Genomic DNA, 72,089 nt, shown 5'->3' with positions numbered 1-72,089 from the left:
CAAAACAATTTAAAGAAAACCCATGCCAAATCTATTTTCAAATAAAGAATCTGTATATTTAATCAACAATCACTATTTTGTTGATCTATTTTGTAAATCAGTCATTTTTTTAGATAGAGTTTTCTTAAAGCAAGGCACACTCATATTCTATAGTCTAAAATTCTATTCATTGAACCATTTTCTTTCTTTTAAAAAATTTATTTAGAATATTTTTTTCAATGGTTACATGATTCATGATTTATCCCACCCCTCTTCCCTCTCCTCTCCTAGAGCTGACAAGCAATTCCATTGGGTTATACATAAATCATTGTTTAAAACTCATTTCCATATTATTCATATTTTTAGTAGAGTGATCTTAACATCAAAACCCTAATCATATTCCCATCAAAACACATTATTGATCAAAAGTTTTTCTTCTGGGTTTCTGTTCCCACAGTTCTTTCTTGGATGTGGATAGCATTCTTTCTTATTAGTTCTTAACTCTCCATACTCACTAAAAATAATACTAAGTAGGAACTATCACAAATACATTGGGTCCAAATTCATGATCTAGAATTAATAAACTTTTAGAGTAAGTTAAGAAAAGTGAAGGAATAGTCTTTAGAAGTAAATTTAATTTTGAAAGACATAATAGTTGCCCTCATCACCCTATGTGTTATTACTCTTTCACTACTATTCTCTTTATATGTTGAATTATACAATAGACTGGAAACTCCTACAAGGCAGGGACTTGTTTCAGTTCTATATTTGTATTTGTATTACATGGTAGGCACTTAATACTTTTCCTCCTTTCTTCAAAATATACATTATTAATGCATTGAACTAAAACAAGGAGTATGTATAGAATATATGACTTGGTTTAATAACATATTAGATGGATGTGTTATGAGGCTACAGGACTAACAGGATTATGTGGCATTAAGCAATGTTCCAATATATCTGCCTTCACAAAGGAATTTGGGCTGAGTATCAGGAGGTCTTGTTTGAATGACCGATCATTGAAATGGGAAGATATAATGGAAAGATTCCTTAAAATATTCACCCCCAGGTTTTCCCATAATTTTTACAACAAGAATAGTGAATATCTACAAAACCTTGTAAAAAGTATTTTAAAATCAGATATTTTCATGAATTCTGAATAATCATACTACTGATACCTTATATTAGGAAGTTAAATATGAATTAAGTGCAATTTTACTATTGCTGTTATGTCCTCCACTTTGACTAGAGTATATATGCTTATCCATTTTCCTCCTTGTTGACATCTGACCTGAGACAAATGTGGTCAATCCAATGAAGACTTTCCTGATCCCTCCAGCAGAAAGTGATTTCTCTAGAATTCTAGCTCTCTTAATTGTAACCCTAATGCCTTTTTCCTATGCTATGATAGCCATTGTAAAGTAGGGATTATTTCATTTATTTAGGTACCTAATAAACACTCGATGAATGACATATTGATACACTCTATGCATTAATGCTCTCACTATATTTTCATTTATATTAAAATAACCTCAAGAGACTTCCGGTCAAGATGGCGGCTTAGAGAAAGCTAAAGTTCAGATCTCCGGAAACCCTTCCCTACTGATCTCAAACTATATGATCCTAGGGTGCCGAAATTCAAAAGGATCAACAGCATAGACCCTGGGAATCCTCCTCCTGGACCTGGACCTAGATCAAAAGGTACAGCCCCCCTCAAAAGCCAGAACCCGAGATCACTCGGACATAAGGGGTAGGAGCACCGAGTCCAAGGCTACAGAGGGAAACTTAGACCGGAGATTGTAACACCCTGGCCTGATCCTTCTATACGAAGCTCAGTGAAGTCACTGCCCTCAGAGCTCCAGGAAGCCATGGCCCCTCCCCCCTCAGAGAGCAGGGTCTTCTGAAACAAAAATAACCCTCAGGGCCCACAAGACAGCCTCACGGCCAGGTATTCTGAAGGCAACTTCTGGAAAGCAACCCGACCCAGTTGAGGGGGCACCCAAACAGCAGGGAAACAGAGAGATCTGGGGCAGAGTGTAACCCCATGGCCAGATGCTTCCATTCCAGTTCCAGTGAAAGTCACTGCCTTAAGTCATACTCAGTTCAACCCAGGGAAAGCTCATAGAACGAACAATCTGCCCAGGACTAAAACCTCTGAACACCAGACAGAGATAAGAAAAGCTAATCCTCCCCATTTCAGAGATGGCAAACTCCACAGAAGCACAGAAGCCCCAAAATCCCAAGAAAAATAAGAAGAAAGGGGCGACTTTGGACACATTCTATGGAGCCAAAATACAAAATACAGAGGAGATAGAAGACGATGCACAAGAAAATGCTCTGAAACCTTCCAAAGGAAATGGAAACTCTCCACAAACCCATGCAGAATTTGAATCAGAAATGATCAAAAAGATGGAAGCCTTCTGGGAGGAAAAGTGGGAAATAATGCAAAAGAAATTCATGCATCTACAAAACTGGTGTGACCAAACTGAAAAGAAAAACCAGGCTTTAAAGGTCAGAATCTGGCAACTGGAAGACAACGATCGTGTAAAAGAGCAAGAATTAATAAAGCAAAGCCAAAATACCAAGAAATTAGAAGAGACCATAAAATATCTCACCGACAAGGTAACAGATCTGGAAAATAGAGGGAGAAGAGATAATTTAAGAATAATTGGACTTCCAGAAAAGCCAGAAATAAACAACAAACTCGACATCGTAATACAAGATATAATCAAAGAAAATTGCCTAGAGATTCTAGAACAAGGTGGTAATATAGCCACTGACAGAGCTCACAGAACACCTTCTAAACTAAACCCCCAAAAGACAACTCCCAGGAATGTAATTGCCAAATTCCAAAGCTCTCAAACAAAAGAAAAAATCCTACAGGAAGCCAGAAAAAGACAATTTAGATATAAAGGAATGCCAATCAGGGTCACACAAGACTTTGCAAGTTCTACTCTGAATGATTGTAAGGCATGGAACATGATCTTCAGAAAGGCAAGAGAGCTGGGTCTCCAACCAAGAATCAGCTACCCAGCAAAACTGACCAAATACTTCCAAGGGAAAGTATGGGCATTCAACAAAATAGAAGATTTCCAACTTTTTGCAAAGAAAAGACCAGAGCTCTGTGGAAAGTTTGATACCGAAAAACAAAGAGCAAGGAATGGGGAAAGGAGAAAAATGTTATCTTCTTCCTTTATTCAAACTCTCTTCTATAAGGACTACATTTCTCTCAATCTATGTATACTAACATGTGGGGGAAATGTAATGTATAAATAGGGGGTAAAGAAAGACCAAATAGAATAATCTTTCTCACACAAAGATTCACATGGGAAGGGGAGGGGAAGAAAGCTCCTATAAGAAGGAGAGGAAGAGAGGGTTTTTTACTTAAACCTTAATCTCAGGGAAATCAACTCTGAGAGGGAAAAACATCCAGATCCATTGGGATCTTGAATTCTATCTTACCCAACAAGGGTAGGGAGAAGGGAAAACCAAAGGAGGGGAGGGGGAGAGGGAAAACAAAAAGGGAGGGAGAGGGGGGGGGAAGGGAACAAAAAGGGAAGGACTAAAAAGGGAAACATCAAGGGACGGGACAAGGAGTACTGATTCAAAGTAAATCACTGGACTAAAAGGTAGAGCCGAAGAAGAAAAGGTTAGAATTAGGGAAGGATATCAAAATGCCAGGGAGTCCACAAATGACAATCATAACTTTGAACTAGAATGGGATGAATTCACCCATAAAACGTAGACGAATAGCAGAATGGATTAGAATCCAAAACCCTACCATATGTTGTCTTCAAGAAACACACATGAGGCGGGTTGACACCCACAAGGTCAGAATTAAAGGATGGAGTAAGACCTTCTGGGCCTCAACTGATAGAAAGAAGGCAGGAGTGGTCATCATGATATCTGATAAAGCCAAAGCAAAAATAGACCTGATCAAAAGGGACAGGGAAGGTAATTATATTTTGTTAAAAGGGACTTTAGACATTGAGGAAATATCATTAATCAACATGTATGCACCAAATAATATAGCACCCAAATTTCTAATGGAGAAACTAGGAGAATTGAAGGAAGAAATAGACAGTAAAACCATATTAGTGGGAGACTTAAACCAACCATTATCAAATTTAGATAAATCAAATCAAAAAATAAATAAGAAAGAGGTAAAAGAAGTGAATGAAATCTTAGAAAAATTAGAATTAATAGACATATGGAGAAACATAAAAATGGATAAAAAGGAATACACCTTCTTCTCAGCACGACATGGCACATTCACAAAAATTGACCATACATTAGGTCACAGAAACATAGCACACAAATGCAGAAAAGCAGAAATAATGAATGCAGCCTTCTCAAATCACAAGGCAATAAAAATAATGATTAGTAATGGTACATGGAAAACCAAATCAAAAATTAATTGGAATTTAAACAATATGATACTCCAAAATCATTTAGTTAAAGAAGAAATCATAGAAACAATTAATAATTTCATCGAGGAAAATGACAATGGCGAGACATCCTTTCAAACCTTTTGGGATGCAGCCAAAGCGGTAATCAGAGGTAAATTCATATCCCTGAATGCTTATATTAACAAACTAGGGAGAGCAGAGATCAATCAATTTGAAATGCAAATAAAAAATCTTGAAAGCGATCAAATTAAAACCCCCCAGCAGAAAAACCAAACTAGAAATCCTAAAAATTAAGGGAGAAATTAATAAAATCGAAAGTGATAGAACTATTGATTTAATAATTAAGACAAGAAGCTGGTACTTTGAATAAACAAACAAAATAGACAAAGTACTGGTCAATCTAATTAAAAAAACAAAGGAAGAAAAGCAAATTAATAGCATCAAATATGAAAAGGTGGACAGCACCTCCGATGAAGAGGAAATTAAGGCTATCATTAAAAATTACTTTGCCCAATTATATGGCAATAAATACACCAATTTAGGTGATATGGATAAATATATACAAAAATACAAACTGCCTAGACTAACAGAAGAAGAAATAGAATTCTTAAATAATCCCATATCAAAAAATGAAATCCAACAAGCCATCAAAGAACTTCCTAAGAAAAAATCCCCGCGGCCTAATGGATTCACCAGTGAATTCTATCAAACTTTCTGAGAACAGTTAATCTCAATATTATACAAACTATTTGATATAATAAGCAAAGAGGGAATTCTACCAAACTCCTTTTACAACACAAACATGGTACTGATTCCAAAACCAGGCAGGTCAAAAACAGAGAAAGAAAACTATAGACCAATCTCCCTAATGAATATAGATGCAAAAATCTTAAATAGGATACTAGCAAAAAGACTTCAGCAAGTGATCAGAAGGATCATCCCCCATGATCAAGTAGGATTTATACCAGGGATGCATGGCTGGTTCAATATTAGGAAAACCATCCACATAATTGACCACATCAACAAGCAAACCAACAAGAACCACATGATTATCTCAATAGACGCAGAAAAAGCCTTTGATAAAATACAACACCCATTCCTATTAAAAAACACTAGAAACCATAGGAATAGAAGGGTCATTCCTAAAAATAATAAACAGTATATATCTAAAACCATCAGCTAATATCATCTGCAATGGGGATAAACTACGCACATTCCCAATAAGATCAGGAGTGAAACAAGGATGCCCATTATCACCTCTACTATTTGACATTGTACTAGAAACACTAGCAGTAGCAATTAGAGAAGAAAAAGAAATTGAAGGCATCAAAATAGGCAAGGAGGAGACCAAGTTATCACTCTTTGCAGATGACGTGATGGTCTAGTTAAAGAATCCTAGAGATTCAATGAAAAAGCTAATTGAAATAATCAACAACTTTAGCAAAGTTGCAGGATACAAAATAAACCCACATAAATCATCAACTTTTCTATATATCTCCAACACAGCTCAGCAAGAACTAGAAAGAGAAATCCCATTCAAAATCACCTTAGACAAAATAAAATACCTAGGAATCTACCTCCCGAGATAAACACAGGAATTATATGAACACAACTACAAAACACTCTCCACACAACTAAAACTAGACTTGAGCAATTGGAAAAACATTAACTGCTCATGGATAGGACGAGCCAATATAATAAAAATGACCATCCTACTCAAACTCATCTATCTATTTAGTGCCATACCCATTGAACTTCCAAAATACTTCTTCGCTGATTTAGAAAAAACCATAACAAAATTCATTTGGAAGAACAAAGGATCAAGGATATCCAGGGAAATAATGAAAAAAAAAACACATATGATGGGGGCCTTGCAGTCCCTGACCTCAAACTATATTACAAAGCAGCAGTCATCAAAACAATTTGGTACTGGCTAAGAAACAGAAAGGAAGGTCAGTGGAATAGACTGGGGGAAAGTGACCTCAGCAAGACAGTATATGATAAGTCCAAAGATCCTAGCTTTTGGGACAAAAATCCACTATTTGATAAAAACTGCTGGGAAAATTGGAAGACAGTATGGGAGAGACTAGGAATAAATCAACACCTCACACCCTACACCAAGATAAATTCAAAATGGGTGAGTGACTTAAACATAAAGAAGGAAACCATAAGTAAATTGGGTAAAGACAGAATAGTATACATGTCAGACCTTTGGGAGGGGAAAGGCTTTAAAACCAAGCAAGACATAGAAAGAATCACAAAATGTAAAATAAATAATTTTGACTACATCAAATTAAAAAGCTTTTGCACAAACAAAACCAATGTAACTAAAATCAGAACGGAAACAACAAACTGGGAAAAAATCTTCATAGAAACCTCTGACAAAGGTTTAATTACTCAAATTTATAAAGAGCTAAATCAACTGTACAAAAAATCAAGCCATTCTCCAATTGATAAATGGGCAAGGGACATGGATAGGCATTTCTCAGATAAAGAAATCAAAACTATTAATAAGCATATGAAGAAGTGTTCTACATCTCTTCTAATCAGAGAGATGCAAATAAAAACAACTCTGAGGTATCACCTCACACCAAGCAGATTGGCTAACATGACAGCAAAGGAAAGTAATGAATGCTGGAGGGGATGTGGCAAAGTAGGGACATTAATTCATTGCTGGTGGAGTTGTGAACTGATCCAACCATTCTGGAGGGCAATTTGGAACTATGCCCAAAGGGCGACAAAAGAATATCTACCCTTTGATCCAGCCATAGCACTGCTGGGTCTGTACCCCAAAGAGATAATGGACAAAAAGACTTGTACAAAAATATTCATAGCTGCACTCTTTGTGGTGGCCAAAAATTGGAAAATGAGGGGATGCCCTTCAATTGGAGAATGGCTGAACAAATTGTGGTATATGTTTGTGATGGAATACTATTGTGCTAAAAGGAATAATAAAGTGGAGGAGTTTCATGGAGACTGGAACGACCTCCAGGAAGTAATGCAGAGCGAGAGGAGCAGAACCAGGAGAACATTGTACACAGAGACTAATAAATACACTGTGGTATAATCGAACGTAATGGACTTCTCCATTAGTGGCGGTGTAATGTCACTGAACAATTTGCAGGGATCTTGGAGAAAAAAACACCATTCATAAGCAGAGGATAAACTGTGGGAGTAGAAACACTGAGGAAAAGCAACTGCCTGAATACAGCGGTTGAGGGGACATGACAGAGGAGAGACAGTAAATGAACACTCTAATGCAAATATTATCAACAAAGCAATGGGTTCAAATCAAGAAAACATGTAATGCCCAGTGGATTTATGTGTCGGCTATGGGGGTTGGGGTGGAGGAAAAGAAAATGATCTATGTCTTTAATGAATAATGCTTGGAAATGATCAAATAAAATATTAAAAAAATAAAATAAAATAAAATAAAATAACCTCAATACATTCATTGTCTCTAGTGGATAACAGGGTCCGTGAGGTTGTCTACCATGGATTTTTTCTTTGTATTTTCCCTTAGTGTAGGTGTTTTTAAACTTTTGAGTGTTGTAGACCTTTTTAGTGGTCTAGAAGGCCTATGGACTCCTTCCCAAAACGATGTTTTAAAATTCATAAAATACACAGCATTACAAATGAAATCAATTTTTTTAAACATTATTTTATTTGGTCATTTCCAAACATTATTCATTGGAGACAAAGATCATTTTCTTTTCCTCCCCCCCACCTCTCCCCTAGCCAATGTGAGATTCCTTTGGGATTCAGACCCATTTCCATGTTGTTGTTATTTGCATTAGAATGTTCATTTAGAGTCTCTCCTCAGACATGTCCCCTCAACACCTGTGGTCAAGCAGTTGCTTTTCCTTGGTGTTTTTATTTTTACTCCCACAGTTTGTCCTCTGGTTGTGGATAGTGTTTTTTCTCCTAGATCCCTACAGATTGTTCAGGGACACTGCATTGACACTAATGTAGAATTCCATTACCTTCGATTGTACCACAGTTTATCAGTCTCTATGTACAATGTTCTCCTGGTTCTGCTCCTTTTACTCTGCATCACTTCCTGGAGGTTGTTCAGGTCTCCATGGAATTTCTCCACTTTATTATTCCTTTTAGCACAATAGTATTCCATCACCAACATATACCACAATTTGTTCAGCCATTCTCCAATTGAAGGGCATCCCCTCATTTTCCAATTTTTGGCCACCACAAAAAGCACAGCTATGAATATTCTTGTACAAGTCTTTTTCCTTATTATCTCTTTGGCATACAAACCCAGCAGTTCTATAGCTGGATCAAAGGGCAGACAGTCTTTTATCGCCCTTTGGGCATAATTCCAAATTGCCCTCCAGAATGGTTGGATCAATTTACAACTCCACCCGCAATGAATTTGTGTCCCTACTTTGCCACATTCACTCCAACATTCATTACTGTCCTTTGCTGTCATGTCAGCCAATCTGCTATGTGTGAGGTGATACCTCAGAGTTGTTTTTATTTGCATCTCTCTGATTATAAGAGATTTAAAACAGTTTTTCATGTGCTTATTAATAGTTTTGATTTCTTTATCTGAAAACTACCTATTTAGGTCACTTGCCCATTTATCAATTTGAGAATGGCTTTATTTTTTGTATAATTGATTTAGCTCTTTATAAATTTGAGTAATTAAACCTTTGTCAGAGATTTTTGTTATGAAGATTGTTTCCCAATTTGTTGCTTCCCTTCTGATTTTGGTTACATTGGTTTTATTTGTAACAAAAGCTTTTTAATTTGATGTAGTCAAAATTATTTATTTTACTCTTTCTAAGTCTTGCTTGGTTTTAAAGTCTTTCCCTTCCCAAAGGTCTGACATGTATACTATTCTGTGTTTGCCTAATTTATTATAGTTTCCTTCTTTATGTTCAAGTCATTCACCCATTTTGAATTTATCTTGGTGTAGGGTGTGAGGTGTTGATCCAAACCTAATCTCTCCCACACTGTCTTCTAATTTTCCCAGCAGTTTTTATCAAATAGTGGATTTTTGTCCCAAAAGGTAGGATCTTTGGGTTTATCATATACTGTCTTGCTGAGGTCACTTGCCCCAAGTCTATTCCACTGATCCTCCTTTCTGTCTCTTAGCCAGTACCCAATTGTTTTTATGAACGCTGCTTTGTAATATAGTTTGAGATCTGGGACTGCAAGGCAACCTTCCTTTGTATTTTTTTTTCATTATTTCCCTGGATATCCTTGATCCTTTGTTCTTCCAAATGAACATTTTTATGTTTTTTTCCTAAATCAGTAAAGAAATTTTTTGGAAGTTCAATGGGTATGGCACTAAATAGATAGATGAGTTTGGGTAGGATGTTCATTTTTATTATATTGGCTCATCCTGCCCATGAGCAGTTAATGTTTTTCCAATTGCTCAAGTCTAGTTTTAGTTGTGTGGAGAGTGTTTTGTAGTTGTGTTCATATAGTCCCTGTGTTTGTCTTGGGAGGTAGATTCCTAGGTATTTTATTTTGTCTAAGGTGATTTTGAATGGGATTTCTCTTTCTATTTCTTGCTGCTGAGCTGTGTTGGAAATATATAGTAAAGCTGATGATTTACGTGGGTTTATTTTGTATCCTGCAACTTTGCTAAAGTTGTTGATTATTTCAATTAGCTTTTTGGTTGAATCTCTAGGATTCTTTAAGTAGACCATCATGTCATCTACAAAGAGCGATAACTTGGTCTCCTCCTTGCCTATTTCGATGCCTTCAATTTCTTTTTCTTCTCTAATTGCTACTGCTAGTGTTTCTAGTACAATGCCAAATAATAGAGGTTTGTTTCACTCCTGATCTTATTGGGAATGCATCTAGTTTATCCCCATTGCAGATGATATTAGCTGATGGTTTTAGATATATACTGTTTATTATTTTTAGGAACGACCTTTTTATTCCTATGCTTTCTAGTATTTTTAATAGGAATGGGTGTTGTGTTTTATTTATCAAAGGCTTTTGCATCTATTGAAATAATCATGTGGTTCTTGTTGGTTTGCTTGTTGATGTGGTCAATTATGTGGATGGTTTTCCTAATATTGAACCAGTCCTGCATCCCTGGTATAAATCCTACTTGATCATGGTGAATGACCCTTCTGATCATTTGCTGGAGTCTTTTTGCTAGTATCCTATTTAAGATTTTTGCATCTATGTTCATTAGGGATATTGGTCTATAATTTTCTTTCTTTGTTTTTGACCTGCCTGGTTTTGGAATCATGTTTGTGTCATAAAAGGAATTTGGTAGAGAAATCAATTTTATTAAAATAGTTTTCAAAAATTTCATTTCCCATATTAAGAACCATTGACTTAGTACTTAACATAATGTACCATTCATAGTAGATGCTTAATAAATGTTCATTGAATGATTGTTGTTAATATAATTCTGAGAAAATCTTTTTGCAAGTCTCTTTTGTTTTTTATAGTATCTTATATATTCTAATGCATTGCACATCCATGTTAATGTTTTTATGAGTCTCATTTGATTCTCACAACAAATTGATGAGTTAATTAGTAAACCAAAGTGCAGAAAAGGTGTGTGGTTACCTTAGGTCAGACACTGACTCTCCAATCCAAGTCTTTGAACTCTATTCCAGAGATTTTTATAGTACATGACAAATCTTCTGATATAAATCTCCACATGCTGGTTCTCTAACCTTCCTATGAAGAGACAAATCCTCTTCTGTAGTCAGTTGAAAGGCATAGGTTTTAGAGAAATTATCTCAAAACCCAGAAGTCCTGGGCTCTAGTTCTGTCTCTGACATGTAATGTTGTGTGACCCTGGATAAGGTGATTAACCAGTAATTATAGGTAACTCTCTAAGACTATAAGTTGTAGAAAAAAATAAAGAATCAGAAATTTCTTATGACAAAATTACTGGAAATAAAACAACTGCAATGAATGAGAGAAATAGCTGGATGGAATGTGAAATTTAAATGTAAATGTTTAAATGTAAATGTAAATATTAGACCAATATTGGAAATATATGAAGAAAATAAAAGAATTAGAATAATATATGCTATTATTAAGTTTTTTAAAAATAACAGTCACAAAATGAAGAGAAAAAAGTATCCAAATAAAACAAATCCAAATGGAACTTAAAAGAAGAGGATTTTTATATTAATATACAAATACAACTTACATATTTTTAAATAATTGTAAATTAAGCTGAGTTTTGTGAAGGGGAAAAGGGTTAATTTTAAAAGGGTTGGACCTGTTTGGTTGTTGTTTTTTTTTTATTAATTACAGGAATTTAATTAATTCCAAAGAGATTTTATTTACAATTTATTTACAAAATGTTGAAATAGTGAAGTAAGAAATCAGAGAGGTGACAAGGCAAGATATCTTGTCCAAGCCCTAAGTAATTTATCTCTGGCCCAGGGGCAGGGAGAGTTAGTTCTTAGCCAGAGGGGCCTCAGCCCTTGTAGCTGAGGCCCAGGGGATTCAAGAAATCTCTCTTAGAGAATAGGTTTCTCCTGAGATTAGTCTCTACTGAATATACAGCAGTTAAGATTCAGCTGTTCACTCGCCATGTGTCAGTGCAAAAGAACAGGGTCTCTGGTTCAGTCAGCAGATCTTTTTTGCTCCTCTTCACCAGTCTCAACTCGAAAGCATTAAAAATTGAATTCTCAGAAGAAGTAACAGCTCCTTTTAAAGATGCTACTTTTGCACCACTTCTGTGTCTTCTAATTTTATGTCTACCAATCACAGTTGATGCTTTATTTTAGGGCGGCCCCCTCTGGGCAGTCAGTCAATTCTGATTCATCACCAACTATTTCACGTATGGGTCACAGACCTCCCACTTAATGTGTGAAATAGGGTGTTTACATCTTTTGTGATTAAATCTAAAATAAAAAGATCTTCATACCCAACTTTAAGTAGGGTGTTCTAAACATAGACAGGGGTTACAATTTAATCTTCACAATCAGGGTAGAGTTAAGTATTTTCATTGTTATAATCAGTAGAGAGTTAAATTTAATCTTCACAGTTTGTGGGTTTGTAAATAAGTTTTTATGCATTTGTTTAGTTAAATACTTTTTGGTGGTGGTGATAGTTAAGTATATAATAGTTAAAAAAAAAGAATCAGACATTTCTTGACCTTGAGCTGAGTCCAACCTTCTCATCTTACAGATGAAGAAGCTAAAGCTTTGGGAGGATAATTGATTTACCCAAAGTCCATACTTAATAAATACCAGAAATGGTATTTATACCCAAGTCTCCCAAGAGTAGAGCAAATACTCTTTCTGCCATCCAAAGAGAGGAAAGGAAAACCCATAGCTACTTATTTTGTGATTGGAAAGAAAAGTGCCAAAGAAAGGATGAAGTGGTAGTCTTAGAATTCCCATGGTCTTAAATAATTTGTTTTTCCAAGGTCTTTACCTATAATGTGAAGGAAAATACAAATACATTAGAGGCAAGACCAAACATAAATGATGTGTTCCACCTCTCAATAATCAGAAGAAGATGAGCAATAAAGGTATGTTCGAGGTAAGGTTTGGATTACTCAGACTCGCATGCCAAAAGACCACTTCCAGAGATGCTTCACAGCTGCCACGAATATCCTGAGCTATTATAAGGCCCACCTGAGACTTTTTTATATCCCACCTTTGCTGGGAGCCATCAGGCCACAATGCCTTGACATAGTCACTCATGGCAGCCAAGAGGTCACAGACTGGCTCTTTGGCAAGATGGAATTGCCCACTCAGTTTCCTCTTCTCTCATCAACACCCCTTAATAATGGAATTGATATGATTCTTTTTCTTTCCCTATCCTCAGAAGGAATAAAATAAAAGCAAAATATACTTGCACTCTATTTCCCCAAAACATCACCAAAAACTAAACTAACTAAACTAAACTAACACTGTCCTAGATTTGAACCTAGGACCTCCCATCTCTAGGCCTGACTCTCAATCCACTGAGCTACCCAGCTGTCCCCTGAATTTCCTTATTAACATCACCTTATTATTGGAATTGCTATGATTATTATTCTTACTTAGCCCAAGGAAAAATAGATGTAAGCAACATGCTTGCAGATTTAATTCAGATGTCCCACTCTGTCCCCCCAGAGTATAACTAGGAGATCCCACTTACAAAATTAAACCTAAGGATTTTTATATACCCACATAGATAGGACCCTCTTTTCTAGAAATAAAAACTTCTTGCAAGTCTATGCTCTGAATTCTCCAACCTACATCTGGGTCATGTTGATTCTACCCTATGACCCTTTACTTAGCAACAGTGTTTTGTTGACTATCTCCTTAGGCTTTATGTCTGTTGTTAGGTTCTTTGAAAACATGTATGCTTTTTTTTCATAGAGAATGAAACTGTGCCAAGTAGGTGTATCATCATGAGCACATAAAATAAAGTCAAGCCTCAGCCAAGGAGGATCAGTTTCTGCTGTGAAACCTGTGTTGCAGATTGAATAGAAAGCTGTGTCCCATTCATCATTTCACTGACACCGTCCCACCTCCAAGACCCCATCCCCCGTGAGAGTCTGGCCCACCCCAGAGCACTAAACTAATTATGGCATTTTGTAATAATAAAGCATTATAGAAACCAAGAAAAAGATTAATTATAGGAAATAAGGAAAGACCTTTATGAGATGAGGAAATGCAAACCCTACAAAACCAAAAAGATTAAATGCTACATTGTAACTATAATAAATAATTTAAAAATAATAAAGATCCCAGGAACACAGTCAGATATTTCAAAGGCTCATACTTTAAGGTTTAAATTCACAACTTCATTCCTAATATATATATATATATATATATATATATATATATATATATATATATATTTAAATCTGGTTCAGGGGCATGTAACAGTTAAATTAGTCTCTTGTAATAAAAAGTATTATATTTTATGAGGTTTATTAAAGATTATTAGAAATCAAGGATAAAGAAATACAAAATAGGAAAGCTATGTGCTCAGGGCTGATGAGCCCATTCACAGCCTACTTACAACATGTTGCAATCTCTAAGTAGAGGAAGAGAGAGCAAAGTAGGTGGAGAGTCCCTTTAAATAACAATTTGTGGTCTCAGAACCAGGTGAGAACTCAGGCGAGATTATAGGGAAATCTGGGAACTACCAAGGACTTCTGGGGATTGAAGTCTGGTGTTCAAATCTCCATTTTTACATTCCCCAATTTGATCATTATTTGCAAAGCAGTTTCCCCAAAAGAATCATGATAACATACTCAACTTAAAGATTATAATAATTTGAGGATAAGAGAAAAAAAGAACAAAAACAATAATTGCTAGACACATTGACAAAAAGTCAGTTAGGGGGCAGTCCCCTTTAGTATGCAAGTATACATACAAATAAATGTTCAATCAACCAAACCCAAAGTTCATTCTTGATTTTCTTGTGCAGCTTGTGGCCTGGAGGCATCTTCATGGTGCTTTCTCCAAACAGTTCAGTATCTGGATTCAGAGAGGTATCATGTTTCTTAACCTAAAATTCTTCTCAAAAGGAATTTAAACTTTGCAATTTAAAAATAATATTTTTACATCCCCCCTTGAAGAGAGTGATTGAAAAAAACACAGGGATCATTTAGGGATGCATGGCTGAGTTATGAGGTCTATGAATCAATTGGCAAGCGAAATTAAAAAGGCATCAGAAAAATCCAAATTAAAAAAAAAAGATAATTTTTGTATGAAAATATAGACTGTCAAAGTCTTATGTGTAAAAATTCTAAGTAAAGGAAAAACAAATCTATAACAGGTCCTTGAATCAGGGCCTAATTAAAATGATATAAGCAAGTAAGCATTTTCCCAGTCAGTAGCCAGAACTACAGAATGTTTGCCATACTATGAAAGACAGAAAAGGGACTAGATTATAGGAGCCAAATAGAAGCCAAGTTAGGGATACTCATCTGTAAGTATTTTCAAAGTGTGGATACAAGGAAGGCCTACGTCTTAACCTATGTCAAGCGTCGCAACCTTGAGTCTTCACACTAGGTTCACGTCCTTTGTATTGGCTTAGAAGTACATCAATCCTTCCTGGATTGGTTTCTTTGGCCCTGTGCAATGGCTCTTTTGAATTATCTTGTCCTGGAATCAGACAGAATCATTAAGCAAAGTCCTATAATTTTTTTAAACAATTAATGCCATCATTTTTATAGTCTCAAGCTCTTGAGGTATGCATTGATATTATAGCAAATGTATTTTAAACATATTGCTGCAAAATCAAAAAGTTAAAGAAAATCTTAATACTGGTAACATGCTTCAAATATAAAAGGGAGAGGGAAACTGAAATAGTATTTTGCACATGCAAGAAAAATATAATAAAAGTTTTAAAAATATAGCTTGTAATCATTGACACACTGTGTCAGCTAAGAAAATATAGAATACAAGGCTTTCTCACCAAAAATTAGATCTATTTCCTCTTCATATCTGGCCATGATCCACTGTGAGTACAAGCAAATGAATTTCACAAAGTAACAGTTTTTTTTTTTAATGAAGAACAGTAGTACAGTAGTAAAATACAAATATAAATTCTCAATATTCAAATTAATTACAATAACCAACACACCCACTATCATATTTCACATAAATTGCTGTATGCATTTTTAAAAGCCTATGAACTGATGGACATTTGTCACAATTTTTACAAACATAGCAAATCTTTCAACCTTGGTAAACATATTTAAAAAACTAAAACTCATTTTGGGTCTAGAACATCATCAATAAATCTAGATATCATTACAAAAATATGGGAGAGGAGTCTAGGAAAAAAAAACAAAACTCTGTACTGTTGATACTGTACTGTACTGTTGGGTAAAGTGAGCTGAAGAATTATAAATGAGAGATGCTCCTCTTTTGGGAGTGCTTCAGAGGTACTCTTTGCCCTGGGATTAACTTCCCAGGTTCCATTCACAGTTTTATAAATATGGGAGGTGGGGATTAAATTTGTGTTTCACTTCAGCTACTAAAATGGACCTTACCTCCTATTAGGGGCAGGCAAAATGATCAGTTAGTTGGAAAAAAATCTAAAAATCTTGTCTACAAGACCCTTTAAAATCAATTTGAGATATTTAGTTCATTAAATTTTACAAAGATTGTTATACAATTGTAACCAGTTCTGATGAAGTCCATCTATCCTCTTTGTGACAATTTACAAATTCAAAACATAAAAACTGTTTTCATATGGGCTTATTCAATAATGTTTGTTCAGTATAGTTATAGGGGGAAAGCAACAGAATTTAACAGTAGTTAAAACCCAGTACATTAAAATGATTCAGTGTAACAGAATAGTATTGAATACATTAATACATGAACTTAAAACCACAAAATTAAATCTTAAACAAAACAATCAGCAAAATGCAATAAAATACAGAGATCTTTATAAAACATTGGAGTCTGAAATGCCTGAAAAATATAACTCCCGTCTCTTTAAAGTTCTTTGGGTTTTTAAGATTAATTATCCATTTAGATGCCTATTGTCAGAAGGCAGAAGATTGGTAAGGGGTAGGCAATGGGGGTTAAATGACCTGCCCAGGGCCACACCACCAGGAAGTGTCTGAGGCCAGATTTTTAACCCAGGACTCTAGGCTGGCTCTCAATACACTGAGCCACTGATCTGCCCACCCCCCATAGTAAGGGTGGATTTTAGGAATCTCAAATTTGGCAAAAGAGTTGCAGGGAGCTGAATTTTTCCCCTGAAGTAACAGAATCAGTGTAGTCAAATATATCCTTTTAAAGAAGCCATACCCTGTCCCCAGTCCCTGTGGAGGCTAATTTAGGCTCAGTCTAAAGAAAGAACAGCCCCATTTTTACCAGATGGTTTTTGATCCTGAAGAAATCGGGTCTGCTTCCAGCAGCCTTCTGGTTCAGAGGCCAGAGTTGCTGGGGCCGGGAATCAGCCAGGCCGGATGAGTAATATTGAATCAAGAAAGGCTGAGGAGGATGGCTGCAGGCAGGAGCCCAGAAAAGCAGGACCAAGCTGATCAAGATGGTTTTCTAAAAAGCCTTGGAGAAACATGGCTTAGAAATCATTATCTAGGCTATCTTTTTTTTTTTAATTTGAGAAGTTCTCATCCAATCTAGTGGTTGCTATTAACTGTAACAGTTAAATTAGTCTCTTGTAATAAAAGGTATTATATTTTATGAGGTTTATTAAAGATTATTAGAAATCAAAGATAAAGAAATACAAAACAAGATAACCATGTGCTCAGGGCTGATCAGCCCATTCACAGCCTACTTACAACATGTTGCAGTCTCTGAGTAGAGGAAGAGAGAGCAAAGTAGGTGGAGAGCCCCTTTAAATAATAATTTGTGATCTCGAAACCAGGTGAGGACTCTAGTGAGATTATAGGAAATTCTGGGAACTACCAAGGACTTCTGGGGATTGAAATCTGGAGTTCAAATCTCCATTTTTACAGGCAGCTAGGTATCAACAGAGCACCAGGCTTGGAGTAAAAAAACCTGGATTTGAATATGACCTCAGATACTTCCTTGCTGTATAACACTGTGCAAATCACATAACCCCAATTGCCTAGCCCTTAATCCTCATCTGCTTTGCAACAAATACTTAGTATTGATTCTAAGACAGAAAATGAGAGATTATAAAATTTTGAAAAATGATACTTAAAGAAGATAAAAGCTTTTAAAATAACTGGTGTGATATTCCACTTATCAGCTGTATATTTTTATATTGATATTTTTATCATCTAGGTTTTAGTTTCCCTTATCTTGCTTAGCTATATGTATCTATTGATTATAAACAAAAGTGGTAGATTCAATAAATATTACATGTTGTTATATCATGTTATTTTATATTTATTCTTAGGCAGGCTATTTCTCCGACTTCAAATTCCTCCTATCAAATGATGGAGAAAATGAAAAAGTTGTGATAGATAACCCCAAAGTCCTTTTTAATTCTCATATCCTGTGCTCCTATAAACCATGTAGTACATCATTATCCATAACCATCTATGACTCAAAATGGCACACACTGGCAGTTCTAACTTCAAATGTGGGACTTAGAATGATAGAATCATAAGTCTAGACTTGTGGGGGTTGCAGAGTCCATCTTCAGAATCCTCTTATTCCACAAATGATAAATGTTAAGCTCAGCACTTTAAGTGCTTGTTCAAGGTCACAAAGCTAACTAAGCATCACAAAAAAGATCTGAATTTAAGTCCTCATACTCAAGAGCCCATTATCACTCTAGTTTTCCACATGCCTCCTAAACCATGAGTGCTGCTGTGATTTTGGCATGAATGCAGAAGCATTCCATAGCATGTAATGTTAACATTTCCTCAGCTCTATCATCTTTGGGTGCCACTTACCTGCTCTAAGAAAAAAACCTGGATAATTGTAATTACAGCATTAAAGTATCTCCTTGTTCAGTTCTCATTTGTTCCAAGCTGGTTAATTTTTGTATACAATTGGAAGATTAGGACCAAGTTCTCTCTAATCACTTAAAGGGGATTTTTAAAACTCTGATACACAAGGAGGATATGAATATCTACTTCTACTATCTGACTAAATTAGAATGATTTAGAAACTGCAGGAAAAATGGGAAATATTTATTAACTTTTCTAATGTAGAGAACAAGCAGGAAACAAAGACCCATGAACAAAAATTTTTATTTTATGGAAGATAGTCATAACTGTCAGAGACTTTGAAAAATACAGGCAACAAAGCAAGTGCTAAGGTTTGGGAAGAAAGGAAGCAATATCTTCACTTGGACCTCCACTAATTCTCCTGCAAGTACATGATTTTAATCTAATTGGTTTGTGGGAGTTACAATAGACAAAATCAACTTTTATTTTTTGTATAGAAAAGTTTCTACCTTGATATATCAATGTAGTTGGCCAATTTCCTATTTCCCTATGATTCTGGGCCAGTAAGTGATTAAAAGGGATTAATAGACACACACACACACACACACACACACACACACACACAAAAGCAATGCTCTCCTTTTGGAGTCCCCCACCTGAACTCAGAAAAAAAAAAAAGAATGCAGAACTATTTCATATAGAATCCCTACAACCAAGCTGATAGAAAAGACTACAGTGTTGTAATCAGGATGAGTATTAGCAAATGCACTATAATTTTTGGATATAATAAAATGCCTTTTAAACCTAAAAAATAAAATCATAGGGAACAAAACTAGAAAGCAGTCAATTGATATGAACTCAGATTTAATTAAGGAGATTCTTTTTAAATCACTTAACCACTAAAAAAAGGAATATTTTTGAACATTATACTTTTGGGGAAAGACAATAGAGTTCATTATTAAGGAGTCTATAATTTTCTCTTGGTATTTTTTCTCAGGAGCTATGTCAATTCATTAATATGATTTTTTGAAGTCATGCATTATCAGTTACAAAAATGTCACATAACAGACATACAAGAGTTAAACAACTAGAAGTCATTCATTTTGAAAAGTCCTGTGACATCACAGTGCCAGTGCTCTAATCCCCTCAAAAATCATAAGCAGGAAAAGAAAAGCAAGTTCTTACAGAAACAGGAAAGTCAGAAAGAGAAAAATTAGTGTCCAGATTTTAACACTCAAGCTTGGAATGATATTCATTGTGACACTCTCCAATCAACTTTTTATTTCTTTCTCTTTCCTGATTCTTTCTTGATCTTAGTTCTTAATACCTCACTCCAAGTGCCATTCCTGTCAAATTTTGAGAGGAATATATAGGCTGTAAACCAAGGGGTGGAATTAAAAGGATACATAATGAAATTATGATCCAGCAGGAAGTATTATGAGTCCTATACAAATCTCCAGCCCTGAAGTCTCTGAGTTTCCATCTATTGACCCATGGTGGGGATAAATGCATGATATTTGTTGGTGGTAAGTTAAGTTCAGAAGACAATAATTAACTTTAGCAGTTTTCCATTCCAAATCCTCTGTCCTCTCCTTCTCCCCTTATACATTGCAAAGGAAAGCAGAACAAAACTCACTACTGGTATGAATATTAATATAAAACTAATTTCATATTTGCCATACCCTCCAAAACTAGATAGAAAAATATGCTTCAATCTTCACTCTGAATTTATCAGATTTCTGTCTAAACCTGGATAACATGTTTTATAATTAATTGGTCATAGTACTTATCAACATTCCATTATTTTTTCAAAAATTATTATCTCTACAACAGTGTTATTGTATAAATTGTCCTCCTCATTGTCCTCATTTCACTCTCTGTCAATTAAAACAAGACTTGTTAGGTTTTTCTGAAAATATCTTCAGTTTTTCTTACACCACAAAAGTTTTCACTCTTTTTTAATTGATACACCATAAATTGTTCAGCCATTCACCAATTGATTAATATCCTCTCGGTTTTTAATACTTGACTATCACAGAGAAGTTATAAAAAATTTTTGCACATATAGGACATTTTCCTCATTCCTTTATTGTTGTATAGCCAGTACCAGTATTGATGAATTATAAGTGTATGATGAGATTAATAGCTTTTTGTTTATAGCTCCAAATTGCTTTTTTAAATATTTAATTTTTCTCTCAATTACATGAAAAAATAATTTTAACCTTCACCTTTCCAAGTTTGAGCCAAATTCTTCCTCTCCCTCCATTTTTCAATCCTCCTCCTCCTCCTCCTTGATAAGGAAGATAGATGTGTAATAAAGTAAAAATATTTCCATATTAGTTGTTTTATGAAAGAGAACTTGGACAATCAAAAGAAGTGAAGAGAAAAAGTTAAATAGAGTATGGTATGTCTCAATCTGCATTCAAACTCCATCAGTTCTTTTTCTGGATGAAGATAGTATTTTTCATCATGAGTCCTAGATTGTCTTAGATCATTGTATTGCCAAGAAAAGCTAAGTCATTCATAAATATTCATCACATAAAATATTTCTGTTACTGTGTGCAATGTTCTCCTTGTCCCCCTCACTTCACTTTGCTTCAGTTAATTTAGGCCTTCCCAGGTTTTTCCTAAATCATCTTTCTCATGATTTCTTATCACACATTAGTATTCTCTTACAAATATATAACACAACTTATGAAGCCATTCCCCATTTGATGGATATCTCTTTAGCTTCCAATTCTTTGCCACCCCTAAAAGAACAGAAATAAATATTTTTGTACAAACTTTTCTTCTTTTTTTCAAATGTCTTTTACACAAAGACCCAGTAGTAGTAGTATAGCTGAATCAAATGGTATGCTCAAATGCACAAACAAAATATTAAATGATTTACCCATGGTCACAATGCATATGTGTGTGGTGTGTGTGACATGATTCATTTGATGTTTACACTATTTTAAAATTTGTTTTGAAAATGTTTATGGTTATTGATAATAAATATATAAATGAAATACCACCAGTTTGTACTTGACCTTGTACACAATGAAAAAAATGGAAAACTTGACTAGGAAAATGTTATTTTGAAAGTAAAATCTTAAGAACATTAATCTGGGATGGATGCAGAAGATGGACTCATTGAGGGAGAAATTAAGAGGAAGGATACAAGTTAAAAACCTACTAAAGTAATGATTTAATGCAGAGATGAGAAAATATAGGTTTACATGAGACTGGTTAAATATAAGGTCAATGCCTAAACAATTAAGAAGCAGTACAAAAGAAAATTTGATTACTAGTAGAAGATGGTGAAAAAAGTTGTCATTGACTTTTCTTTCAAACATTTAGCAACCCATCTTAAATACACAAAGAACTTAGTTATTTGTTAAGGGGAAATGTAAAATGTCAGAATTCAATTGAACATGGGCTTAAACAGACTGTGTTAGGAGGTATAGATTTGATAAGGATTAGCTTTCTAACAGCTTCAAATATTGTCCTGTTTTCGCTCTACCTCAACTACAGGGTATCCTTGGGTAAAATACAGACTACCCCCAAATGCAAGAAGAGTTGTTTTGACTGCTTATAAGCTGAGGTATACAAGCATTTCTTTTACAGTTTTTATTACCTGAAAGACAGTCTATTCTATATTTGACAAATGATTAGCAAGAATATATGGTGGAAACTAAGGATTCTTTTACCATTTGTATAGAGAACAAGAAAAGAGACAAATGTTGATGTTCTTGTGTGAAACTCTGAAATGGGACACAAACAAAAAAGTGTGAATTCTGAGGAAACTCTGAGACCAACTAGATCCAGGTAAGCTTAAGGCTTTGATAAGGGTTTATACCCATATGTTTGTAAAATAAATGGAGAAGGAAAAAAGAACTAAGTGAACTATTGTTCCACTTAACAGAGATATCCATAGCTGGATTTCTGTGTGAACATTCTGACCAGTAATTGACAAAAAAGTTAATATATTCAAAAGCAACACATTGAACATTCAATTAAATAATACTGATATGATTTTAAGGTATACTAGACACCAAAAAGAGTTTTGTATAAATGTCTTTAGTAATTTAAAACAGTATAGTTATTGAATGCAGTATATTAAAAATATACCCTCCTCAATATTCCTATGTTCATTATAATCCCAATCATCAAGGATTATTATTAATTTAAAAAGAAATGAACAGTTACTCAGTTCCTGATTTTCTCAATTTTTATCCATTAAATCACTGGAACTTACTAATATTAAATGGGACTAACCTATTAGGATTCATTGTTTTTTGGAACATGATCAGCTGAATCACTGTACACTTGACACTGTGAAGATTGGATTTGGCTCTCCCCTGACTGTAACAATGAAGGTACTTAGCTCTTCCTTGATTGTGAAGAACAAATTGTAATCTGTCTATTTCTGGATTTAATCCCCAAAGTGTAATCATGGTACTTCAAGTTGAGTATAGAGATCTGTCTATGTTTAGATTTTAATCCCCAAAAGCATAAGCACAGTATTTAAAGCTGAGTATGGAGATCTGCTCATTTGGTACAAACACCCATCTCACACACCAAGTGGAAGGTCTGTGACCCATGTGTGAAAGAGTGCATAACAAATCTTCTGATGGCCTCCTGGGTGGTCCTAGAGTGGACCATTGGCTATGACTGGTAGACATATAGATTAAGGGAAATTATGTGAGAAAGAAAGGTCTTTAAATGAGAGTGACAAGGGCCTGAAGGTATTTCTTCTAGAAGTTCAACTTGGAATTCCACTTCTGTTGGAGTTCTACTGACAGTTCTATTGGAGTAGAGAATAATTCTTAATTCAGAAGAGTGATGACTGGACCTGTTTTTTTTTCCTAGTGACCCTGTTCCTTTGAACTGACACACAGTGAGTGTAAAGGCTGGCTCCCTTTCCCTTGGCCTTTCTGGAGGCAATAGCCTCTGGAGAAGTCCATTATCTTGAGACTCTTTTCCCTTGGTTTGGGCCTCTGAACTCCTGTCTGTCTCAGAAGAGGTTGGAGCAGCTATCTCTCTCTTTTCTTCTCTTTCTCTCTTCCTTAATAACTTCCCTCTTTCATTGTAAAATAAACTACCATAAATTCCATTCTGACTTTAGTAATTCATTTGGGATTTAGTAATTAAATCCCTGGTGACCAACTAAAATATTATTCAGTCCAACCATAAATTTAACAGAATCCTAGAAAATCAACTGAAAAATTAGTTGAAATAATAACTTTAGCAAAGTTGCAGGATAGAAAATAAACCCACATAAACCATCAACATTTCTATATATTACTAACAAAATCTAGCATCAAGAGATAAGAAGGGAAATTCCATTTAAGATAACTCTAGATAATATAAAATACTTGGGAATCTATTTGCCAAGACAAACACAGGAATCATATGAACACAGTTACAAAACATGTTTCATAAAAATAATGTTAGAATTAGAAAAAAATTAATTGCTCATGTATAGGTCAACCTAAAATGATATGACAATTCTACCTAAATGACTTATTCAGTGCCATACAGATCAAATTACCAAAAAACTGAACCAAAGAACTAGAAAAAATAACAAAAAATTCATTTGGAAGATCAAAAGGTCAAGGATATCAAGGGATTTAATGGGAAAAAAATGTGAAGATGGTAGCCTAGCAGTATCAGATCTCAAACTGTACTCTAAAGCAGTAATCATGAACACAATCTTGTACAAGTTATGAAATAGAAAGGTAGATCAATGGATTAAGTTAGGGATAATTGTCCTTAGCAATCTAATGTTTGATAAATCCAAGCATTACAGTTGTTTTTTTTTTTTTTGATAAGAATTCACCTTTTGACAAAAACTACTGGGAAAACTCAAAAATGTGGCAAACACCAGGGATAGAATAATATTTCCCCTTATACCAACATAAGGTCAAAATGGGCAAATGATTTAGAAATAAGAGATGGTACTATAAGTAAATTAGGGAAACATATAAAGAGTTGCCTGTCAGATCTCTGAAGAAGGGAAGAATGTATTACCAAACAAGAGATAGAAAACATTGCCAGATGTAAAATTAATAATTTTACTACATTAAATTAAAAAGGATTTGTACCAACAAAATCAATGTAAACAATATTAGAAGGTAAACAACAAATTGGTAAAATTTTTTATAATAAATTTCTTTGATAGAGGTCTCATTTCTCAAATATAGAGAGAATTACATCAAATTTATAAGAATACAAGTCATTCTCCAGTTGACAAATAGTCAAAGAATATGAAAAAAGTTTTCAGATAAAGAAATTAAAGCTATGGATAATAATATGAAAAAATATTCTAAGTCACTCTTGACTAGAGAAATGAGGTCTCCCAGTCCATTTTTAAAGATACCACATTCCCATTTTAATAATGATAAGTTGATTCTTAATAGCTTAATAGCTTATTCACAACAAAAAGGCATATGTAATATCAAGGGAGACTTTGAAAAGAAAGGAACCAATGAATAGCTGTTTGGGGATTGAATTCTAAGTGACACTTCCTCCCCCCATCCCTAAGCTGAATTGTTACCAATGGGGCCAGTCAGACTAGACTAAAGGGTGTCAGATTTTCCTTCAGCATCCTTCTTGTAATAATGAAATTTGAAGCTCCTCTCCCTAGACTACGATTTAAATTCTATTACAAATAAAGATATCTAATTTATTTGGGTATAAAGCTGTTTAAAAAAAAAGTAATGAAAGGATAATGAAAGGACAGAGGGAAGAGGAAGTCCCTAACATTTTCTTTCCTATATAGCTTTGAGGGTTTGACCAAGTAAATCTTTTCAGAAATAATCTCTGGGTTCCCCTAAGGGAAAAAGAGAGTCTTTATCCAAAAGTTTGGCTCCAGTTGAGAAATGAGATCTTCTTCTGTTCAAGCAAAGGGTTGAGGGATTTGTAATTCTCCCACCCAGCTCCAAAGAGTCCCAGATAAGAACTTTGGTTTTTCTCCTCCAACTGCTTTTGAACCTGGATGGAATTCTATCCCATCCCCCCAGGTCTTGTGAAGTTCCATTTGTTCCTCTTCTGATGCATTTCTTCAAATTTTCAAATTTCCTTGTTTCTGGTCATTCCCTTGTACACACATGTAACAGTAAGTCAATGTTGAATTAAATTTGTCCATGTGGAATATGACATTTGACTCATTTGAAAATTAAATTGTACTAACAAAAACCATCCTAACTATGAAAATATAAAGCTGTCACTCCTCACCTATATCTCTTTAGAAGTTCTAAAGAGAAATACCTGAAAGTGTTCTACTAAGGCCAAAATAAAGAGTTCAGAGCAGAAAAGCAGGGACCACATCTTGCCCCAAATCATGCCAACATAAAAGCAATGAAAACTTACAGAGCCCCAGAACAATTTTGAAATGTACAAGGCAAAAAATTCTGAAACTTAGATCAATTATTACTCAGTGGAGTGGGGGTCTTGAAGGATAGACCCCCTCTTCTCACTAATAATTTCCATAGCCCAGGACTGAAGTAAAAGACAGCAAGTTTACTGTAGCTCCTTAAAGGGGACATCCTCTGACTCTTGATAGCAAATTCTTAGCAGATGTTCTGCCAGCAAAATGCATGGCAGAATTGCTCCATTGGCAAAATGCAACGGTGGCAAGAATGCCCTAGTGGCAAGTGCAAGGATTTATATGTAAAACAGAATTTTTTGATAATAATATTGGCACAAGATGCTCCACCTCATCCAACTCCTTGTTGGGATGGGGAGGAGGTGCTGTGGCATTTACAATCTTGAGTGCTTGATTGAATCCTCAACAAAAGGTCATTTCCCCCATCTCCCCTTATCAAACTTGTGATTTTTTCAGGCTTTACCCATAAGTAGGCAAGGAGATAAATTTGCAGGGAACATGGTATCTTTAAAAATGCAAAAAAAACTAGGATTAAGAGAATGGTGTATACAGTGACAGCAATGTTTTTTGAAGAATAAATATGAATATCCACCTTTAGAGAAATATGTAAATATTTCTCAAATGGTAGAATTCTCTATTATGGGTGAGAAAGAAGGGAGACAACCTAGTACATAAAATGTAACAAATAATAATTCTAACATAATTTTGAAAGGAAAACCTTTAAAAATTTGAAAGTTTAATTAAAATTAAATTAAAATTAAAAATTTGAAAAGGAAAACCCTTAAAAAGCAGGTTTTACCTAGTGGAAACATAAATATAAAATTTCATTTTGGAAAATAATTCCTTAAAAATTATAACTAGTCAAATGAAAGCTAATTAACCCATAAGAGGTTTAAAAAAGTCAAAAGAATGAAAAAAGAATAACATGTCAAATATATGATCAGAAGATCAACTGTTATGGTTAATAGATAACAGAGAGATTATATTAAATTATGGATTACTATGAAGCTAGAAAATATGGCTTAGATAGCTTTTTTTTAATTATAAGGGAAAATTGACAAGATATAATAGAACCAGGAAGCAAGGTAGAAATTGAAAGAACCTACCAATCACCTCCTGATAAAAGATCCCCAAAAGAAAACTCCCAGGACTATCCTACCCAAATTCCAGAGCTCCCAGGACAAGGAAAAATAATGCAAACATCCAGAAAGAAACAATTCAAATATTGTGGAACCACAATCAGGAATGGAGTGCTTAAAATAAAACATTCTGGGAACTAAAGGAGGTAGGATTACAATCAATAATTACCTACCCAGGAAAACTGAATATAATCCTACAGAAAGAAAAATGAAATAGAGGAAATCCCGAAATTCCTACATTCAAACTTTGGATTTACTAAAAACATAAAAAAGTAAAGATGAATGAGAAATCATGAGGTATTTTTAAAAGTTAATTCACTTAAAAATTTTATTTAGCTATTGTTACATTCAATATCCAATAATTCTCATTTACCTCCCATTTCCCTGTTTGAGAAGACATTCCAGTGACCTCAAATATTTCTCTGTTTTGACAGTATCTAACCTAAGAACAACCTTGGGTAAAATGGAGGCCAGTCAGATACTTAAGGAGAGTAATTTGGAATATTTATAAGCTTAGGCATAAATGCTTTTGCTTTACAGTTTTTGTCACCTTAAAGAAAGTCTTTTTTGTTGTTGTTAACAAATTGTTTGCATAAATATCTGAGTGGTAAATAACTCAGAATTCTTTTAACACTTGTACAGAGAAAAGGAAAAGAGACCAACACTGAAATTTGGGGGTAAAAGTTTCAGTGGGACATGACCAAAAGAGTGTCCCTTGTGAAGAGCCCCTGATTCTGAACCTAATCCATGTCAGCCCAAAGCTTTTGTCAGGGTTAATATTCAAATGTTTATGAAAGGAATAGAAAAATAAAAAAGAAATAACTGAACTATTAGTCCACTTAACCAAGATATCTGTGGTTAACCCAGATTTCTGTTTCAATATTCTGATCAGTTAACTAACAAAAAAATTAAGATAAAAAATTCAACATGTCAGCCATCCAACTGAATGATATTAATATGATTTTAAAGTATACTAGATATCAAAAAAGGAATTTCCTGACATGTCTTTAAGTGATTTGTAGCAGCAGAAGGCTTTAATACAAAATATTAAAAATAAAAAATATGCCAGTACACATTATTATAATATTCAGTGTGAATATAGTAGTCATGAACTATTTCAACAGCTGCTCAATTCATGTTGTTCTCTATCAATCAGTACAATCTAGTAATATTAAGTGGTACTAGTATGTTGGGATTTATTTTTTTTGGAACATGATCAGTTAAATCAACATAAGTGACACAACACCACTAAGCATTTTACAATTGTCCTCAGACAAGTAGATCTCCAAAAGGTCATCTGCAATACCCATTAAATCCCTGAAGTTAAAAAAAAAAACTCATTTCAATTTCTTTGTTTGGTTCATAAGATAAATTAAGTTGCTTTTGATGTCCAGGGATATTCTGTTCTTGGAATATAGTAGAGAAATGTGAGACATGATTGTAGATGGGGATAGGTAAAGTGGAGGATTTCTAGTGTTGATTTCCTTTCTTATTCCTTAATACAGCTTGCAGGACAATAGGTACAGAAGGTGCAAGGAGTGGCCGATAGCTCAACTTCAAGGGAATCTGAAATAATTAAGAACATTTATTTAAAGTTCGACAAATTGTCAATGTCAAACAAGAGAGAAACAGAAATGGTTATAAATGCTTATGATATCAATGCATATGAAACAATATTATATAAATGGAGATAAACCAGCTAGAATGTCATAAACAACAATGTTAGATTGATATGATTATAATAGAAAGTTGGCATACAATTGATTTCAGAAACAGTCACAAAATGGATGATCTCTCTCTCTCTAAATATATATATATATATATTAATTATGTAGTCACGTTCTATTAATACTATTCTGCTCTAGGATAGAATCAAGAATTTTGGTGAAATTAAGTGATATCCTTAACTCCCAGACCTTTAACATTGCATATTTTTCTCATAAATAAGAGAAATTAAGAGGATCTGCTACAGTTTGGTCTTCAAAACTATATTGTTGGCTATCAAGAGCATTTTGACATTTTTGCTGTTGTTGTTATTATAGTTAAATCAAATTAATGCCAAAGCCAGTACCTTTGTTTTTCAGATCTTGGCCCTCTATATGTTTCATATTAATAATTATAGATCCAAAGGCAGCTGGGGGCTCAGTGAGTTGAGAGCCAGGCCTAGAGCCAGGAGGTCTTAGGATCAAATCTGGCCTCAGACACTTTGCAGCTATGTGACCCTGGGCAATTTGCTTAATCCCCCATTGCCTAGCACTTACAGCTCTTTGGCCTTGAAACCAAAATATAGTATTGATTCTAAGATGTAAGGGAAGGGTTTAAAAATTATAGATTGACTGAATACCTTGCTTACAATAAATAGGCATATAATAAGCAAATACTGTTAAATTTATTCATGTGGCATAAGACATTTTATTAAGATGAAAAAAATTTTAAAAGCATTAAAACAAAAGGTGTAACTCCTCACCTGTGTCTCTTTACAAGGTCTGAAGGAAAATTCCTGCAGGAGCCGGCTAACAGCAACTTTCATACTCATAAGTGCAAATCTCATCCCAAGGCAGTTTCGAGGACCAACACCAAAGGGCAGGTACACATAGGGGTTGATGCTCTCCTTGTTTTCCTTACTGAACCTTTTTTTTTTCAAAATGGAAGGAGAAACAAAGTGTAAAAAAGAAGATCCGAGACTTGTCAAAAGAACAATGAAACAAATACATGAATCAATCAACCAACCAATAAATATTTGTTTAGTGCTTTCTATTCTCCAAGCATTGTACTAAGTGTAGTGATAGAAAACAGGGAGTGATAAACATTCCTTGTCCTCAAGGACAGGAATCTTACAATATAAGGGAAGAAGGAAAACAAAGAGAATATCTATAATGCAAGCTATATATGGGATAAATAGGAAATAATTATCAGGAGAAAGGAACACATCTAAAAGGAATTGCAGAAGACTTCCTTTACAGGGTAGGATTTTTTTGGGGACTAAAGGAAGCCAGAGAGGTCAGTAGTCTCCTCATTTGTAAGAAGAACTGGAGAATGGAATTGCAAACCACTCCAGTATACTAACTAAGAAAACATCAAATGGACCCAGAAAAAGTCAGAAACAACTAAAATTTAAAAAGATTATTAATAATTTTTTTTATAATTTGAAGAAGATGCTGCTGATGAAAATGATATTGATAATGAAAGGAGAAGGTGGAGGCACCAGTTATAAGTACTCTTTGTAACTTTTCATTGTATTGTTAACCTTCTAAGGATGTTAGCTACCCAAGACAGAAGAGATAAAGGATATTAACAGAGAAGGAAGAATTAAGTGAAAGTTTACTCAGAATAAAAGAAACATGGGCATATTTATAGGAAGTAAGAAATGAGTCAATAAATAGAGAATGATTGGAAATAAATGAAAGAATGAGGATAGAAGGCACAATATACTGGAAGAGATGGGATGTAATGGGATCATTTGAACAAATGGGGGGGCTTTCCTTTGGTAAAAAGGAAAGTTATTTGATTATTCTAAATAAGCATAAAGGAGAGACTAGTGCTAGAAGTCATCTGAGTTGTGGGGGATGAGGAAGAGAGAAAAAGAAAGAGCTCACTGTGAGTGGCCTAACTTTTTTTACTAAAAATGTAAGGGAAAGTACACAGGTGAGGGTATTGGGAGATTTCAGAAGGGATGAAAATGTTTCAAAGAATCTTTTTGTAGAGTAGGATAGTGTGTGCATTTAGGCAAATAACTAAGAGGTATCAGAAGTAAGCTTTGAATTCAGGTACTCCTGACTGAGTGAAAAAATATATCCTCTGTTTGATATTCCCTAAAACATTTAGTCACCATTAAGGTTTAAAAAAATCCACAAAGAAATGATTCATGAAAATACACATGGTTACATTCATCACATCATATAGACTAGATAAATAAAAGAGGCAAAGATTATAGGATTTAGAGCTTAAAGAATTCAGATGACATAAAACTAAATCACTCATTTTTCAGCTTAGAAACTCTAACAATGATCAGGGTTCAAAACCCACTTCTGACACTTCTTAATTATATAGCTAAGTCCAAATCACTTATTCTATATATATGGTTTAGTTCCTTCATTCATAAAATGTGGAAAATAATGCAAAAAAGGTGCTGTATCAAAGCTATTGAAAGAGCCACACTAAGCATTATGCATATTGTTGTGAGATTTGAAGAGGCTCAGAGTCAGCAAGCTAAGCAAGAAACACAACCAAGATTGAAACCCTGATCCTCTCTCTCAGGTCAGTATTCTCTCTAAACCACTTCAACAGAAAATACTAAGCAGCTCTTCCTCTGTTTAAAAATAAGTGAGTACCTTTCAGGACGAAACTCTTCTGGTTCTGGCCAGTATTCTGGGTCACGATGAAGGACATAGGGAGGAGCCATCACCACCGTTCCCTTAGGAATCATCAAGCCATTGAGCTCAACAGGTTTCTTAGCAATCCTTTCAATCCTACCCGTTATGGGGTACAGCCTGAGATTTTCATTGATCACCATGTCTAGGTATTCCATCTGTACCAGGGCATCATAGGTGACAGCTTCCTGGGAAGAGAACAAAGACATTTATGCATAGTAAGGAGATATATCACATCTAGCCTTCACATGCATCATCTATTACCAACTCCATTGTCAGCCTGGTCAACAAATGTGACAGTACTCTCTTTTAGAGGAAATGAATAAAAATATTTTTACTATTGAATCTGTGGAATGTCGGAAGTCACTATAGTTGCCAATGTGCTAATGAAATAATTCAAAAATTGTAAAGTCTGGCACAGTGACCCCAAACCAAAAAATTATTTTGGTGGCTACTTCAAAACTGTAATTTTGCTACAGTTATGATTTGGAATGTAAATACTTGATATGCATTATGTATTCTCATTGCTACAAATTGAGAGGTTGAGAACCGCTGATTTAGAGTCTACATCCCCAACCATATCCCTTCAACCCATGTATTCAAGCAGTTGTTTTTCTTCGGTGTTTTTACTCCCTCAGTGTTTCCTCTGGATGAGGATAGTGGGTTTTCTCCTAGGTTCCTCCAAGTTGTTCAGGGTCACTGAATTTCCACTAATGGAGAAGTACAATAGATTGTACCACAGTGTATCAGTCTGTGTGTATAATGTTTTCCTGGTTCTGCTCCTTTTGCTCTGCATCAGTTTTGCCAAATGGTCAATGAGAACTATAGGGACACTTTTAGGAATTTATCTACCCTCCATTCCAATGTAGCTTGATCACTCATCACTGTTTAAATGGACTATTTCAATATCTTCTCAAGGTTATAGTCTAATCATAAGGAAATAACTGTTTGAATATTCCTAAAGTCATGATTATCCAATTGGTTTAAGGTGATCCTAGTGTGTAAAAAAAAAGTTCTTTGGTATAGACAAAATCAAATTTCCATACATGAGACATTTTGTCTTCTGCCTGAGTTTATAACTCTTGTTATCAGTCATATCAGAGAATGAATGAGATTCTGAGAAAAGGATAATCAAAGCAAGTAGAGGAGTGGAGGACAAGCAAGGAAAAAGGAAAGATAATATGAAAGGAAGGAAGGGGGAAATATAGTAGGTTATTAGTAGAGAGACCCAAAGTCATAAAGACAATTAGTATCAGAAGAGATGAGAATGAGTGCTAAGTGGTGGGAGGACTATGAAGTGGCTGTGTGAACAGAGGATGAATTGGCTTTTTTAGAATTTTGCCTAGGACTCATGCTGGTTTCCAAAATATTGCATTCTCTGCGAGTCGTACTTCATGTAAACTACTGGTGCCCCAACACACCTTTGCCTTATCTAACCATAATCATGCCCCAATAATGGGCAAATACACAGTTGGCAAATACACAATGATTCTGACAAAACTTCTCTTAGAAGATGAGGTAAGTGAATGAATAGGTACTAAGTTAAGAGTTCAGTGAAAATAGTTCTGTTCTCATCTTCTCACCTTGTTGGGCAGAAATGCATCTATCTCCTTCTGAAGTTTCTCTTGAATTCCAGGATTTGTAGCCAGTTGATAAAAAAGGAAGCAAAGGACAGAGCTGGTGGATTCATAGCCAGCAAAAATAAAGATGATGGATTGAGCCAGAATTTCTTCATCACTCAGATCTGAAATAGAGGCAAGGGAGCTATTTAGACCAAGTAAGTCATCATTCCTTTGTTATATCATTTAGTCAAATCCCAAAAACTTAGTAAAGGCTACTACATAAATCTGCTCAATATCTATATAAAATGACTTAAATAAGTTAATATGATGAGAATTCTCCCATCAAATTTATCCCCACAGGGCAGGGGAAAAGGTTATATAATTGGGGTTGTTAGACTTCTTTTTTTCTGTATCATTTCTTTCATATCTTCAGTATCTGTTCTTTCCATAAACATGCCTCATCCTCAGTTCTTGTTTCTGGGTGTAATAAAACTGATAATTCATTTTGGGGGATTCTCTCTTCTTTCTAACATATCATAAGACAGACACATTGGAAGGATATAGCAAAAGTTCAGGGTAGAGGGGGCCACTAGATGGCTCAGGGGATTAGCAGCCAGGCCTAGGCACAGAAGGTTCTGATTTCAAATATGGCATCAGATACTTCCTGGTTTTGTGACCTTTGGCAAGTCACTTAACCTCCACTGCTTTTCTTCCTTGGAATCAATACAGGAAAGAATCAAAGGGAGAAGGTAAGGATTTTTTTTAGGGGAGTCTGGATAAGTGATTGCAATAGGGTGGTTGTTGGTGGGAAAAAGAAGATATGAAGGAGAGATGTTTGAAGGAAGATGATAGACCTAGAGCTGGAAGGGAACACCTTGATTTTTCATTTCATTAAAAAAAGGCACAAAAATATCATGTGACTTTCTCAAAGACCCATAGGTTTCAGAGCTAGAAATTGAACCTAAGTCCTCAAACTTGAGACTTCATAATCTTCCCATTTGCCCCACTACATAAATCTCTGGTGAGTTTCATGAAGGGAAGGGGTACAGAGAGTAATAGTAAGTATTGATTACATTTGCTAGTTTCTGGTATTTATAATTAACCTATATCTTTTCAATGGACCATCATAACAAGCCTGTGAGATTGGTAGTACAAGAATGCTTCTCACCATTATTCAGATAAGTCAGTTGAGGTTCAGAGAAGTAAGATCACTCTTTGACATTTGCTATGCTGAGAGGATAAAGCAGACTAGAACACAGACCCCTGCCTCACAATTCCAGTTGTCCTTCCACTAAATCTTAAGACCAATTTCTTGAAAGAATGCTTAGGTACAAAAGAAGATACTAAATCATATTAATGGTTAAAATGAGAATAGTGATAATTAAGACATAATTTCAGTAGTTTGGTGACAGTTTTTATTTTGCAAGAGAAACTTGTATCTGAATTCAACCTCTTTTTTCTTTTCTAGATGAGCACAAAGGGCAATGGTCTAGGCCAGTGATGGTGAACCTTTTAGAGACTGAGTGCCCAAAGTGCAACCTTCATGCCACATGTGAGACCCCTGCCTTACCTTAGACAGGGAGAGGAGGAAGCTTTCCCATTAGGCTACTGGGCAGAGGGGCGGTGAAATAAGAAATGGCCTCAGCCTTGCACAGAGAAAGGAGCAGTCTGTTCAGGTATGCATACCACAGGTTCACCAACACAGGTGAAGGCCATGGGATAAATTAAAATAATAAGATTTAGAGCAAGAGGGCTCTTAATCATTTGGTCCTATACCGTGCTTTTTTTGCCTAAGACAAGGAATTTCAGAAAGGTAAAGTGTTATACACAAGGTCACATAAGTTCTTAGGAGTATAGTTATGATATGAGTACAGATTATCTTTCTTGAAAAAAATTATATTTTTCCCACTCCAACAGGCCTACTTCCTATCATAGGTATGAGATGAAAAAAAGACTTTAGAGTCATCATCCAGGCTTCAGACTAACTTGACCATTGTGAATTCTAATATATTTTGGGAAATTGTTTCCAAATTATCCTTCAGATTTCAAGTTATGTTTATAAGATGGCAAGGTGATATCAGAGAGAATTGGAGTTATATATGGGTTCAAAGATTTATTAGCTATGATCTTCTATTGCTTAAACTTTCAGCCTTAGTGTCCTCATCTCTAAACTGGAAATATTATCACAAGTTCACAGAGTTGTGATGAAGATCAAATGAAGTATTATATATAAAGTGCTCTGCCATTTTAAAACCTCTTAAAACATCTTGTCATCTTTGTTGCTGTTATTTGCCATTTTGTATGTTATCTAAGCAAATTGGAAATTTTCAATTATCACAAATAGTGATTTCAGGATTCTAATTGGTGAGTACTCTTATTCCCAAATTACCTTTTTGAGAGTGTGACTCTGAATTTTTAGAAGTCTGGGAATCCATCATAAGTTGAAGAAAATCTACTCGATGCTGAAAAAAATAATACAAAACACTAATTCATGTAGAACACTTGAGAAAACAGCTCTTAGCTACAGACACAGAAAGTTAACATCCCTCTTACAGATTAGACAACTCAGTTCTTGCTTCAGCAGTACATGTACTAAAAAACAGAGTATATAACTGAAGATCTAAATGATCAGAAGTCACATTGTGGATTCAGCTCAGTGACAGTGTTAAAAATTCTACCTAAAGGGATTTCCATCAAAAACTTCTGACTGAAAGCGCCTACTCCTCAAATGAATAAAATAAGGGCTTACAATCAGATTCTGGAACTTTAAATGGCTCTGTCCCAAACACCAGGACAGAGTTATGAAAAGGAAGTAGACATTAAAGAATTTAAAAGAAAATATTAAGGACTTCAGGAAATGAATTCTCTTAAGTCTAATGAAAAGGATATAAAGATAATTCTTCAATGGTGTAAAATATGACTGATAAGACACACTGATCACAATCTTACAATAATGTCATGGATTTTTTTTCAGCATCACTATAGTCAAAGAAATTGTTCTCACTGTGCCAACCAATGGACATATTTCTTCAACATCAGCTGGATTAGTTCCTAGATAAGCAAACATACAACAAATCAATATACCTATGTTTGAAGACTTTTTAGATAGCGAGGGTTGACAAGAACTTGAACTGTTCTAGCACAGCCTTCAAGAATTAAAAGTCAAAGGAATTCCAAAAACAATTGTCCAAGCAGGAACTTTGATATTAAACTTAAATTATTTTAAATTTGGGCCCAGATCCATAAAGCAGAATTTTGAAAATAAATGTAACTGGCACAGGTATGTTTTTTACCTAATCTTGCATAATCAATAGTATGTGTCAAGTCATGTTTTGGTACATAAATACATAAGTACATAAATAAAGAAGGATACACTTTCTCTTCTTGGATTTCAATTATGTGTTATATACTAAATTGCAGTATATAATTGAGTATGTATCTTATCCAATCTATGAGTCTGTAACTTAATTGAGAAATGAAATAATGTCTTTTCTCTCTTTATATGCCCAGAAACACAGATCAAAAACTCTGAAAAATATTAAATGATAAAAGTATATGGTCCTTCATGTTACAGGAAGTACACTAAAATATTTGAGAATCCAAATTGAACAAAAATTCTGTGGAGAAGCATGAATACCGAGGAAAGTGGATCACCAGTTCGACTTGTTCTACAGAGTATAAAAATAACTCAACCATTAACATTGTACACATATTCTTCTAAACATTGAGGAGGTTTACTCACCTTCTCTGTTTTCTTTCGTTCTTCTTTTATTTTTAAAATAGATTTTGCTAGGAAATCTGTTACATCCTTTGAAAATATGGTTATATCCAATTTCTTAAACAAAGGAATAAGGAATGGGAAAATTACTGAAGAAAAAAACAAATAAATCCTAATTAAACTGAAGGATTTTTATGCGAGATGCAATAAACGTTACTTGTAGCATAGGTGATGAACCAACTTACCTATTGAAAGAATGAGTGGGTCCCGAAAACTGAATCTAATTAACTTCCTGATTTTTCTGACAAAGGGATCATTTGGGTTATTTAAGGAATCAACATGTATTCCAAAGGAAGTACTGGTGATTACATCCATGCTGTATGCCCCTAAGATGCTGAGGATAGAAGAAAAAAAGGACATAACAGATATTTAAGCTTTCATTTTCAAGTAAAGACATGGAGTAAGACCTTAAGTTGGTAGTGACAAACAGTAGATATTGATGCCAGTAGATTGTTTAAAACAATACTTTTGGGCCAGAAATTGAAATAGAAAACCACATAGTAATAATATTCACATAATATAGTCTTTTTTATTTAGTTGCACATTTCTCAGCTATATTTTAATGTGGCCTGACCTGAGGGTCAGGTTTCCAAACTATGCTCTATGCTCAAAGACCACAGGGCAGTTTGAGAAAGAGGTGAACATGGTCAGTGGCATCAATTAAGTAATTATTCCCTCACAGCAATTACGTAAAAAAGTCCAAAGGCATTTCATGAGTGAATGTATGAGTGAATGAATGAATGAATAAATGAATTATTGAGTACTCAAGGTACAAAAAGCATAACATTGCTGATCACTGTTATCACTACCTGTTCCATTGCTGTTAGTAAAGTACTGGAGATATGAGAAAGATGCAAAAATATTTCTAAGTCTCAAGAAGTTTATATTCAAATAAGGTATAATATGCATGCATGCATGCATGCATGTATACATACATACATCAATACCTAAAACATAAAATTTAGAGCATCAATGTCTTCTTGTAAATGGTCAACATGAGATGGCCTTTGGATTCTGAAATTAAAAAACACCCAGTGCCCCAAAGAAGCTAAAACAAAGCCAACTCAGACATCACTCCAAAAGTATGTGAAATGTTTTATAAATGTAAAAGAGACTATTAGTCACTTTGAAGAATTTTTGTAACTTTTAAAGGTTTAGTTGGATGATAATTTTGGTAGCCAAAGTGCAATGGAATCAGAATAAGAAAATTTAAAGAAAAACAAGCAAAACTAGTCATCATTTTCCAATACCTTTCTCAAGGAATTTAGCCACAAAGAGAAAGGACAAATTATGTTGTCTCTTAAATTTGCCTTGGTAATCAAAAAGTCAGGACAATAACCCTAAAGTGGATGTTTTAGTTTTGGAACAGTGTAGCAGGAGAGGGATTTCAGCAAGCAGGGTCTTCCAATGCTCCTCATATTCATACTTACTCTTTCAGAGTTACAGGCTTGCTTTTCTCGGCTTCTTTCTTCATGTTCTTCACTAACACATCTCCATATTGTTTTATGATGGGAAACATCTAAATGTCAAATCACAACAGTTACATGTGGAAAACAGGGTTTAGGAATAAACCACATTTCCTAAGCCAGAAGAAGCATGATGACATTTCATAAATTTGCTTTTCTCTTTTAAAATGTATAGAATGATAGACCTAAAGTGAGAACAGACTTTAAGAACCATGTAGTCAAATTACTTCATTTTAAAGATGAGAAACCCATAGTGATTAAGTGACTTGACAATTATTGATTTAAAAAATCTCATTTGACTATCAGGTTCTTTAACTCCAGAGATAAAGTTTTCAACATTTTATTATCAAAAATAGAAAGCAAAATATTACCATATATAACCCTTACATTTATTGACCTATTAATTAGACTTTATGTGGAGAAAAAAATCATTGGAAGTTTCTTACTTCCCTCTAGACTTAGTCTTTTAGAATGAACAATGTTTTCTCTGCTTTACCTCCTTAAGTTTTCCACCTGTAAATACTGGAGACAGCACTGTTCGCATCCTCTTCCATTGCTCATCTTCAGCAATTGAGATGGCCTTCTCCAAAATCCCTGATAGACCAAGCATCTAGGAGAAAAAGGTAAAAGGCAATACTACATTAAGTAGAACCAAAATTAAAAGTCCATTGCATTTTCTAGTATATTGACCTAGTTTTAAAAAACCATTTCCTTCTGCCTTGGATCAATGTCCACTTGGGCTGTCTCTCACTGGTGAAGTGGTGGTGAAGATGGTGGTGATGGTGATAACGATAGTATGGGACACCTTTTCTTACTTCCTGTCTGAAGTAAGCTGTTACTTCAGCTATTCTGCATTACAAGTGAGGTAATTGTTCAATTATTGTTATGGATGGTCAGTGCCTCCTCCACAAGATGTTTTAGCCCACCATCATGACTGGGAGGGTTTGGCCAAAAGGAGGAAAGGAGCCTTAGAGGTATTTCCAAGACTGTCTCCTTTGCCCATCTCTCTGTTGAAGGCAGCTGTTAACAATTATTGCCCATGGATATGAGGAAGAGAGAGACCTCTTTCCCTTTAATATGGCCCTGGAAGAAAGATTAAAAACAAGTCTAGTTGGTGGTTGGTAGGTATTGCCACTACCGAGTTTTTTGGACCAAAAAGATATTAGTGGGTTTTAAATTACCCAGAAAAATCTGTTTTCTATCTCCCCCTCAAGCTGAATGGCCTTTGCTTGCCTTGTCTTCTATGAGAGTATCAACATTGAAGCTAATGTTTGTAGATAGTTTAAAAATTGTGTGACTCTTAACATGCTTAGAGAGCTTTCCACATAGTATTATGTTTGCACTGTCACTTACCCGACGATTAGTGAAGACAGAATAGCACTCTTTTACCATTACTGTTTTGATTGTCTCTGGGTCCATGATGGCCAACACAGGTTTTGTGCCATCAAAAAACCTACATCCCCAAATGGAACAAATTATATCAGTCAGCAAGTTAGACTGTTTGAAACAGAGTTGAGACTATATATTGACACTGATAAACTCACTGCTCCCTTATGTTTTTGTTTTTTTTTAAGATGTAGGACTGAACCAAGAATCCAAAATATAAATTATCAGTGAATATTCATGAAATCCTTAACTTAAATTAGAATCCTGCTTCAGACACTTCCTAGCTCTAGACTGCATACAAGTCATGAACATCTCTCAAACTCAGTTCCTGAAAAATGAGGATAATAATATCATTCACCTTAGAGGGTTGTTGTGAGAATCAAATAAGAGGATGTAAAATGAGCTTTGAAAACTGAAAAAGTAGACATTTCCTATTTTTATCTTTGTTGCTATTACTGTTATTATCAGAGAAATATAAAACAAAGTGTAATGTGAGGTATGATGGGAAAAAGGAAGAGTCCTGAATATCAGACAATAGTTTTTGAATTATACTCAGAATAAGGAAAAACTGGGGACTTTTGTGAGGAAGAATAAGCACAAGAAGATTTATGCACCAGAAAGATCATTCTAACAGTAGTATGAAGAGTGAACCAATTGCTATACGAAAATAACAAATGGGAGGAAGCTAGGTGACTCAATGGATTGAGAGTCAGGCTGATAAATGGGAGGTCCTGGGTTCAAATATGGCCTCAGCCACTTCCTATCTGTGTGTCCCTGGGCAAGTCGCTTAACTCCCATTGCTTGTCCTTACCACTCTTCTATCTTAGAACCAACATGCAGTATTGATCCACGATGGAAGATAAGTGTTTTTTTTTTTAAGAAATAAAAAAAGGAAATAACAAAAGACCCACCCATAATGAAAAATACTATCTACCTCTACAGAGAAAACTTGCTCTTTTTTTTTTTGCAACATGCTAATGTGGAAATGTGTTTTATATAACTTAACATGTATAATTGTATTATATTGCATGCCTTCTCAATGGGTGGACTGGAGAGGACAGTATTTGGAACATAAATAGTTTTAGAATAAATGTTAAAAATAAATAGTTTTTTAATTAAATATTTTTAATGGGGGAAAGTGAAACCAGGGGCCTCAACAATAGTTTATATGAATATAACAACTTTTATTATTGTTGCTAGTAATGGCAGTAGGAATAAAAAAGAGACTTAAGAGATGTTGCTGAGATAAGAGAGAGTAAAAGGAGTTGAGTATAACCCTCAACGTTATGAAAATTGAAAACTATGGAAATTAGAAGTTTCATATTCACAGATGGTTTACCAATGGCTGTAAAACTCCTTGAAAACAGATTAAAATGGAAATGGAAATTGCTTAGCAAAATAATGAAAATACAAGAGAGATGTTAATTTGTGAATGTCTAAATCAATATTCAGCTGCAGGAACCCATTAGTATTTTAGTTCAACACCTCTACTGTAGCTGATTGTACAAGAAATACAGAACTCAAATGGAATAGGGCCAAGGGAATAATACCCAACCTAGTTCAGTTTGTGGTATGTTGAAGTTGACTAGCATATGTAGGAGGAAATATCCTGAAGAAAGTAGAAAATGCAGGTTTGCTGTACAGAAGAGGGACAAAGTCTGGAAAGGAGTAATTTTGGAAAGGAAAAGTAGTAGAACTTAGAAAAGAGAACAAGTGCAAAAGAGGAAGAGTACAAATACAAAGAGAAGAAAATAAAGAGAAATACAAGCACACTTCCCTTGACCTTGCCACTTACTGAAACTATGATACTCAATTGTTCTTCCCTTTCTCAGCAAAACTCCTAGAAAGTTGCTGATATTTGTTTCTTCTCTTTCCTCCCTTTTTGCTCATTGGTGAATCTTTGGAAATGTGGCTTCTGACACCATAACTATCAAAACCTCTTTCTACATAAGCTACTAATACTTTCTTAACTGTTGTATAGGATGTCTTTTTCTTTTTCATCATTCTATGTGTATGATTGAAAATCTGTTACCCTAAAAAATGAACTACATATCCCAAGAGCCCACTGACTTCCTGTCATTACGTACTTCCTGTAGACAGAGGATAAAGGACGTGGACTTTGGAGGCTTCTTCTCTCTGATGGATAATCAACATTGTTGGTGGTGAGTGGGGTTGACTAAAAAATGGCTAACCAACCATGGGCTTGCGGTCTTTATTTTGTATCTTCTTTATTCCTTGATTTCTAATGATCATTACTAAACATCCTAAAATATATTGTTTTTATTATTAGAGATATAAATTTAATTTTTACAATGTGACTTTTCTGGGGAGGTTCAGATTTCTTTTGAAGCTAGGAATTAAGTACCAACCTGTTGGAAAGAGAAGTTGTTTAGATAAGATGAGCGTTCTTCAGAGCACAAAGCAATATATGATGAAAAAATTGGGTTGGAGTGACCGTGGAAAATAATTGGAAGTATTCAGGGCTAAGCACCGCAGGTATGCACCTAACCTGGAGAGACTGGATGATGATGATTATAAAGAAAATATAAGTGGTGCATGGAACCAATCAATAGATGACCCCCCTGAGAGTTTAACATAGAATTTAAAATTCTGAGTCATGGTATTACAAAAAAACTGAGATGTAACACAAAGAGAGAAGGCATGGTAAAAGATGATTGGAGGTCTAATAGAGTAGTATAGTGACTCCAAGAAAGGACATCAGCAGCCATGAACCTTTCCTGACATGAGGTGATCCTCTACATATATGTCATATATACATGTGCTAGGATTCTGTACCTCTTCCCAAATCCCTAGAATCTGGGTAGTTAATAGGAATGTCCAGAATGGCAGAGCATTAAATACTCTACTAATATTTGTCAGTTACTGTTGATTACTTGTGGAAATTCAAGTGAGACTAATTAATGTGATATTATATGATTTGTAGTTGCATATATAAACATGAATCACAAAATTTCTACCATTCCTTAAAATGATACTGTTGTTTAATTCTTTATAGTCACTAAGAATAATATTTATTAAATAGAAATCATCACAAATTCATTGGTCCAAATTCATGAATCAGAAATAATAAGGGTTCAGACAGTAAATTGAGGAAAGTAGAGAAGTCTTTTGAAGGAAAATTAATTTTAAGAGAAATAATGGTTGCCCTCCATCACCCTATGTGATATTATCCCTTTAATCATCTTTTTTCATTACTATTCTCTATTTCTTATTATTCCCTTTACATGTTGAATTGTACAACAGACTGGAAGCTTCTTCAGTGTAGGGACTCTCAGTTCTGTCTTTATATTTATGTTGCATGGTAGGTGCTTAATCCAGTTATTTCTTTCTTAAAATACATATTATCATATCTCTGAACTAAAACAAGGAGTATATATAGAATACATGATTTGGTATAATATCATATTAGATGGATCTTTTAAGATGCTACAAGACTGGCCTAGGATTCTGTGGCATTAAACAATTTTCCAATACATCTATCTTCACAAATGAATTTGAGCTAAGTATCAAGGAGGTCTTTGATAACTGTCCATTAAAATCAGAAAATTACTTAGAATACTCACCCCCAAGTTTTCCCATATTTTTTAAAACATCCGTAGTCAAAACCCTCAATACCCTGAAAAAAATTTTAAATCAGATATTTTAATGGATCCTTAGTAATTCATCATATCCTTTATTAGGAAATTAAATATGAATTAAATGTTGTTATACTACTGTTGTTATGCTCTCCATTTTGACTGGAGTATATATTGCTCAGACCTATTTCTACTTGTTGACATTTGACCCAAGATAAATGTGGTCAATCCTATGAAGACTTTCCTGATCCCTCCAGCAGAAAGTGAAATCTCTAGGATCCTAGCTCTTTTGATTGTAACCCTAATGCCTTTTTCATATGCTATAATATCCTGTTTAAAGGAGGGATTATTTCACTCATTTGGGACTTAATAAAAACACGAATGTTAAATGGATATACTCCATGCCCTAAGGTTCTTACTATATTTTCATTTATATTACCATTACCTCAATATATTTTATTGTCTATACTAGACAATAGGGTCTTCAAGGTCATCTACTATGAATTTTTTTCTTTGTCTTTCCCTTAGTGCAGGTGTTCCTAACCTTTTGAGTGTTGTGGGCCTTTTTCAGTGGTGTGGGAAGCCTCTGGACCCCTTTCCTAAATGACATTTTTAAATTCATAAAACAGACAGCATTTAAAAGAAACAAAATGTATTAAAACAGTTTTCAAAAATTTTGTATTTCTCATATTAAGAACCATTGATTTAGTGCTTAGCATAGTGTACCATTCACAGTAGAAGCTTTACAAATGTTCATTGAATAGTTATTGATACTATAACTATATATAACTATAACTTTTAAAAGCCCCTTTTGTTTTGACACTATCTTACAATTTCTGAACCTATTGCAATCCATTTTATAGTTTTATGAGTCTCATTTGATTCTCACAATAACTTGATGATGTAATTAGTAAATCAAAGCATAGAAGAGGTGATTGGTTGCTCTAGCTCAGCCACTGACCCTCCAATCCATGTCTTTGAACGCTACTCTAGAATTTTTATTAGTATATAACATATCTTCTAATGTAAATCTCCATATTCTGTCTCTCCTTCTTAGAAATCAACATCTGGAAAGAAATCCTCTCATGTAATCAGTTGAAATGCATAGAGGATAGATTAATGGTCTCAAAACACAGAAGTCCTGGGCTCAAGTTTTGCCTCTGATACATGATGCTGTATGACCCTGGGCAAAGTAATTAATTATGTGAGAATATTAGTTGTGGGAAAATTCAAGTGGTAATAACAGTTACCTCATCCTTGAATTCTTGTGCCAGTGAATTCATAGACTACTTGCTGTCCCCAAGAACACTGAGTTTCCTGAGAAATAGGATTCAAAAGGAAATTCCCTTTGCACCAATAAGTAAATCTTCTAGAGAAAGTTAGTAACACTAACAGCCACTCAAACAGAATTTGGTGTAAAACATTCAATTCCTTACACTTGCTACAAAAGCCCTTTGTCCAATAAAAAAAAAATTGTGTACACTACTAGACATACTACCCTATTAAACTGAAGAATAATCCATGATAGCTTATCTTGGGAAAATCTGAAGTCTTATAAAGAATCAGAAGTTTCTTATGTCAAAATTACTGGTAATAGCGCAAATGCAATAAATGGGAGAAACAGCTGAATAGATTGTGATATTTGAATGTAATTGATTGTATTATTAGAAGTGGAAAATATTAGAAATATATGAAGAGAAGAAAAGAGAATAAGAGTACATACCATTATTACATTTAAAAAATATCAACCACAAACTTGGGAGAAAAAAGTATCCAAGTAAAACAAATCCAAAGGGAATTCAAAAGCAGAGGATGTTTATATTAGTATACAAATATAATTTAGAAAATTTTAAAAATGTATAAATGATGTGGAGTCTGCAGGTTTGCACATATTTGTTTAGGTAAATATTTTTTTATTGATGATGGTAGTGAAGTATATAACAAAAAAGAAAAGAAAAGAATCAGCAGTTTCAAGACTGAGAGTCAAAATGTCTGATTTTACAGATGAGGAAACTAAAGCCTTGGGAAAATATTCATTTGACAAAGTTCATACTTAATAAGTTAAGTACCAGAAGAGGTATTTATATCCCAATCTCCTAAGGATAGAGCAAATGCTCTTTCTATCATCCAAAAAGAGGAAAGGAGAATTCATAGATACTCACTTTGTGATAGGAAAGAACAGTGCCAATGAAAGGAAGAGGTGTTGGTCCTGGAATTCCCAAGTTCTTAAATAACTTGTGTGTCCTGGTCCCATATCTATAAGGTAAAGTAAAAATACAAAGGCATTAGAGTCAAGGCAAAGACAAAACACATAAATGGCATGGTCCACCTATCGATAATCAGAATGGTTGAAGTATAAAGTACCTTGAGAGAAGGCTTTGGCTGATCAGCCAGTTCAAATGCTTGCCTTATCACCACCAAGCTCACTGCAAGCCAAAGAAGGCAGGATCCTCCACATCTCCGCCTAATGTCCCCTTTCTACATGAAGTACGTAATGACAGGAAGTCAATGGGCTCCTGGGAAATGTAGTTATTTTTTAGGGTAATAGATTTTCAATTATACATTTACCCCTGAGATCCTTGGAAGACTACTCTTTCTAATGGATCTTGTAAACATAACCAACTTTGAAATTACAATAATTTGGGAATAAAAAGAAAAGAGAACAAAACCAATGATTGCTAGGCTCATTGACAAAAAGCCAGTTAGGGAGCAGTCCCCTTTAGTACAAGAGTATACATACAAAACAAATGCATTCCACCCCACACAATTCAAACTACCACATCCCAAAGTTCACTTTGGATCTTCTGGTGCAGCTTGTGGTCTGTGGAGGCATCTTCATGGTGCTGTCTCTAAACAGTTTACTTTCTGGATTTGGAGAGGTAGCAGATTTCTTAACCTAAAATTATTCTCAAAAGAATTTATACTTTGCATTTTAGAATAATTTTCTACATGAAAAACACAGGGATCACTTTGGGAAGCATGCCTGAGTTATGAGGTATATGAATCAATTGGCAAGAGAAATCAAAAAGATTTAAAAAATCCAAATAAAAGGGATAAGAAGTTCTGGATGAAATATAGACTATCAAAGTCTTATGTGAAAAAATTCTCAGTAAAGTAAAATAAACCTATAACAGGTCTGTGAATCAGGGCCCAATTCAAGTAATTTCTATCCCACACATCTCTGGAATGAATGTAGTAATATTTCACTTGTTTGCAGCCAAGACTACAGGAAGTTGCCATATTATAAGAGAGAAAAAAGGACTAGATTTTTGTCTGATAGGTAAGTGTCCTTCCCTGCTCTGATTTTACCTTCACTCTCATGGATAGGGGGAGCCATTATGATAGTCAAACTTTGGGACTTGTCTGTGAGTATTTCACAAAGAGTGTGGATACAAGGCATTCTGTGTCTTAACATATGTCAAGGGCCACAACCTTGAGTCTCACACTAGGTACAAGTGCTTTTGTTTTGGCTCAGAAGTCCATCCTACCAGATTGGTTTGGTCCTTTTTGACCTTGTACTCCTTGTGTGAATTTTAAAACTACTCCACCCTACTCAGACCATACTTTAGAAGATTTGATTTAGCTATCTCCTGATTGTAACAATGAAGACACTCTCTTAACAGAATCAGGAATGTCTAGTAATTTACCTTACTCCACACTACTTATACATTCTTTAGGGGAAGATAAAGTTGTGATCTCCTAATTGAACAATGAAGGTACTTAGTTTTCACCTTATAGTGAAGCTAGAACTTTAAGCTAATTCTATTTTTAGACCTTAATACAAAAGGTGTTAAGTAACTATGAAGATTAAATTAATCACAAAAAGGTCAAGTAACTAACAAAAGGTGAACTTAACAAAGAAGTGTGAAGTAACTCTAAAAGATATAATCTATTCAAAAAAGGTGAGAACTAAAAGTGTGGGCACTCCTGGAGAAAACCTTTGATGTGATTGGTAGATGTGAAAATTTAGAGGTGGAGACACAAGGGTGAAAGCTCTATTATATTTGGGATTTTCTTTTGTCACTCCAAAACTTTCCCTGGAAAGTTGGATCTGGCTGATTACTTCCTGTGAGCAGCTTGGGTGCCAGTTCAATCCTGGAACTCAGCCTGGAGGAGCTCCCTCAGATAGCTTCCTTGAGAAGGTCTCGTGGTGAGTGATAAAACTAACTTTCCTTTCCCTTGGGCTCAGGGAGGCCCCTTTGACCAAGGCCTTTAACTCCTACCTGGCTCAGCATGAGCTGGAGCAGTTTAAATTAACTCTTTCCTCTCTCTCTCTCTCTCTCTCTCTCTCTCTCTCTCTCTCTCTCTCTCTCTCTCTCTCTCTCCTTATTTCCTTCTCTCTGTATTAATTAAAATCACCATAATTTCCAGATGACTTGGGTATTTTATTATTTGGGATTTTCTCTGGTGACTAATTAATTTAGATTTTAAGTTACAATGCTAAAGTTATCTTTATACTTGGCACTTTGCAGATAGTTTTGTGTTTCTTTGGCACTGTATAATGTCTCTTTTGTCCCCTTCTCCTGGAATCAGACACAATCATTAATAACACTCCCATAACATTTATCAATAAATGGCAGGTTTCCATATTCTAAAGCTTTTGGGTATGTATTAATATTATAGCAAATCTATCTATTTATCTATCTATCTATCTATCTATCTATCTATCTATCTATCTATCTATATTTAACTTATATTACTAAAGAATAAAAAATGTTTAAAAATCTTCTCAATACTGGTGGCATATGCTTGAAATACAAACAGGAGAGAAAAAAGAAAATTGAAATATTATATTATACATGCAAGGAAAAACTAATAAAAATTTTAAAAATAAAAAATATATAGCTTACAATTATTGACACATTGTGTCAGCTAAGGAAAGGCAGAATACAAAGGTTTCTCATGCAAAAATGAGATCCATTTCCCTTTTAACTTGGCCATGAATCACAATGTGGATACATTATGATTTTTGGAATAAAACAGTAATAAAGTAGATAATGTACATTCAAAGAAATACCAAAGTCCTCAAAATTTACAACAGTCCCATTAATTACAATAGCAAACATACTCATATTTCATGTAAGTTGCTGTATGACATAAAAAACCCTATGAATTGATGGATATTTGTCACAATTTTTATAGATATAGGAAATCTTTCAACCTTGGCAGATATATTTTTAAACAAAATAAAACTTATTTGGGCCTAGAACATCCCCAAGAAATTTAGATTGTGCTGGTGGAAGTAAATTAAATTGAAGCATTTTGCAGGAGCTCCTTTTGGTTCCTGCTTCATAGAAACACCTTGGTAGGAACATTTCCTTGTTTCTATACCTTTAATACAACATTCTTTATAATATCAATATTTTTAAAATCATTCAATCAGAAACCCCTACTTAATGGAAATTACTTCTGAAGACCCCTTAGAATTACCTTTTAAATTCTTAGCTCATTAAATTCTTCAAAGGTTGTTAGCCAGGTTGAGTCCATCCATCATCTATGTGACAATTAACAAACGCAAATGGAAAAAAAAACCATCTCTATGGGCTTTTATAATATTTTACAATATTTTGTTCAGTTGTCATAGGGGAAAGTGTAATAGAGAAAGTTAGTCTGGTGGTAAAGAGAGAGAAAGAATGGAGACTTCCCCTCTCAATGCAGGGTCCAGGAGAGACAGTTGCTGTTTAACTTGGCTGAGGGAGGTGGGGGTGAGTCTATAGGTCGCCCCTTCAGCCTCCCCTCAGCTATGGTTGCTCATCCAAACTGCTTCTTGACTTCCCTCTTATACTATGATATATAGAACTTCCCTCCTCAGAGAGAGAAAAGTTATTGTGCCCCCTCAAACTAGAACTGTTTCCCCCCTCACACTAGAATCAGTTGGGGAAGACAAAAAACTTTATTCTAATTGATCAGCTGGGGATAACACAAGGAAATGTCCGCAAGAGAGGTTTGTGAGGAAAGAGGGAAAAGGGTGTCTTTATTCTAGCTATCCTTCCTCCCTCCTCAAGTGGGGAAACCCAGGCCTTGTCAGCCTTGGGCCCTTGAGAGATTCAGCTTGGATGGAGCTGATCTTAGCCCCACTAGACACAGTTCAGACCCAGGGCACCAGGAACTGTGAGGTTATCTTGTTAGCTGCTTTGTGTCTTCTCAAGGTGGCTACTTCAGCTTGGAATTGGGGGTGGGGTGGGGAAAGGTGTCTAGTCTCCGGGAGAAAGATGTAAGCCTTTTCTTCAGGCTGTCTCAGGATTGAGAGAGCTAACTGCCTCTCCCACAGAATATTCTGCTCTCTTAAGATTCCAGAATCTCTCCTGTGACCCCTCCCCCATTGTGACTGAGGCTCCAGCAATTTCTAATACTGTAACTAGAGTTCTTGGGTTTGAAACCTCTATCACAAAAGGTAACAAAATATATCTAATAGCTAAAACACAGTAGGTTAAAATGATTCAGTGTAACAGAATAGTATTGAATACATTAATACATGGACTTAAAACATCACATTTAAATCTTAAAGCAAAACAATCTGCAAAATACAATAAAATACAGAGACTTTCAAAAAACATTGGAGTCTGAAAAGGCTTAAAAATTTCAACTCCATTCCCTTTAAAATTCCTTTCTCTATCTGTTTAGATTCTTTTTTTTTAGAGCTCTTGGATCTCCCATAGTGAGGGAGAACTCCTTGCTGAGCCTAGTGTGAAGGAATCTGAAATTGAATCTTAGAGACTGGGCAGGCCCAAATGGCACAGGGTTGTAGGGAGATGAATTTCTCCCCTGAATCTCAGGCAAGATAAGTAAATGGATCATTGCACTCATGAATGGTAGAAGCTGTTTGAAGTAGGAAAGGTACTCTTCTTTCAAAGAGTGTGCCATGCTTTTAATTTACTTCCTGTTTGGAAGAGTAAAAACTTTTTCCCTTCCCCACTGAGGTAAAATGCTAAGGAGTAGTTTGTTTCCCCAGTCACATGGAAAGGGAGTTAGGAGACTAATTGTTGCCTAAGGAAAATACACCCTGGTTTTTATCAGTTGCCTGAAGATCATCTCCAAGTTTGTGAGTTCCAAGGACACAGATACAGCCACCAGCAGTTTGGGACCCAGGGCTGGGGTTGGGGCCTAATGAGCAAACAGAGTCCAGGGCCAGAGATCAGAAGGAAGCGGTATCAGCAACACCAATTCCATAGGAGGAACTCTGGCTCGGGCAGATGGCCATGAGAAGTGGTTTATCTCTTTTTTGCCAACAGTCTCCCAGCTAAAAATAGCCCAGCAGGTAGGGAGAGCAACCAAGCAAAAAGAAGGGAAAGAAAAAGGCAGCAACTCCAAAGAGAGATTGGAGTTCTCTTGGAGTTTGAGAGGGTGGTTGGGTGGGTAGGGTGGGAAAAAAGCCTTGCCAGGAGAAACATGGCTCAAAAAATTTATCTAGGCTATCTTTAAAAAATTGAGAGTTTTTTCTTATCCCTTCTGGTTGCCATAAATGTAAACATTAAAATTATATCTCAATAATAAAAATTATATTTTAAGGCATTTATTAAACAATCATTAGAAATAAAGGAATAGAGAGGACACAAAATAAAAACCACACATCCATGGCTGATCAGCCAGTTCAAATGCCCGCCTTATCCCCACCAAGATCACTGCAAGCCAAAGAGGGTGAGATCCTCCATGTCCCTGTCTAATATCCCCAAAATACAGGAAGTACATAAGGATAGGAAGTCAGTGGGCTCCCAGGAAATGTAGTTCTTTTTTAGGCTAATAGATTTTCAATTATAAAATACCAAACTCCTTGTTTCCTTTTAACACCAGCTGCTGTCTTACATGATCTTATTACTTAATTTCTTTTACTTAATTATACTTATATAAATATACTTAGATACTACTCATTACTTAAATTCTTTTATATTATTTAAAAATTGTTTTGCTTTGGGACCTTTTACTTTTTCTTTTGACATTCTAAGTAGTTTTCATTTAGATAGCTACTTCCAGAGTTTTCTAGTGAATTCTTTCATTTTTAAAAAATTTGTTCCCAAGTAGAATGAAATCTGGAAATTTTTCTCTCCTGATTTTTTGAGATTTGGAGAATGGTCTCTATTTTCTGGACATATCTTTCAGATAGTCCATTGATTCATAAATGGTCTGATATTGATCTGTTATCAAAGTCAAATTTTTATGTGACATCTGATTTTTTTCAATTTCAGGGGCTTAGTTTTAATATTTCTTCTTGTCTCATAGAACCATTATATTTTGTTTGGTTCACTTTAATTTTCAAGGATGAACTTATTTGGGTAAGATTTTTATGGTCAATGGTTAATTTTCTTTCCAAGTCTCTCTACCTCAGATCATTCTTTTCCAATTCTTTCCTTTCACTCTCAATTCATTTATAAATTTTGAATTAAATTTTTTAGCTCTTGCATTTTTTCTTGTAGAGATTTTAATTGATTTTGTGGTCAAGCTTTGACTTTTTTAGAGGCATTGTTTTTGTTGTTGTTGTTGTTGTTATTCTCTTATTAATGGTATATGACTTTGTTATCTTTCCTCTCCTAATAACTTTTATATTTTTTGTGTGTGATTATTTTTTCTAGGTAATCTGTTATAGCAGACATACTTTAAAGACTTTTGGAGTTGAGTCTGTAATGACAACTCTTCTGGAGTTTCCCATACTCCTTTCTTGGGTATGGTACTAAGTCCACAGAATGCTTATTTAGAGATTTGAGAAACTGAGCCCATGGTGCCTCGATTGTTGCAAGTTCAGTTATTAACATGAACTGGAGGTGAGTAAAAGATCATCAGTATGTGTCCAGTGCTACAGACCTACTTCAAAGTTTGGAGTGTTATTTTCAGGCTTCCTCTCCAATCTCTATCCTGGACTACTACTTAAGTTTATGATTAACTCAAGGCTAGCCTAACCTGACTTGCAATTTGGCTCAGATTTCATTACTTAGCCAAAATTCCTTTCTTCATTGGCAATAATGATCTCTTTTTAAAAACTCTTGTCTTCTGTCTCAGAAGCAAGACTTTTTATATAGCAATTGTCATTATTGGCCATATCTTCCTCTTGGATTCTATCTCTTCCCTATATCTATCATGTTCATAGGAAAGTTCATGCAGGACTTATTTATCTGCACATAAAAAAATCTGTGATTATGATTGGATAAGGGGAGATAGAATACATCTTTCATTATATCCTTATATCACTTCTGCAGAGGAAGACGGCCTGGTGGAGAGAACCTTGGACCTATAGTCAGGAAATCTTTTTTTTTTCCTTTTAAACATTATTTTATTTGGTCATTTTCAAACATTATTCATTAGAAACAAGGGTCATTTTCTTTTTCTCCCCCCTCCTCCCACCAACCCTCCCAATGGTGATGGGTGATTCCTCTGGGTATCACATGTGTCCTCCGTCCAAACCCTTTTCCATGTTGTTGGTATTTTCAATAAGGTGTTCATTTACAGTCTCTCCTCAATCATATCCCCTCCACCCCTGTAGTCAAGCTGTTGCCTTTCCTCAGTGTTTTTACTCCCATTGTTTGTCTTCTGCTTGTGGGTAGTGTTTTTTGTCCTTCATCTCTGCGGATTGTTCAGGGACATTGCATTGCCACTGATGAAAAAGTCCATTAAGTTCGATTGTACCAGTGTATCAGTCTCTGTGTACAATGTTCTCCTGGCTCTGCTCCTTTCACACTGCATCACTTCCTGGAGGTTGTTCCAGTCCCCATGGAATTTCTCCACTTTATTATTCCTTTGAGCACAATAATATTCCATCACCAACATATACCATAATTTGTTCAGCCATTCCACAATTGAAGGGCATCCCCTCATTTTCCAATTTTTGGCCACCAAAAAGAGTGCAACTTTGAATATTCTTGTACATGTCTTTTTCCCAATTATCTCTTTGGGGTACAAACCCAGCAGTGCTATGGCTAGATCAAAGGGCAGTCTTTTATTGCCCTTTGGGCATAGCTCCAAATTGCCCTCCAGAATAGTTGGATCAACTCCACCAGCAATGAATTAATGTCCCAACTTTGCCACATCCCCTCCAACATTCATTACTTTCCTTTGCTGTCATGTTAGCCAATCTGCTAGGAGTGAGGTGATACCTCAGAGTATTTTTGATTTTCATCTCTCTGATTATCAGAGATTTAGAGCACTTTTTCATGTGCTTATTGATAGTTTTGATTTCTTTGGCTGAACACTGCCTGTTCATATCCCTAGCCCATTTATCAATTGGAGAATGTCTTGGTTTTTTGAACAATTGATTTAGCTCTTCATAAATCTGAGTAATTAGACATTTGTCAGAGGTTTTTGTTATGAAGATTGTTTCCCAATTGGTTGCTTCCCTTCTAATTTTGGTTACATTGGTTTTGTTTGTACAAAAGCTTTTTAATTTGATGTAATCAAAATAGTTTATTTTACATTTTGTGACTCTTTCTATGTCTTGCGTGGTTTTAAAATCTTTCCCTTCCCACAGGTCTGACATGTATACAATTCTTTGTTCACCTAGTTTACTTATCATTTCCTTCTTTATGTTCAAGTGATTCACCCATTCTGAGTTTATCTTGGTGTAGGGTGTGAGGTGTTGATCCACACCTAATCTCTACCACTCTTCCCAGCAGTTTTTGTCAAATACTGGATTTTGGTTCCAATGATGGGGTTATTTAGGTTTGTCAGACTGTCTTGCTGAGGTAGCTTACCCCAAGTCTATTCCACTGATCCTCCTTTTTGTCTTTTAGCCAGTACCAACTTGTTTTGGTGACCACTGCTTTATAATATAGTTTGAGATCTGGGACTGCAAGGCAACCTTCTTTTGTAGTTTTTTTCATTATTTCCCTGGATATCCTTGATCCTTTGTTCTTCCAAATGAACTTTGTTATTTTTTTTTCTAAATCAGTAAAAAAAATTTTTTTGGAAGTTCAAAGGGTATAGCACTAAATAGATAAGTTTGCGTAGGATGGTCATTTTTATTATACTGGCTTGTCCTACCCATGAGCAGTTAAGGTTTTCCACTTGCTCAAGTCTAGTTTTAGTTGTGTGGAGAGTGTTTTGTAGTTGTGTTTATATAGTTCCTGTGTTTGTCTTGGCAGATAGATTCCTAAGTATTTTATTTTGTCGAAGGTGATTTTGAATGGTATTTCTCTTTCTAATTCTTGCTGCTGAGCTGTGTTGGAAATATATAGAAATGCTGATGACTTATGTGGGTTTATTTTGTATCCTGCAACTTTGCTAAAGTTGTTGAATATTTTGATTAGCTTTTTGGTTGATTCTCTAGGATTCTTTAAGTAGACCATCATATCATCCACAAAGAGTGATAACTTGGTCTCCTCCTTGCCTATTTTAATGCCTTCAATTTCTTTTTCTTCTCTAATTGTTACTGCTAGTGTTTCTAGTACAACGTTAAATAATAGAGGTGATAATGGGCATCCTTGTTTCACTCCTGATCTTATTGGGAATGCATCTAGTTTATCCTCATTGCAGATGATGTTAGCTGATGCTTTTAGATATATACTATTTATTATTTTTAGGAATGACCCGTCTATTCCTATGCTTTCTAGTGTTTTTAATAGGAATGGGTGTTGTATTTTATCAAAGGCCTTTTCTGCATCTATTGAGATAATCATATGATTTTTGTTGGTTTGCTTGTTGATATGGTCAATTATGTGGATGGTTTTCCTAACATTGAACCAGCCCTGCATTCCTGGTATAAATCCTACTTGATCATAGTGAATGACCCTCATGATCACTTGCTGAGGTCTTTTTGCTAGTATTCTGTTTAAGATTTTTGCATCTATGTTCATTAGGGAGATTGGCCTATAGTTTTCTTTCTCCATTTTTGACCTGCCTGGCTTTGGATTCAGTACCATGTTTGTCATGAAAGGAATTTGGTAGAACTCCCTCTTTGCTTTTTATGTCACATAGTTGATACAATATTGGGATTAATTGTTCTTTGAATGTTTCATAGAATTCACTTGTGAACCCATCTGTTCCTGGGGATTTTTTCTTAGGGAGTTCTTTGATGGCCTGTTGGATTTCTTTTTCTGATATGGGATTATTTAAGAATTCTATTTCCTTTTCTGTTAGTCTAGGCAATTTGTATTTTTGTTAGTATTCATCCATATTGCCTAGATTGGTATATTTATTGCCATAAAATTGGGCAAAGAATTTTTTAATGATTGCCTTAATTTCCTCCTTATTGGAGGTAAGGTCCCCCCTTTCATCTATGATACTGTTAATTTGCTTTTCTTCTCTCCTTTTTAAAATTAGATTGACCAGTACTTTGTCTATTTTGTTTGTTTTTTCAAAGTACCAGCTTCTTGTCTTATTTATTAGTTCAATAGTTCTATCACTTTCAATTTTACTAATTTCTCCCTTAATTTTTAGGATTTCTAATTTCATTTTCTTCTGGGGGTTTTTAATTTGTTCGCTTTCAAGTTTTTTTTATTTGCATGACCAGTTCATTGGTCTCTGCCCTCCCTAATTTGTTAATATATACACTCAAAGATAAGAATTTACCTCTGAGTACTGCTTTGACTGCATCCCATAAGGTTGGAAAGGATGTCTCACCATTGTAATTTTCTTCAATGAAATTATTGTTTCTATGATTTGTTCTCTAACTAACTGATTTTGGAGCATCATATCATTTAATTTCCAATTTATTTTTTATTTTGCTCTCCATGTACCCTTACTGATCATTATTTTTATTGCCTTATGCTCTAAAAAGATTGCATTAATTATTTCTTCTTTTCTGCATTTGTATGCCATGTTTTTATGACCTAGTGTATGGTCAGTCTTTGTGAATGTGCCATGTGCTGCTGAAAAGAAGGTATATTCCTTCTTGTCCCTATTTATTTTTCTCCATATATCTATTAACTCTAATTTTTCTAAGATTTCATTCACCTCTTTTACCTCTTTTTTTATTTTTTGATTTAATTTGTCTAAATTTGATAGTGGTTGGTTCAGATCTCCAACTAGTATAGTTTTATTATCTGTTTCCTCCTTTAATTCTCCTAGTTTCTCCATTAGCAATTTGGTGCTTACATATTGATTAGTGATATTTCCTGGTTGTCTATACTCTCTTTTATCAGGATATATTTACCTTCCCTATCCCTTTCAATCAGGTCTATTTTTGTTTTGGCTTTGTCAGATATCATGATTGCTACTCCTGCCTTCTTTCTTTCAGTTGAGGCCCAATAGGTCTTACTCCAACCTCTCATTCTGACCTTGTGAGTATCTACCCGCTTCATGTGTGTTTCTTGAAGACAACATATGATAGGGTTATATAATAACTCTGTTATTCGTCTACATTTTATGGGTGAGTTCATCCCATTCACGTGCAATGTTATGATTGTCATTTGTGAATTCCCCAGCATTTTCATATCCTCCCCTAATTCTGACCTTTCTTCTTTTGCAATAACCTTTTAAACCAGTGGTTTACTTTAAATGAGTCCCCCTAGTCCCCTCCCTTGTTATGCTTCCCTTTCTGGCCCCTCCCTTTTAGTTCCCTTCCCCTCCCCCCTCCCCTTTCCTCTCTTTTTATGTTCCCTCCCTCCCTTCCCCCCCTTGTTTTCCCTTCTCCCTTACCCTGTTGGATAAGATAGAATTCAAGATCCCAATGGATCTAAATGCTCTTCCCTCTCAGAGTTGATTTCACTGAGAGTAAGGTTTAAGTAATACCAATTAGCACTCTTTTGCTCTCCTTATAAGAGAATTCTTCTCCTGCCCTTTCTGTGTGTATCTTTGTGTGACAAAGATTATTCTATTTAAATTATTTCTTTTTCTTCAAGTATATCTTAGTACTATCATTGATCCCCCCTCCCTTTTTCTTTCTTTTTCCCCCCTCCAAATCATGTTAATGCCCTGATCTTTACCTATGAGTGATTCTTCTGATTACTGTATTAATGCATACCATTTTTGAAAGTTACAGATAACATTTCCCCATATGTTACTATATATGATTTCATCTAATTGTAGCCCTTATAGAAGAGAGTTTTAATAAAAGAGAAAAAAAAACACTTTTCTCCTTTTCCCTTCCTTTCATGTTTACCTTTTCATGTTTCTCTTGCTCTTTGTGTTTGGATTTCAAACTTTCCACTGAGTTCTGGTCTTTTCTTTGCTAATACTTGGAAATCTTTTATTTTGTTGAATGCCCATACTTTCCCATGGAAGTATATAGTCAGTTTTGATGGGTAGCTGATTCTTGGTTGAAGACCCGGTTCTCTTGCCTTTCTGAATATTGTGTTCCAGGCTTTGTGGTTTCTTAGTGTGTTTGCTGCTAGGTCTTATGTAATACTTACTGGCATTCCTCTGTATTTGAAGTTTCCTTTCTTAGCTTCTTGTATCTTGGAAGCTCTTGAATTTGGTGATTAAATTCCTGGGGGTTTTCTTTTGGGGATTTAGTATACATGAACCTTTTCTATTTCTATTTTGCCCTCTTGCTTGAGAACATCAGTGCAATTTTCTCCAGTTATTTCTTGTATTATGGCATCAAAATTTTTGTTTATCTCTGGTTGTTCAGGTAGACCAATGATTCTCAAGTTGTCTCTCCTTCCTTTGTTTTCCTGATGTTTCACCTTGTCAGCAAGATATTTTATGTTTTCTTCTAATTCATTAATTTTTTGACTTTGCTTTATTAATTCTTGCTGATTTGCAAGATCATTATCTTCCAGGTGATTAATTCTGATCTTTAAGGACTGATTTTCCTTTTCAGTTTGGTCTGCCCTTCTGTTTGAGGCTTTCAGCTCTTTCTCCAATTTTGAGTTCTTGTCTGTCAGGCTGTTGACCTCTTTCTAAATTTTTTCCTATTTTTCTTGCCAGGTTTCCATCTTTTGGATAAGCTCCATTTTGAGTTCTTCCAGAGCTTGTGGATAATTTCCATTTTGGGGGGCATGTTTTGATTTTGTTTGAATTTCACCCTCTTTTTCCTCTGTAGCTTGGGTTTTCCCTCCATAAAAGTTTTCAATAATCACTTTTTTCCCTTTCTTCTTGGAGGGTTGATCTTGGGCAGTGTGAGCCATTCCTTTGGTGGTTTTCCCTTTGCTTTTTAGTCAGAGGTCTGGGTGAGATGGGTTGGTTTTCTGTGGATTTAAGTGGCAGTGCTTTTTGCCTCAGGCTGGTTCTTCCCAGCCTCTGAGGTTTGTTAGTGTGCCCTCCCACCCCTGTGCTCTTCTCTCCAGTGTGCAGGAGTCTCCTGTATTACTGCTCTGAGGGGTAGTTCCCTGGTATCCTGTCAGTTCCCAAGGACCCTGGGGTGCCCCCCCTCACTACAGCAAGGAGCAGAGCTTTGGCCTCAGGCAGTTTCTACAGTTTCTTGTGTCTCCACAGTGTTCACAGTTTGCAAGGGCCCCTATGGTCTGCACATTCTCCAGTGCGCAGGGTTCTCCAGTGAAACCACCCTGAGTTCCCTGGAAGTCCTTGTTAGATCCCAAGGATCCTGGTGTGCCCTGTTAGGCAGAGATGTTCCTCACTCACTCACTGTCTCCAGTGAGCACTCTGGCCCCAATTCTGGTTCCGTAGTTGAGGTGGGGGAGGGCAGCTCAGTTCACGTTTTTGTGCAAGCTTTTCCTCCTTCTTATAGTGTGGAAATGTTCAAACCCCATGTACCTTCATTTCTGTGGCCTATTGGGGAATCCCTCCTTTCTTCCAAGGATGATTTTTATGCTCTTTTGAGGTAGTCTATTTCTTTTGGTGCCAGGGAAGAGGAAGCGATTTGCGTCTAGATTGCAGCCATGTTTACCCTGAAGTCAGGAAATCTTTAATTCAAATAAAGCTTCAGACAGTAGCTAGGTATATGATCCTGGGCAAGTAACTTAACTTCCATTTGCCTGAGTTTCCTCAGTTGTGAAATGGGACTAATAATGATATCTACCTCTCAGGATTATATTGAGGATCAAATGAGTATATTGTTAAAGTGTGTTTAGTACAAGGAATATAATACCTGCTTGATAAACTCTTTTTTAAACTTCCATATTTACTCTCTGTCCTTCTTTCCTTACTTCCTAAATTCTTTCCTAAGGTTTACATTCACGTCTTTCATGCTATGCTACAGTCTACTTGGCTTCATCCTGTATCTACCCAGTATGTTTTTGGAGACCCACACATTTAATTCCTCAAAGACTTTTGCACTTAATGAGGTGACAGGCATTGGTGGAACTTCAGAGTCAAGAAAATATCTTGGAGATCAATTTGTCAATACACTATAAGAGTCATGAAACTGAATATACCTATTAATCAATCTTTCCTCTAACGTGACTCAATCACAGAAATAAGCAAGCATTTAAAAAAATTATTTGTGTGGGTGGCTGGTATGATAGAGGAATGATCCAGAAACTTTGAAGGACAGAGCCTGGAAAACATGCAAAGGTTCACCCACAGTCAGGAATGGTTGAGAAGGCTTGGAATCTTGAGGGAAGAGGAGATTCCAAGGAGAGGCAGTTGATCTTTCTTTATATCTTGAGACAGTAAGGGTGACAGGCTGATCAGAGATTTCTTTCCTGAGCCATACAAAATCCCTCATTGAATTTAACCACCATTCCCCCCATTTCCCCAAAATACCTAGAACTGTAGCAGAACCTGAGAAGAATAAGAACAGCATAAGAAGATCTCACACAGCTCCTGTGGAACCCTGTGTCTGAATATTGGCTCTACTGTGATAGACCAGGGATCACAAACCCTGAACCTCTTAGAGACCAGGCTGGCAAGTCTGAGTCTCTAAACTTTGGAGGGAGGGGAAAAGATATTTTAGACAGACCCTCTTTCTTATAAATTCCAACCTGCAGACATCTTGCTTATCTTACCCCTAATCACAATTTGTTAGAATAAAATTTTCAATTATCTTAAACTGACTTCTTTGTCATATTGGATGAGAAGAGAGAGCTTTTCCCCAAGGGAAAAGGTTCACCCATTAAATCAGTGGGGAGTATAGGTAGGGTTAGTGGAGAGACATATTTGAAGAATACTGACGGGGGAAATCCATCTCACCCTCCTTCTACCTTCCAGGCATTTATCATCTACTTTTTCTCCATTATACCCAAACCAACCCTCTCATTCAATTGGCACCCCAGGAAAAATATCCACCATTTTCAACTGTCACAAACTGACAGCTGGAACTTAAATGGGAAGATAGCCATCTTAAGGAGCAGGAAAAGAACACCCAGTATATAGGATCAGACATTTTGATTCCTATAAAGAACAATCCCTCTAGGACAAACCCAAAAGTCCAATAGCAGACATTTTCAACTGTCAATTCTCAACAGTTAGAGCCCCTGGGTAGAGTAGCCATTGTGAAGAAATATCTATAAAGAAATAAGCACTTAGTATCTGACATATTGATAACTAAGTGAGGTAAGACAAGTAGAAACAACAGAAAGGGTTACATGGAAAATATGTTGCAGTTGTTATTCTGGGCAACTTTAATTGAGGTTTTGATGGTTTATTGGGGATATTGTATAATATATAGCACAATATGAGGAATAGTTAAGAATACTATAGGTACTATGGTAAACATAACAACCTCTTAGTCCAAGATACCTTTGGATATGTCCTTTCTCTGGAACACTCTCCCTCAATTATATATAGGTTTCATGGCAATGGTACAGACATTAAATTACATCAAGGTTAGAGCTAATATCATCATGCAGAAGAAAGTTGTTAAAATAATGATCCTTGACAATAGATTGGAGGCATTATTTGAACAGATACTTATTCTAACTGAAATTTTCTCAGGAATATATGATTAAAAAACAAGAAAACATGGGAAAGGAGAACAACATGGTGACTGGGGAAGTAACTAAAGTAGATGTGACTGGGAATACTGACATGGACAAGGACTCTAATACTACTAAGTGTACAGCATTAGGGCCAATAGGGGTAAATACCATGGCAGGCATAACTGAAACTCAGGGCAATACTACATCTTAAAGCACCTTATGGGCACACAAGATCATGCTACTCTGAGATGTGGCAAGACTGACTGATAACTCTGGCATCTTACATGCAAAGATCCACAAGTCTTTTACCACTCAAGATTTGGATTCACTGCATAAGGGGATGCCAAAATTCATTTCTGGACCTCATAGAGCATTAAAAGAACTAAAAAGAGCTTTTAGATTGTATGATCGTGATTTGGGGGATGTTGAGATTCTTTTGGGGGAGCTTTTAACCCCACTAAGAACACAAGAATTTCATTTCCTAGGACCAGACCAGATTCCTTTCTTACTGGCTGGCTTGAATCATATGAGGACTTTGATTTTGCAAACACTCTAAAGATGAGTTATCTAAAGAAATGACATGAAGATTTGTTGCAAGCAATCAAACAACTGCCTGAATGTCCCAATGCCTGGGGGAAGTTCGATAGGCTACATCAAGAAAAAAGAGAGCCTCCTTCAAATTTTATCAAAAGATTATTAGAGAATGTGGAGGGATTAATGGGCTTTAATGCTGATCCCAGGAGTCTTTGGCACACGTTAGGAGACAATTTTTACAGGGGTTGTGATAAATGGTCGAGGGACTTCTTTAGGAAATACTTCCCGAAATATGATTCAAGAACTAAGAGATATAGATACATATCTATATTAGAACCAATTGGAGCAGGAAAGGGAAAAAAGATGAGGTGAAAAAGAAACAAGACACCACAGAAACACTCAAACAAGAAGAGATAGAGGAGGTGAAGAATTTGGCCACAATAAAAACATTTAACAGGCAGACCCCACAATACCAACAAAGGGGACAGAGTGACAATAGGAACTGTTTTTTATGGCTCAAGAATAGGTCACATAGTGAGAAACTGCCCACAAGACAGAGATATGAACAAGGGAAAAGCAAAGGAGGGAGATACCAGAATACCTATTCACAGTGCAGTGTATATACTGACAGATCCTATGGAAGGCAACAAACCAATAAGAAAGCATGTTGTAGTCACTGAAAACTGAGGGAAGAAGAGACACCAGATTTGAAATCTATGCAAAATGCAATTTCCCAAGGGGCTAACCCTTGTTACTCTGAAGAAGTATTGGATTGCAATCGTTACTCAGTATGAAACCAGATCATTGCTACGATTAGCACATGGAGAGGAAAACAATGGGAAACTTTGGGAGGCACCTCAAAGAGGAAACATGAATATATAACTATTGAACGAAGAAAAGGGGATGGAAAAGAGAGGGAGAAAAATTCAATGGTGGGAGGACTATACATGAAGCAGAGTATGGGAAACAGTATAAGTGCAAAGCAGAGGTCTATAAATGAAATGCAAGAAGAAATGAAAAACAGCATTGTAGAAATAAAACATATTTTTGATTCAAAAGGAGGTACACAAAACTGAATAGGTAAAAGCAAGGAACAAAGCAGATCATATTTAGAGAACGTTCTAGCATGCAGAATGGTTCTAGGGATTACAAAATCTAACAAGGGTAACAAATCCTTAAAAGAGCAACATAACATAATTCATAGAAAGAAAAAGTACCATCTTAATTCTCCAGATCATTCTGACAAGGCAGCAGAAATGAACACAGTAGCAAGCAAATTGCAAGCTGAATACACAAACCCCACCATTAAGACACCCAAGAAACTGAAAGTTTCAACAGAGGAAGAAGTTCATACAGATGAAATTAAAACAGAGAGAGGAAAGAGCAATGAGAAAAAAGCTGGGTTAAACACAAATGCAAAAGAATTTTATCCAAGAGATCACATAAAAAACCTTATACCACTCTATGATAACAGAAATGGGGAAGGGTTTAGCACATGTCAATACCAAATCATCAACATGCTACCTCCTGAACCAGATGCTTCAAAACAGTCTAAGGAGAGGGGTATAAGGGAGCAAGAAATGATCTTAACTGAGAGACATCATTCAGGAAGTTCTGAGATAGAGAGCATGATAAATGCAAACCCTCCCTCCGACCTTCCTCTCAGTTATCACCAGGAAGCTGTCTGAAGTCCTAAACAGCATTCATCTATCATTGACTTAACCAGAGATGGGAAGAATGACAGGGGAAAGAAGAACTACACTTTAACACCTCAAAACCCTAAAACATCAACTAATTACAAAAACTTGAAACACACCATGGGACAAGAAGGTGCAAAAGATACTGAAGAACCTGTGCAGTTAAATAGCACTATAGCAAATTTATAATATGAGGCAGAGATGTAGAAACCATATGTTGGGATATTTGTGGGAGAATAGAGTGACAGCTCAATGATACAGGGGCAAGTGGATCTTTATTGAAGTCATTCCCAGGAGATGCCACCATAGAGGGAATGATTTCTGTAGCAACAGATTCACAAGAAGGAGTAAATAGACAAAAACCAGATTTACCAACACATATCACAGAGCCACAACACACCACTGAACAAGAAATAGTAAAAGACCTGGGGAATAAAGAAGTCACCAAACAAGAATCAGAGCAAGACACAGATCACACAGAACCAATGGGTACAATAATATTTGACTCAGATAATGATGGAGAGAAAGAACCTTATGAATACATCAAGCTCTACAAAAAAGACCACAATGATTTACAAGAGTGGGAAACAGATTGGCACAGGGAACCCTTGAATCCAGAAACAATGATCTTTTCTGATGAGTTAAGCCAAGACATAGAAAACACATTATCAGTAGAAGAAATGTTGTATGCATTAGGAGTCAATACCTATGAAGAACTTTATGAGAGGTATGAGGTTGGGGAAAGTGACACTGGACTAGGAGTGACTGACATTGCATTACAGAACTATGACGGAACAAACTGAAGAAGATATAAACAATGTAATGTTACTATCACATCTTCCTTTCTCCAACTTTGAGCCTCCCATAAGCCAAGATATAGTACCTATTGAAGATACTTGGTACCATGACTGGTACAAGTTCCATAGGGTAGCAGACAATAAGAAAGTTTATACATACCCAGAGTGGAACTAGGCAAAAAGATCTAAAATTCTATCCATCTATCCAAAAGTCTATACCAGAAGTTGCAACCCCAGAGCCCAAAGTAACAAACCCTGGCTGCCAAAAAGTAAAATAGTTATGTAGATCCCCAAAGTAATCAACTGCCTGTCAGATATTGAAAAGGAATGCTGTCCAATGAAGACCTGTACTATAAGATCATACCATCATTGTTGTAAACTACTACACTTCAGTTACAAAGCAAGAGTGACCAGTGAAGGATAGGAATGAATACTTGCCTCTTCATTCCTCAAATATAAACAACACCAAGGATGCCATTGGAGTACCTTAGCTAAACAAATTCATAGCATGGAACCATATGTCTGAACTAAGAGATTACAGGAAAAAAAACTGCAACAGGTAACCTATATTCCTCATCCTCCACCTAAAATATAATTTTTCCAGGGGAAGGAAGAGATGAAGGGTACCCTATGGAGATACTGGCCAGCAAACACATAGTCTAAACAATAAGAGGATAGATACCAACAGAATTCCATGCATTCCATGTAAAACACCATTATGCTAAAAATGTAATGCCTGAAAACAGAACAGAAAAAGCCCTAGAAGAAAAGCAGATCTAAATTCCCCAAGCACGAAAGAAATAATTTTTAAAACATGATCAACTAGCCCATACTCTGACACAAGAGGTACAGGAATATGAAGAAGAGAAAAGCTTAGATAATAGTGAATGTGAATTAGAATGATCCATATAATAGCCAGGAAAAAACAAATAAACCTCTCAATTAAGTAAAAACCGCTGCAGAAAGTAATTCATGATAAGCACTTATCTCACACTCACACTTGAAGGAAAATACATACAATTTTAAAAACACAAAAATCTCACTTGCACTCACCCAATGTAAAAACTCACTCTTACACACATGCACATGATAGCAAAACAATCTTATACACACACACACACACACACACACACACACACACACATACACACACGATCCTGTAAATTCCGGTAACCAGATGACAGAGATTCAGAGATCGATGGTGAAGGTGAGACAACAGTCAAGTATGTATCTAGTAAAGATGAAGATATCCTGACCTGTGATAACTTCAATCAACACCAGAGGCTGGCAGAGACACAACTGAACAACCAGAAAGAACTTTAAATCAAGGACATTGTAGGAAATGAACTTCCATTAAAGGGTCACATAAGACTGAATCACCATACACATTAACATCACACTTAGGGAATTACATCCACATGCACATACAAATCTGCATAAGTAGATGATCAACCCATCAGGCAACAAGAGAAGTAGAAATCCAGGGAATAATATGAGTATATGCATTCATCATCACATATTTAGCACACAAACCATGAATTCACACAGATATTAGGGGCTGATTCGTAAATAAGGACAGCCCATAAAATTGTACATTTGTAAATAACTCTCTGGTGGAACTCATGCAGATAGGAAGGAAAAGACTTCCTGTCTGAATGATTTCAAACCGGAGTATATGTGTGTGTGTATATATATATATATACTATAATGTGTATCATATGTAATATATGTAGAGAGATCATATATGTACATATGTAAAGACTAACAATCTAATCTACTAACAAAGTAAGAAAAGGAATTATCACCTAACAGACAGGGACAGATTAGTTTAGGGAGGAAAAGGGAATTCTCTAACTAGAGAGTTAGCACAGGGACAGAACATACTATAATTTAAAAGACAGAGGATAACATATATCTAACTATGATGAAATTGTTACGTTTTAATAAGCATTATGTATATGAGGTATAAGATATTTTATTTTTACTCAGTAATCAAAGGTTATATTGTTTAAAATAGGAATAAGCGTTGTGTTTTTAGTTACAAATTAGCTAATTGTTTCATTGAACAAACCTTTATAACATGTGTGACCCTAACCCTCCTTCCCACAACACAGTCATTAGCATAAGGTAGGACCTTAGTGTAGGAGACAGATAGATCTAGATGAGATTTGTTACTTTGGAAGGGGGGAGTAGTAAATAGAATAGATAGATTACATGAGGAATAATTTAAGGTAAGTAAGTAGCATGGGATCAGGTTGATTCCAAGCTAACAAGACAAAATGGCTGAGTTGTGATAGAAGAATGATCCAGAGACTTTGAAGGACAGAGCCTGGAGACATGCAAAGGTTCATCCACAGTGGGGGATGGTTGAGAAGGGTTAGAATCTTGAGAGAAGGGAGATTCCAGGTGGGAGGCAGTTGATCTCTATATATATATCTTGAGACAGCGAGGGTGACAGGTTGATCAGAGATTTCTCTCCTGAGCCATACAAAATCCCTCATTGAATTTAACCACCATTCCCCCCACCCCCCACCCCCAAAGATATCTAGAACTGTAACAGAACCTGAGAAGAATAACAGCATAAGAAGATCTCACACAGCTCCTGTGCCACCTTGGGTCTGGGCATTGGCTCTGCTGTGATGGATCAGGGTCACAAACCCTGACCCTCTCAGAGACCAGGCTGGCAGGTCGTAGACACCTGGTGAACTAGGGCTTTGCTCACCCAGCATGTGAAGACTGCTTCGGTGGAACAGATGGAAGAAACCAACAAGAAGGTTCAACGACTGAGAGGGAGACACAGCAAAGCACTGTGGAGTGCTTAGGGCGTGTTGGAGCACAAAAGACAACATGGCCATCCAATGCAGCTGAGGAAGTCTCCAGATGTAACAACTTTTTGTGCCAATGGACCCAGGCTTCCAACGCCGAGAGAGTGGGACTGTCTCTGTGCATCGACTTTTCCACTTAAATCTTCACACACAAGTGTTTTTGTGCACACTCATCTACATCACAGATGAAAGCGCACAAAGACAATTCATCATCCTCGGTTACTGAGAGACTACTATTACATATACTATACTATATATATATCTGAAGAACCACCAACTGATCACTAATGCACACCACCAGCAACCAACTCACAACCACTAACTCATGCCCAGCAGCCAACTTCCCTGCAACTGCCAGTCCTAACTGTCAGCAACTGACTCTCTGAACTGTCAGCAACTGCCAATCCTAACCACTGATGCTCAGCCCAGCAGGGAGCTCTCTGGATCCTACTTCTTTTCACTGTGGTCTGGTTAATCTCTATACATCACTATGGTAAGAGGACCTCCAGGTCTTCTGTTAAATTAAAAAGGAATAAAGAATTCCTTTTTACATATTATTTCATCATTTGGGTTTTAGTTTCACTTCTCTTACATAGCTGTATCTATCTACTGATTATAATCACATAAAGTGTTGGGTTCCTTAAATATTATATCATATTATACTTTATTATATTATATTGTATTATTATATCAAATTATATATTTATTCATAGGCAGGCTACTTCTCTTTTATTAACATCAAATTCCTCATCTATCAAATGATGGAAAAAATGAAAAAGTTATTGTAGATAATCCACAACATCCTTCTTAGGTCTCATATGCTATGCTCCTATAACCCATGTAGTGCCTTATTACTCACAACCAGCAGTGGCTGTTTAATGAAAGAATCCTAATTCTAGACTTTTTTAAAGCTAAAAAGATTTAATTTAGAGATAAGCAGAGAAAATACATTATGTATAAAGCTCCCATAGATAATGAAATAATATCACTATATGAACCAAATGATATAGCTTTCAATTTTTTTTTACATTTGTTTGTTTTGTTTTGTTTTTTGTAGCATACCAGGCATGTTAGCATCTTAAAAGTATGGCTGATGTATTGATATTGTATCATATATATTCATTTACCACACACATGGTCAGATCAGTTCATGATCATTGTATAGAAGTTACAGTCCAAAGGGCAAGAGAATTCCTGAGCGACCACAGGGGCCTAGATCATACCTTATCAGACCACATTCCTTTGCAAGGCACATGTCAGGTTAATCTCCACCTCTTTGATCTCGTCATTGTCAATTCAACCAATGTTAAAGCCTATGCCATGCTATGTATTCATTGATCACCTCCCAATCCACATTCCTAAAACCTCCAATAAATACTGGGGCACAAGCATAAATCTCGCTCTCTTACTTCCCTGGATCTTCTGATTGTTCTGTTCTATCTTTTCCTCCTGATCTATTTTTTCTAGTGACACTGTCGCTCCCATGCTTCCTATTAATCCTCTGGCACTCTTGTCCATAGCAGGCATTAAGGACTTGTTACTCACCATGTGTTTTCTTATTCCTCATATTTCCCATTAATTCTATGGCACTCTTATCAGTGGGAACTATTCACAGAGCTCGCGCCATTCCCCATGTGCTTTAACTTGTTGTCTCTGAGTCTTTATTATTCACCTATTTCCTTCAGTCTCCCTTCTCCTTCTCAGGTTATTACCCATAGGTAAAATATATAGGGATCACAACTCGGTCTTTATAGTTTTTGAATTATTTATTTAATTAGTCAATTTAGAAGATTATTCCTTGCTTGCAAGAATCATATTCTTTCCCTTCCCTCCCCCCATCCTCCCCATAACTGACGCACAATTTCACTGGGTTTTACATGTGTCCTTCATCAGAACCTATTTCCATGTTGTTGATGTTTGCACTAGGATGATCATTTAGAGTCTACATCCCCAGTCATATTCCCCTCAACCCATGTAATCAATCATATGTTTTTCTTCTGTGTTTCTGCTCCTACAGTTTTTCCTCTGAATGTGGACAGTGTTCTTTCTTGTAAATCCCTCTGAGTTGTTCTGTATCACTGCATTGCAACTAATGGAATAGTCCATTACCTTCTATTGTACCACAGTGTATCAGTCTCTGTATATAATGTATTAGGAAAACATTAGGGAAACCAATCTCCATTTTCTATCTCCCAATTTGCCTACAGAACCATTATTAAACTTTACAAACTGTAGTCAGATTTGTCCAACCTTTGATTTATACTCTTGGAGGTATCTGATCAAGTTCAACAGATCAACCAAGACCATCCCTCACTGAGGCAAAGGCCTCCACTGAGGCTTGTCTCCAAATTCTCTCTGTGCCAGAGAAACAGGTTTTCCTTGTGGTTATTTGATAGGGGAAACCTGTCATCAACTCTTCACCACCCCCTTTCCCTCAACAACAGACAACAGGGGAGGTGAGAGGAGAATCGGTGCCAGCTCACTCAGGCTCCAACTCTTTTTCCCGTCTCTGATTCTTCTCCAGAAACTCCTTGAGAACTCCACTGATATACCACCAAAATCAGTGGAAAGGACCTCTATTTTAACCTTAGAAGCCACCATTATTACAAAAGACAATAAGAAAAACAGTCAGTTGATATGAACACAGATTTCCTCAAGGAGTTTGCTTTTAAGTCATTTCACCACTAACAGCAAAATTTTATCAAATAATATACTTTTTGAGTTTTTGATCAAAGAATTTATAGCTTTTCTTTGGAATCTTTCTCATAATTTTTGTCAATACATTTGGACTTTTTTAAAGGTCATGATTTTCAGTTTTGAAATTTTTAAATAACAAATATAATCTTACATACATTGTGCAAAGCGTAGAAGCAACTAAAATTGTGAAAAATCTTATGACAGTCACAATGCAGATGGCCCCATTCCCTGGCAAATTTTAAACACAAAAATAATAGCAGGTTCTCACTTACAGATACAGAATAGTCAGGAAGAGAACAATGAGTGTCCATGTTCCAGCACTCAAATTTGGAATGATATTCATTGTCACGTGCTCCAGTCAGCTTTTTCTTTCTTTCTCTTTTCTAATTCTCTGCTTATGTCTAAGTTCTTAATACCTAACTTCAGCTGCTAGTATAATTTGCTGACCATTTTTGAAAGGAATATATAGGCTGAAAAAAAAAGAGGTAGAGTTACAGGGATAGCCAATGAAATTAGGATCCAGCAGGAAGTTTTATGAATCTTTTACAAATCTCCATTCCTAAGGTCTCAATTTTCCTTTATTGACACATTGTGGGGATTACTTCATGGTATTTGGTGATGGTCAATTATATTCAGAAAATAATCATTAACTTTAGACATTTTAAATGCAGAATGAAACAAATATCTTTAACTCTTATCAGAAATATTAGGAACAAATCCAGAATGGAGTTAAAGTTTTATGGAAGTCTAAAGTACAAATCAAATAGTCAACAAGCATTTACTAAGGGACCATCTGTCTAGATAGGACACTTAGTTTTTAGGATACAAAAACAAAAAATTCTCCTATAAAATTATAGGAAAGTCATGAATCTAGGACCCATGAAAAAAAGATGAAATTAGAATCAGGAGGAATAAGTCTGTTACCTTTGGATTCTATGATTTTGGACAATGTGCTTTACATTGCAGGACCTTGCATTTCTCATCAATAAAATGAGAGACTCTGAGAACTCAAAGGTCCCTTCAAGCTCTTTTTCATTTTTTTAACCTTAATTATCTGAGAAATGCAGAAAAGGACACCAAAATACATTCCTGCTGGGTTTCTTGTGAAATTCAAAAGAATGAATCTATGCAAAATGCTCTGATAACTTTAAATATTATATAAATTTAGTTATTACTAAGACTGTCCTCTGTTAAAGAAACTGCAGTGTGCAAAACCCTGAATCATTGAAAGGACCAAGAAATGTCCACTCTATGTTCTCTAATAATCTGCAGGAAAACATCCCAGAGGTATAAGTCTGTAGCAAAGTTCCACAATGTAACTAAACCCCAGTTGCTGACCAGGGTTAGAGACGTTATCCCAAGGTAAATGAAAAGCCTCAGGTACTAATTAACTGCTAGCTTCCAACTACTGATAGGAAAAAAAAATTGTTCATCCTTTTCCCTAAATAACATAATCATATGATTTCAGAGTTGAAAAGGCCCTTAAAGGTACTCCTTCTACAACACATACAAGAACAAATATCTTATCTGCCATAGTCTCTTCCAGCTTTTCTCTGAACACCTCCTAACAGGAGGAACCCATTACTTCCAGAGGCAACCCAATTCCTGACTAGTTCTAATCATCAGGAATATTCTCTTTCTATTAAACCATTTATCTCCCTGTAACTTCCATGTGTAACAATTAGTACATATAAGAGCCTGGATTACAGGCACAAAAATCAGTTTATTGTTCAGGCTAGCAAAAATCAATAAATTTATTAGTCAGTAACCTCTTAGTGAACAAAAACAGAGGCCTACAACATGCTGAGTCATTAAACACAATATATTCTTATTTTTATTAATTAACTTAATTATTCAGCCCCAACCTAAATAGCTGAAGACATCTCCAATTGGTAAAGAGCTAATGAGAAAATGATTCATTATTCTCTCAACCCTTCCCCCTTTCCTTAATTGATGATGGAAAATCACATGCACTGTTCCTATGATCAAATTTTATCTGAGTGATATTGTTTACACCCATGCCAGACTGAAGGATTCTGTCCTTCCAGTCACAGACACTCCTGGCCTACACTGGTTTTTATTAAAATGCAAGATAAAACCCATAATCTCACTGTTCAACTGCACTAAAATAGAATATACTCTAGGATATGATATAAGATGCATTCCTTGAATTTTTTAAGAAGAAAGGAATTAGTAAAGAAGTTTGAAGTACAGATTTGAACCTCAACTTAAAGCTAGAAATTAGAAATAATACATATCAAAAATAGATCTTTTCATACAGTTGATCCTAGTTCTATTCTCTTTTGCCATGGAGATTAACTTCAATATGACAACCCTTCAAAGCAAAAAACTGGGGGAGGGAGAGAATTTATAGTAGAAGCCTCTGACAAAGGTTTAATTTCTCAAATTTATAAGAACCCAAGTCAAATGTACAAGAAATCAAGCCATTCCCCATTTGACAAAGTCTCAAGGGACATAAATAGGCAGCTTTCAGATGAAGAAATA

At 35.5% G+C, this 72,089-nt stretch overlaps 1 protein-coding gene across 7 annotated transcripts; it reads right to left on the bottom strand.

Moving 5' to 3' along the window:
- Positions 1-27,490: 27,490 nt before the first annotated feature.
- On the bottom strand, positions 27,491-70,131 carry LOC100013238 (cytochrome P450 3A4-like). 7 transcript variants are annotated; one of them, XM_056806472.1, is made up of 14 exons: positions 69,857-70,131; positions 45,513-45,606; positions 43,339-43,391; positions 39,722-39,821; positions 38,865-38,978; positions 38,333-38,421; positions 37,088-37,236; positions 36,867-36,959; positions 36,129-36,175; positions 35,514-35,586; positions 33,146-33,306; positions 31,524-31,750; positions 29,660-29,822; positions 27,491-28,758 (listed from the first exon to the last, which is right to left on the bottom strand). In XM_056806472.1, the coding sequence occupies exons 1-14, from the start codon at positions 69,925-69,927 to the stop codon at positions 28,663-28,665; spliced, it is 1,530 nt and encodes a 509-aa protein (XP_056662450.1). In that variant the 5' UTR covers positions 69,928-70,131; the 3' UTR covers positions 27,491-28,662. The 7 variants fall into 7 exon arrangements, with proteins under 7 accessions (XP_056662450.1, XP_056662447.1, XP_056662451.1 ...); XM_056806469.1 differs by lacking the exon at positions 69,857-70,131 and adding an exon at positions 66,785-67,525; XM_056806473.1 differs by lacking the exon at positions 43,339-43,391.
- Positions 70,132-72,089: the final 1,958 nt, after the last annotated feature.

This window comes from Monodelphis domestica, chromosome 7 (genome assembly GCF_027887165.1).
Source record: "Monodelphis domestica isolate mMonDom1 chromosome 7, mMonDom1.pri, whole genome shotgun sequence".
In the NCBI taxonomy this organism is placed as follows: domain Eukaryota; kingdom Metazoa; phylum Chordata; class Mammalia; order Didelphimorphia; family Didelphidae; genus Monodelphis; species Monodelphis domestica.
The sequence above is the reverse complement of the archived record's forward strand: the minus strand, read 5'-3'. Positions and strand labels throughout refer to the sequence as shown.

Coding starts and splice junctions, on each gene's coding strand:
- LOC100013238 (XM_056806469.1), bottom strand. CDS start 67,011: ATGCACAGAGACAGTCCCACTCTCTCGGCGTTGGAAGCCTGGGTCCAT. Junction 38,422..38,864: donor CAGGTGGAAAACTTAAGGAG/GTAAAGCAGAGA, acceptor TTTGACATTTAG/ATGTTTCCCATCATAAAACA. Junction 29,823..31,523: donor GAAGAGTTTCGTCCTGAAAG/GTACTCACTTAT, acceptor GAAAAAAAAAAG/GTTCAGTAAGGAAAACAAGG.